The sequence below is a fragment of the Malania oleifera genome, chromosome 2 (genome assembly GCF_029873635.1).
Source record: "Malania oleifera isolate guangnan ecotype guangnan chromosome 2, ASM2987363v1, whole genome shotgun sequence".
NCBI classification, from domain to species: Eukaryota; Viridiplantae; Streptophyta; class Magnoliopsida; order Santalales; family Ximeniaceae; genus Malania; species Malania oleifera.
Genome location: NC_080418.1, coordinates 132,111,706 through 132,183,794, shown reverse-complemented (window position 1 = coordinate 132,183,794; position 72,089 = coordinate 132,111,706). Strand labels below are relative to the sequence as shown.

The 72,089-nt window shown below is 37.0% G+C and overlaps 2 protein-coding genes across 2 annotated transcripts in view; one reads left to right on the top strand and one right to left on the bottom strand.

The window, feature by feature from the left end:
- Positions 1 to 12,125: 12,125 nt before the first annotated feature.
- On the top strand, positions 12,126 to 40,821 carry LOC131148581 (replication factor C subunit 3). The gene is made up of 11 exons (XM_058098382.1): positions 12,126 to 12,327; positions 12,451 to 12,561; positions 12,683 to 12,715; positions 16,581 to 16,749; positions 17,689 to 17,870; positions 25,399 to 25,535; positions 25,690 to 25,788; positions 38,939 to 39,008; positions 39,084 to 39,158; positions 39,822 to 39,867; positions 40,556 to 40,821. The coding sequence occupies exons 1-11, from the start codon at positions 12,244 to 12,246 to the stop codon at positions 40,612 to 40,614; spliced, it is 1,065 nt and encodes a 354-aa protein (XP_057954365.1). The 5' UTR covers positions 12,126 to 12,243; the 3' UTR covers positions 40,615 to 40,821.
- Positions 40,822 to 63,293: 22,472 nt separating this feature from the next.
- The window catches only part of LOC131148379 (zinc finger BED domain-containing protein RICESLEEPER 1-like), a 22,167-nt gene continuing 13,371 nt past the window's right edge, over positions 63,294 to 72,089 (bottom strand). Inside the window, exons 2-8 of the mRNA XM_058098090.1 lie at positions 66,654 to 66,747; positions 66,412 to 66,515; positions 65,503 to 65,661; positions 64,303 to 65,010; positions 63,534 to 64,077; positions 63,387 to 63,418; positions 63,294 to 63,299 (exon numbers count right to left, since the gene is read on the bottom strand). Of these exons, the coding sequence (XP_057954073.1) occupies positions 63,294 to 63,299; positions 63,387 to 63,418; positions 63,534 to 64,077; positions 64,303 to 65,010; positions 65,503 to 65,661; positions 66,412 to 66,515; positions 66,654 to 66,747 (1,647 nt within the window). The remainder of the gene's footprint in view (positions 63,300 to 63,386; positions 63,419 to 63,533; positions 64,078 to 64,302; positions 65,011 to 65,502; positions 65,662 to 66,411; positions 66,516 to 66,653; positions 66,748 to 72,089) is intronic.

Genomic DNA, 72,089 nt, shown 5'->3' with positions numbered 1-72,089 from the left:
AATGGAAAGGGATTTTATGGGGTGTTTGGAGGCATAGAAGAGATGATAGTCTGTGTATTGCTTAGGACGAGAGGAGCTGGTTTGGGATCTAATGACGTGGTTCAGGAGGCACGGGTTGTAACGTAGGTGATGGGTCAGGCTGAGGGTTATTTTGTATACGTGGGTTAAGTGGAGAGGGGGGTTCGTAAGGCTTAGGAGATGGGACAATGGGATTTAGGTCTAGAGGATCAGGTATCATGATGAGTTCAAGTGATGAGATAATGGGATTATTAAGAACTACGGGGTCAGTTATTGTGACGGGCTATGTGAAGGATTGTGTTGGTCCAAATTGAGGCTGAATGAGTAATGAACCTTGTTCAGCTACAACACTACTTTAAGATCAAGTGGCAGAGGACTCTTGGGCAGGATAGAAATTCTCATCAAATACGACATGCCTAGAAAACTAGATTTTTTTTGGATATAGGATCATAACATTTATATCCATCATTATGAGATGAATAGCCTAGAAAAAAGCATAATTTGCTTTTGTAGGCTAATTTATCATGAGCATATGGACGAAGCAAAGGATAACAGGCACACCCAAAAACACGAAATTTAGTATAAGTGGGTATTTTGCTGAAAAATACATGGTAGGGAGATTTATTTTATAACATAGTTGTAGGGAGACGATTTATTAGAAACACTGTCGTAGAAAAAGCATTGTCCCAAAAAGTTTTAGGAAGATTACATTGAGGTAGCATTGACAGCCCCATGTCCATTATATGCCTGTGCTTTCTTTAAGCAATACCATTTTATTGGGAAGTATAAGGACACGTGAGTCGATGATGAATCCTATTTGAAAGTTAAGAAAATTTTAAACTACCCAAATATGTACTCTCCCCCATTATTAGTTTGAATTTGTTTGATTTTGTGAGAAAGTAAATTTTCAAAAAGTAGTTTAAAATGAATGAAGAAAGAGAAAACTTCAAATTTATTAGCAATGGGATACAACAAAGTGAATCTAGAACAATCGTTAATGAAGGAAACATAATAATGACACCCGCCACTAGACACAACCGGTGATACCAATACGTCAGAGTGGATGAAATCAAGAGGAAATTCAAAAACCCTATCCGAGAGAATAAAGGGCAACTAAGTGCTCTTGCCCAGCCTACAAGATGAGCAAATAAGTCGCATTGAATTGTATTAGTAATGGGAAGATCAAAGGAATTGATGACGCTCTCGGTGACTTGTAGGGATGCATGGCCAAGACGAGAATGCCAAACATGAATAGAAGTTTTAATTCCTACAAATGCAACAGGAGGTCGGGTTTTATTTGCAGTGTAGAGACCCTAAGAATTTTACCGAATTAAGTATTAAAAGAGAGGGGAGAAAATAAGTTTTCTAAAGGTGTTCAGCAGGCCTCGTTGATGAGGCCAGGTCATTCGTCGATGAGGAGCCTTCTGGGGCACATCAATAGGGACAAGTGTCTCATCGACGAGGGATTACCAAGAGAGGTGTTTCCGGACCTGAAATTCATCAAGGAGGAGTAAGTGCTCATCGACGAACCTCCTTCTTGCACTCTGTTGACCTTATTGGTCATGCCCGGTTTTGATTATGACAAATACTCATTGTATCTAATGAGTGTTTGAGGTTTTGTGCAGGAACTAAGGGTGTTAAAATAAAGATGTGCACAAAGTCAAGTAAAGCCCGAAGACCAAAGTTTTATTTCATAATGTAATATATTTAATTGGTCTGTAATAGTAAGTACGTACTTGGTTTGTAATAAGCTCACACACATCACATGTATGATTTACTACGTAAACTCAAACAAACCATGAACAAGAAAGGACCTTAGAAAGACCTTAGGGTGTACCTTTCGGTTGACCGAAGGTCGACCGACACCAGACTTTTTCGGTGTCTCTATTTTGGACCCAAGTGCCCCTAGGACACTCACACTTTCACATAGATTTGTTAGGCACTTAAATGGGGCTTGATTGTGTCAAGACGAGACCGAAATGCACACTTGGTGCACTTTTGATCGACCGGCCAAATCAGTTCATTTTGGCCTGGTCGACCGAACCATAACTTGGTCAACTGTTGACTAAGGTCCCGGTCAACCGAGACCTTGTAGTTCATTTGATCCCGATCGACCGAACCACCTAGGAGTCAACATTTTGACCTCCCGTTTGACCGACCACTTTTGTACTCCAACTACATGGTTGACCGGAGGGTCCTCGGGAGAATTCCCAGCGGTTTGGTTGACCGAACCAGCCAGTTCAAAATGACCTGGTCGACCGAACCTCGGAAATTTGGAAAATCGCCTTGCCCCGGTCGATCGACCACTCAGTTCAAAATACCCCTGGTCGACTGGACCTCTCGGGTTGCCCTGATTTTTTACCGCAGTTAATATTTTTTAAACAGGATTAAAATGCTTTAAACATCATTAAACTTTTCTAATAATACCCAATAAGTCCCCAACGGTCATATTTTCTCCCATGTCTATATATATGACTTCATTTGAGAAAATTAACAGGGATTAGCCACTTTGATTAGGGAAGAATTCTCTGAAAAATAAAAACCCTATTCTACTCATTTTTGGGCCTCATTCACTCAAGCTTGCCTTCTATCATTGCCTACATATTTTGTAAGTTGATTGAGTGTTTTGCTTAAATAGGTTTGCTCTCCTTTTGCTACTTGTTTGACACGACTTTCTTGAGAGCCAAACCTAAGGATTCTTAGGGGGCTTTCGCTAATAAGCCTTTCCTAAGAAAACTTTGTTAGATCTTCTAAGCTTGCACCTTCATTGCAAGATCTTGAGAAGAATGCATTTGTTTTTGTTTGCAAAAACTTTTCAAACACTCCCAAATATCTATTGCACTTTAATCTTGTAAAATATTTGAAGAGATATTTGTTTGTGTAACAGTGGTCTTTGTTGCAATATTCTTTTACTCATATATTATTTGCTGAATACAAAGATTACATATCTTTTGCAAACCAAGCATATACATCGTTTAATACTTACATGTTTGATTGAAATACTGGAGACATGACATCTTTGTGTGAACTTATGTGTTGAATAGATTGTGATACAAAGATTGTTTGTTTGACACTCTCACGTATGCATTATACTGATAGAAAATATATTTGAGAGTAGAAATATCTAGACCACACTGAGCTTACATTATTAAATCATCTGTGGTGTTTGTGTTTGTGCGCATTTGTGGTACAAATTTGCTTTACACGAAAGCACAATCACTGTACCATTTGATTGTATTTGAAATACGGTTGTATTTCCAAGCACGGGCCTGAAGAGGGAGACTAGCCCTGGAATAGTCCCGGATTGGCTTAGACCCGGTTAGGAAAGTTAGGTGCGTCGTCCTGTTAAAGCGTGTAGGTTGAGGTCAGTCTCGCTAATTGACCTGGTTAAGGTTGAGGTCAGCCCTGTGATAATTTGACCTGGTTGTAAACGATGTCGCTCCACCCTTAAGTGAGCTATTAGTGGAATCCTCTAGCTTGCGAGCTTGAGGCGGGGACGTAGGCACAGTTGGCCGAACCCCGATAACATATCGTGTGTTCATTTATATTTCCGCACTTTATATTTACTTATGGGTGAATGATGCGTATGACTTAATTTCCACATTATATTTATCTACGCATTTGGAAATTGAATAGACTGACCCTAGGTTATGTATATACTGCTGTTGGATAGATTAACCTTGGAGAAAAAGTTTTAAATTCCAATTCACCCCCCCTCTTAGGAATACACCAATTCTAACACACTCGTTGATGAGATGACGTGGCTCGTCGACGATTCTACACTTTATAAATATGCTAAAGCCGGATTTGAAGCGAGAAAATGACATGCAATTTCCTTCCCTCTCTCTCTCTCTAAATTCGCCCTCCTCACCTTAACTCTAGATTTTTGGCTTGGTTTTTCACCGAATCGATGATCCAAAGCCGCCACGTTAGTCCTGAGAAGATTCTCTACAAATCTGCTGGAGTAATTTGTTGGTTAGGCTAACTTGGGAACCATCCCAAAATTTGGGTAAGTTGATTATTTTAATATTTATTAAGGTATATGGTATTTCTAAGTTAAGGAAAGGTATTAGATGGGTTTATACTAAAGTTTTGTTGGGGGAAATATAAATTTCAGAGTGTTGAGCTAAGAACACCATGGGCACGGGATAGGTTAATTTATGAGTTTTCAATAAGTCAGGTAAGGGGATAAACTAAGTCAACCTTCTTATGAAAATATATTTATTATTTTACAATATTTAATTTCAGGTAAATATGTATATTGTAGAATTATGTTTGAGAATATTGTTGTTGATCAGAAATATGATTTTCATGTATAATATCAGAAATATGATTTTAGAACAGATTTTATGTTTTGAATATTACCCTTTCTATGTGGCATGAGTAACATTTACCATGGAAATTATGCTAACAAAATATTATGTTTTCCCAGAATAATCATGTATTACCAGTTTTCAGGAAAAACCATAAAACAATACATAAACTATGTTCTAAAATATTATGTTAAACAGTGCAGATATTTCATGATTCAGCATGATATGTTATGCCAGCGCAGATGCCGTGATTTACATGATATGTTATGTCGGCGCAAATGTCGTGATTCATGTTGGTACAGATGTCGTGATTTATGTTGGCGTAGATGCCATAATCATGTAAGATATGATAGGATTTATGAAACATTAATATGTTAGTTATTGCTATGGAGTATGAAACAGCTATGTTCGGTATATGAAACTTATTATATAATATCAAAACCCGGATGGTATGGTTTAGTTCAGTTTCAGGAGCATGGTACCGTAGCTATATGTTCAAAATTATGATAATGCTACCACACGATCAGTAGTGTGGGAGATGACAGTCGATGTGATTTCAGTGTAGAGTGGAGTTATCCCTTTGGCAGTCCGGGACCAGGAGGGGTAGACCCATCGTACTTAAAAACTTAGGTTTGATCTAGCATGGTCGGTCATCCATTGCTAGGTCCCGCCTTCGGGCTGCACAACCTAGTCATGTGGGGGTAAGACATGACATCAGCTAACTATCCATTCTGAGTGTTATTTCAGTATTGTATAGTTATATAAGATGATTTTCATGTATATAAATTTAGTATGCTTTATTATGATATGACTCAATTTTGCTACAGATAGATTTTATAAGTTATGCTTATTATACTATTTATATGTATGACACGAAAATGCTCATAGCGCCACACACTAATGTTAGTTTATTTCCCTTACTGAGAGGTGTCTCACCCCAGTATTTCAAACATTTCAGGAAATCCATGTAGAGGAGCAGATAGAGCTCCGCGACAGTAGAGTCCGACTGAGCTACCCTATTAAAAGGGTGAGTTGTAGAGCCAGGGTTGGATATATTTTTAGGGAGTGACCTTATATTACTTTTTGGTCTTTTGGGATGTGTATATGTATTTGACAGGTTTGGTAAAACTTTGGTATTGTATTGGTTGGATGACTTGATATGTATATGATTTTATGTTTCCCGCTGCTTAGGTATCAAAGTTATATTTCTAGTATATCCTTGGTACCCATGGGTCCAGGTTGATCATGATTATATCAATTTAGTAGGTATCAAAGCTATTATGAATATTTATTATGGAAAAAATGGTAAATTAGGTAGGTTGTTACATGCAGAATTAGAAGACAAACGAATGGGATATAGTCCTCCTTCACTCGACCCTTCTAGTAGTGTGTGTCCTGTTTTGCGATCCTTCACACAATAATAGGAACTGGTTAGGATAAAATAGCAATCATTATCAGCACATAATTGGTTAACAAACATCAATTTGGTTAAAGCATCAGGACAATGTAAGACACGATTAAGAGAAAGTTTGGAGCTACGAGTATTTAAGGTAAAGGAACCAGTGTTGGAAATTCGCAAACCATTACCTTTACCCATAACAATTGTGTTCGAGCCATTATAAGGTGCTGGAGAAGCCATATCACCACTATTCTTGGTGATGTGCATGTTTGCCCCGCTATCAGCCAACCGAGTATTATCTTCCAACAGAGAGTTCGAGTAAGCTACCATGGCGGCAAGTTGAGTGGGTGGATGTCGACCTTGGTAACTATAGTCGAATATGTGAAAGCAATCCAATGCAATGTGGTTCTCCTTTTGGAAAATATGGCAGGCATAGGGATTAAAAACATCACCATTCGGGTTCTGATTATTTCTGAATGGTTGAAAATTCCCTTGAAATTGAAATTGATTGTTCTTCTAGTTATTATTATTGCCTTGGAAAAGAGGAGGGCCTTGATTTCGATTCTATCCAAGAGGATTGGGAAACCTGGGTTGAAAGGGTTTGTTCTACTTCTCTCGGCCTCTAAGATGATGAGCCATTATAGCAAAAGTGCCCTCATTGTGCAACTGTGGGAAGTGCATAGGTCGCTGGCTTTGAATTTGAATTTCATAGGACAATAGGTAAGAGGTAAAATCATCAAAACTCATTGATTTGTCATGCAAAACAACACCCATGGAGATCGAAAAGGATGAAAAAAAGGAATTCAAACCACTAAGAACATGATGAATTAAATCACCATCCTCTACAGGTTGTCCGATTGCAACTAGTTGATCTGCCCATGACTTTGCATCCTAAAGATATTCCCCGCAACTTTTTCCCTTCCTGATTTAAAGACTGCAACTGGCGCTTTAGGTAATTGATGCGAGAACGAGACCGTGAGGCACACCTATTGGCTAAGGCAAGCCAGACCGGGCAAAAGTAGTTGAGAACGAATTGGTCCTTCTTTGTCCAAAGGAGAAAAGCCGGATTAATTTTAGGAGTGGAAGTTCTAGCGCTTCTAGTGGCTAGAAGAAGTTTAGCTGGGCATGATTTAGCACCATCCACGAAACCCAGCAAATCATTACTCCGTAAAATCGGAAGTAATCGGGAAACCCAATTTAGGTAGTTCGTTCCATCCATCCGTACCAAAATAAGCTACCCAATATTCGGGGGATTAAAAGTGGTGGACGAGGAAGACATTTTTGTAGAAGTGTACAGGTACGCAGGAAAGGGCGTTGGCCTGTATAGCTTTAATACCATGAAAGATTGTACAAACACGGTGCAGTAATCGATACTTACACCATTCTTTACATGTTTCATTTATAGAATTGCAAAAACTATACAAGGAAGTTTTCCATATAAGGAAAGACTTGATAAGCGCGACATATAAGGAAAGACTTTAAGCGCGACAACATGCTAGCTATAAACACATTCTAAATAAGGAGATACAATCATGAAAGGAAACTATGTGTCCGTTGGAGAGAAATTAGCCGAGATAGCTCCAATCTATGGGTTGTCTTGTTTAACACTTGAAACAATTCCAACACATTCCTCTATAAGGGGATATCTCAATGTTTAGAGTTTGAAGATTTTTTATGTGATATATCTTTTATCCTAATTTTTAAAAAGGATTAAAATTCATACAAAATGAAAGATGGTTACTTCTAGATATGTAATAGAAGCCCAAAGAAACACCAAATGAACCAAAAAATGAACATCTTAATAACATAGACAACAATACAATCATAATTTTTTTAAAAAATCTCATAATAGACATCTTAGTGGCTAAAGCTTATGACTTTCATATAAGAAGTGTTGGGTTCAAAATTTCTTTGATAAGTAGGAGTATAAAATGGAAAATATGCCACTCCCTTTTGACTCCTAATATATAGTTCAGACCTAATGTTGGCCTTTAGTCAAGCAAATCCAATCAAAATAATTTTGCCACCTTTTTTTATTTGTTTTAGACATTCATAATTTAAAAGACATTTTATTTTGGTAGAAATGACATGTATAATGCATTGACAACCATATATAACCTGAGAAAGAGAAAGCAAATTAATAAGTAAAACCAGTAGGAAAAAGGACATGTCTACTTCATGCACTTTGATATGCCAAATGTATGCATACATGCATACGCACATATATATATATATATATATATATATACATACATATTTGCTTTTGTTTTTCTATCAATCAACACGAAATAAATAAAACCAACAATTGGCCACTTTAGCACCAAAAAAAAAAAAAACACAAAAATAAGGTAATATGCTTTATTTTTAAAACAAAAGCACTTCATAAACACAATCGAGTAATGGATAATACACGTTACTAGCAATAAAATATGTTTAACAAAGTTGCACCGCTAAATAATGATTGATAGTAAAGGAAACTTTGAGGTACATGTATGCAATGTGAAGAAGACTAGAGAGCCCAAAACACTAAACATGAATTACGCCATGATAAAGAGAATATGGGTATATAGAACCTCTAAATAATTGTCTAAGATATCCTTACAAAGGAGAATAAAGGTGGAAGGATGAGGAAGAAGAAGGTAACTATGAACCATAACAACCTCTTGCTTTCAATAAAGAATTCATTAAGAAAGTATGGCTGACTCAATGGAGAGTTTCCTAGAGCATTAATTTTGGTCAACCTTATTGTTTCACATAAAGTTGTAAAAAATGATCTACAAGGGGTATTATGTAGAAGATCAAACCAAAGATAACTTTAATATTTTGGTGTTATCTATTAGAAAATGGATGGATAGCCATGGTTTGCTCTCATTCTCATTTGAAAAAACAATGGGGAAGTGGCTCAAGATTAAAGATAAGTGTGAATCTCTGTTAGTTTTTCTCAATGAGTCATCCATGTAGTAAGAATTTGTGTCCCAAGTACCTATTGGAAATGTTCTTCTTATGTCATACCACTTTCAAGCTATACAAGGGCAAACGAAGTTGCTAATGCAAAATGTTCAAGCATTGCTAGTGCACAATGCACAGGGCTTGAAGAAAATCAGTTTGGAGGATGCCAACTCACAATCACAAGACAAATAAAAAACAACTGAAATACAAGGGAGATTGGCGAATCCCAAGCATAGCGAGGAGTGAAGCTAGACAAATAGCTCACTCGTGGAGAAAAAAAGTTTGAAGTCGAAGAATTAAATGGAAGAACATCAAATGGGATCCCAAGAGACAAATTGTCATATTCAAAGTGAAAGTTTAATAAACACCACTGTAAAAATAAAATAATAGATGAATCTTAGCTCACTAGTTTTGGGATGCCAATAAAGCAATAGAGTTTGTATGATGGCATCACATTTACAATGGACCACTTACAAACATCCAAGGCCTTGGCAATACTTTATGATGTGCTCGACAACATCAAGCGCCGAACATTTATGAAAACCCTTAAGAAATCAGCTCAGACATGGTATTTTAGTGTGAAACCCCTTTCCATTTATTCATCCTTTAAACAATATACAAGACTCGGTTTATGGGGCTACTTTGTTAGTCACTTGTGCATGATAAAGACATCCTCGAGCCTTGCGGAGACTCAAAAAAGGCATGGGGACTACCTAAGGGAATGTTTTAATATTGAAGCATTAAAGGTTTCCCCAAACTACAACAAGGAGGGTAGTGGCCATTGTGATCTATGGGTTTAAACCCTCCAAATTCAACTTTGCACTTTCAAATAAGCTTTTTGAAACTTTTTGGGAGTTGTTAAAGGAAGTTGAAGGATAATATAGAGTGTAAAAGAAGTCAATCAAACCCCAAACAAAACTTGGACAAGGAAGAAAAAATAAATGAAAAAAATAAATATAGAAAACCATAAGTCAACCCAAAGAGAAAGAGGCAAAATGAGGATAAGTAGAGTCCATATATTGCAATCCATTAATTTCTATGCATAAAATTCAGAAATTTGCAACTAAATTAGATACTCGCTTGGGTTAGTGCATAACTTGTGGAAATGGGTTTGCAACCTACTAGAGGTTTGGCTCATTCCTATAATATTTGAGAATGATACGAATTCAATTATCAATCAAAAGGAGGAATGTTCAAAGCTATGTTTTAGCATGCAAAGTTGGGAAAAAATTTAATATAGGGAATTAATATGTAAATCTAGCTCGCTGCTTATTAAAGAGAATAAAGAGGCATGCCTCGAGAGAAATAGATTTCATTGATTTGAGATAAATCTCTCTCCCTCTTCTCATCCTCGCCCTCTCCTTATTATTATCTATTGTTGCTCATTGGAAAAAAAAGAGGCTAAAGTTAGTGTGATGATATGTCTGTTTCAATATTTGAATGGTGTGTGTGCATTTAGACAAACTCAACCATTCATGAAAACATTTTTTGTGTTAATGCAATATAGCTGTAAGCATGAAAATCCCATCTCCATTCATTTTTTTGACAATCTCTCTCCCTCTTCTCATCCTCGCCCTCTCCTTATTACTATCTATTGTTGCTCACAGGGAAAAAAAAAAGGGGCTAAAGTTAGTGTGATGAAGAAGTCATGATAGGTTCTTTCCATATTCCATATCTCTTTCAATATTTGAATGGTGTGCGTGCATTTAGACAAACTCAACCATTCATGAACACATTTTTTTGTGTTAATGCAATGTAGTTGTAAGCAAAAAAATCCCATCTCCATTCGTTTTTTTTTTTACATGATGCGCTTATGCTCTTGTTGGAATAGTAAGGATAACGATACCACATACATCTTGCTTTGTTGTCTCTACTTTTGTTTTGATTTCATCCCTTTGCATTTTTAATATCTTAGACTTGCAACTATTTTAGATATTTTTTGATTAAATATGAGATTAATAGGTGAGAGAGATAAAGCGACAGATGCATAGTTGATAATCCTTATTTGTTGGGTTAACTGGAAAGGCAAAAGATTTGGAAGAAAAAAATGTATTAAAATTCAAAGAAGATAGAAAACCTTTAGAAGGAGGGGGGGTTTTGGCACTTGAAAAAAAATCTAGAGAATATTGCGTAAGTTTGATGGTTGAGAGTAATTAAACTAAAAAAGGAGCAAATGTGAGCATGCTCGGGGAAGATATGAAGATACTAAGACTAATTTTAAGGAGGTTTGAGTGGATGACTCAAATGGTTTGGGCACTTGCAACGTAGATCACATAGTGTGCTAGTGAGGAAAAGTGAGTTAGTTACTGTAGGGAATAATAGAGGAGATAGGGGTGGACGTAAATGAGATAGTGAGTAAAGATTTAATAACCCGGAATTTATCAAAAGAAATGGTTCATGATATCATAAATTGGCGGAAAATGATTCATATAGCCGACCTCACCTAATAGGATTTAAGACTTGGTTTTGTTGTTGTTCCAATGGATCTAAGTGGGTGTATTTTGAGATGTAAATAAAGGCATTTGGATCCAACAAGTTGAACGAAAGTTTGAAATATGATAAAATATCAGTGAGTTAGAAAGGCTAATCACACCCAACTTTTATTTGGCTTATTTTTTTTTCCGAAACTTGGTATCTTGTGGGTAGACCCATTTGGGGTATTAGGATTAAGACTCGGGCACTATCAGATTAACTTGTTTTCTTTGGTGTTGGATCGCAATCATATTAGGTTGAGTTATTTGAATCTAAGAAAAATTTGACCTAGATTTTTTGGATCTAGGCAAGTTTGGATAGGTCCATTGGTTTGGTGATCAAGAGTAGATTGGATCCAAATGGATATGTGAAGATATTGGTTATATATAAAGTATGGATCATCATACATTCAGGTGGATTTGTACTGAGTTTGAGCATCTAAGTTCTAAAAAAGCAGAGAACAATAGGAGACTATTGAGAGAGAGAGAGAATTGTAAGAGGTGGGCAATCCACTCGGTAGCATTAGATATAGTAAGTGTAAATAAAGAATACTCTTAATTTATGGTGGTGACTTGATCGACATACATCAATATTGGCACATGTATCAGAAAATAGGAATAATTTGTGTAATTTAAGATTGTTTGAGAGAAATAGGAATAATTTATATAATTTTGATACATGTATTAGAAAAATAAATTCATCAAATAATCACAAAAAAGTAAAATATGTATTTATTGCTTAATTTGAAATATTAAATAGAAGATAATTGACCCATCATGTGCCAATATATTTGTTATTCTCAATCCTTAACAATCTAAATAATTAAAAAAATAATAAAAAATATTATATACTATTAACATATTGATTCAAAACTTATTTAAAAATTTTAATAAAAAATTTACGACATATTAATTAATGATTATTTAAAAAAAATTTACAAACGTATTTATCTATTTTTTACTTGCAACACAATTGTACTGTTACAAGCACAGCTAGGGAAAGACTCTGTCCTCTCTAAGTCACAGCTATTTTTTCCCGCCACTCGCCAGGCATACTCTCTCTCTCTCTCTGCTGCAACCTCCGAGCTTGAGGATGTTGTGGGTGGACAAATACCGACCCAAAACCCTCGACAAGGTCATCGTGCATGAAGACGTCGCCCAGAATCTCAAGAAGTTGGTATATCTCTGTATTCCATGACCTGCGATGCATTACGTTAATGGCTGTTAGCGATTCCCCAATTCTGCGGCTTTCGATATATTTTTTTTTTTGTTTCTGCTGCCCATCCTTACTGTTTCGTAGGTCACAGAGCAAGATTGTCCACATTTGCTGTTCTATGGCCCGTCTGGTTCCGGCAAGAAAACCCTAATCACGGCTCTTCTCCGACAGATCTTCGGACCTGGTGCCGAGAAGGTCACTCCAATTTCTCCATGCGTGTTTGCGGTTTTTTTTTTTTTTTTTTTTCACTTTTTGATTGAAATTTGGCGCATTGTGTTGCTCTGCTCTTACTAGTTGTTTTGAATCTTTGTTGCAGGTGAAAATAGAGAATAAGACATGGAAAATTGAGGCGAGTTTCCACGTATTCTTAATTCATTTATTTGTTTGTTAAAGATATGTGAACGAGAAAATCATCCGACTTTGTGATTGTTTTTATATTCGTCAGAATCGATCAAAAGAGTGATAGTTTAGTTTTTTGAATACTTTACTGTATCTCTTAGTTAAATTAAAGGCTACACTCATCCCGAATAATTCTCTCACCTTGAAAGCTTGGGGATATGTATCAACAACAAAAACAAAACCAAGCCTCAGTACCACTAAGTGGGGTCGACTATATAAATCATTTTCTGCCAATTTATGCGATTATGGACAATTTCTTTTTATAAATTCAAGGATATTAAATCCTTACTCACTATCTCATTTCAAGTTATTTTAGGTTTATCTCTACCCCTTCTACTGCCCCCCATAGTAATTAAGTCACTCTTCTTCACATGTGCATTATGTGACCTACGTTGCAAGTGTCCATATCACTTGAGTCGTCCCTCCCTTATCTTATCTTCTATAGGAGTTATACCTAACTTACCACGAATATGTTCATTCCTTAATTTATCTTTCAATGTTATACTACTCATCCATCTAAGCATTTTCATCTCGGTAACTTTTACTTTTTGGATATTATGTTTCTTCGTTGCCCAACATTCCGATCCATATAGCATAACTGGTCTTATAGCTATCCTATAAAACTTCCCTTTTAATTTTAAGGGTATTCTACAATCACATAGCACACTTGAAGTATTTCTCCATTTTACCCAACCTGCTTTAACTCTATGCATTACATCATCTTCAATTTTTCCTTCAGCTTGTATAATAGATCCAAGGTATCGAAATATACGAGTGCTATTTATTTCTTCATCATCAAGTTTAACTTTGTCTCCAATATTCTTCCTATCATTACCAAAATTACATTTCATATATTCTGTTTTATTTCTACTTATCCTAAAACTTCTAGATTCCAAAGTTTCTCTCCATAATTCTAACTCAGCCTCTACTCCGTTCATAGTTTCGTCAATTAATACAATATCATCTGCAAACAACACCATGGAACCTTCTTTTGAATACTCTTAGTCAATTGGTCCATCACTAAAGCAAAAAGATAAGGACTCAAAGCAGATCCTTGATGTACACTTATGTTAATTGGAAATTCTCTAGTTTCTCCATCTATAGTCCTTACACTAGTCATTACTCCATCGTACATATCCTTAATGACATCGGTATACCTACAACATACACCTTTTTTTTTTTTTTTTCTAAAACCCACCATAGAACTTCTCTAGGTATCCTATCATATGCTTTCTCAAGGTCAATAAATATCATATGCAAGTCCCTCTTTTTTTTTCTAAACTTATCCATTAATTTTCTTAAAAGATAAATAGCTTCTATGGTAGATCTTCCAGGCATAAAACCAAATTGATTTTATGAGATATTCGTTTCTAACCTTAATCTTTGTTTAACTACCCTTTCCCATAGTTTCATCGTATGACTTATAAGTTTAATTCCACGATAGTTATTACAATTTTGAATATCTTATTTATTTTTGTATATAGGTATTAAAGTGATTTTCCTCCATTCATCTGGCATTTTCTTAGTTTTTACAATTGTATTAAATAAATTAGTTAACCATATAATTCCGTTATCACCCAAGCATTTCCAAACTTCAATTGAGATGTTATCTGGTCCCATAGCTTTCCCATTTTTCATCTTTTTTAGTGCAAATTTAACTTCGTTAACTCTAATTTTGCGAATAAATCTTATATTTTTAGTCTTTTCCTCATTTGGAAATTCTAAGTTTAAGCCTTTTATTTGGTTTTCATTAAATAACTTACTAAAGTAATTTCGCCATCTTTCTTTAGTATCTTCGTCCTTAACCAAGACAATATCATCCTCACATTTTATACAATTTACATTTCCTAAGTCTTTGTTCTTCCTTTCTCTAGTTTTAGTAAGTTTAAATATATCTCTTTCCTCTTCTTTTGTACCTAATCTATCATACAAACTATTAAATGATCTATATTTAGCTTCACTAACGGTCTTTTTTGCATCTTTTCTTGCCTCCTTATATTTTTCAAAGTTATCTTTGTTTTCACATTTTTGCCACGTTTTATACCAAATTTTTTTTGTCTTTATGATTTTTTGTACATCTTTATCCCACCACCAACTCTCTTTGCTATTCGAGAATCTTCCCCTTGATTCACCTAAAATCTCTTTTGCTATCTTTTTTATAGAGCTAGCTAATCTATTCCAAAGAGTATTTGTATCTATCCCATCCTCTATGGTCCAATCCCCATCTTTGATCATTTAATCTTTAAATTTTATTATATTTTCTTTGTAGGTTCCACCATCTAGTTCTCTTACACTGGTTTATTTTATCCTTTTTCTTCCATTTTTTAATACATATATCTAACACTAAAACTTTATGTTGTGTGGTTAGGCTTTCACCTGGAATAACTTTATAATCCTTGCATGATAAACGATCAACCCTCCTAGTTAAAAAAAAATCTATTTGACTTCTATTTTGTCTACTTTTAAAGGTTATTAAGTGTTTTTCTCTCTTCTTAAAGCAAGTATTCATTATACTAAAATCATATGACATAGCAAAGTCTAAGATCATCTCCCAAGATTAATTTTTGTCTCCATATCCATATCCTCTATATATCCTCTCATAATTTTTATTATCTCTTCCAATGTGTCCATTCAGATCTCCTCTTATAAATATTTTCTCAGTCCTTGGTATGCCTTGTATAATACTATCCACATCTTTTCAAAATTGTCTCTTAAGATTTTCTGCTAAGCCAACTTGGGGAGCATACGCACTAATGATATTTATTATCTCTTGTCCTAATACCATCTTGATTTTTATAACTCTAGTTACATCTACAACGCTATCTTTTAAGTTTTTGTCTATAATAAGGCCTACTCCATTCTTATGTTTTTCTTTTCCAGTGTACCAAAGTTTAAATCCCGATTTTTCGATTTCTCTAGCTTTCTCCCCCATCTACTTAGTTTCTTGAAGGCAAATTATATTAATTTTTCTTCTAATCGTTGTATCCACAATTTCCATGCTTTTATCCGTAAGTGTCCCTAAATTCCAAGTTGCTAATCTAATCTTAGTTTCCTGAACTAACGTCTTTACCTGCCCACTTTGTTTCTTGGGGATATGTTTCACATGATCCTATTCCTATAAGAAAATGCTCTTGAAATCTTTCATTTTCTTTGGGAAACACTTTTCCTTGGAATATTTCTGCCAAGGAAAAGGATCCTTATCCTCTGTTTGGATCTCTCAAGGACAAGAAAAAGGAAATAAAAATGCTTAAAAATAAATTGTGGAGAACTATTTTGGTTCCCTTCATTCTTTCATAAATTTAAAAGGAGCCTTTGGTTCCATTTGCTTTTCCTAAAGTAACATTTAAGAAAAGATTTCCAGGAAGAAAAGTCGAGACTGCACCATTGGTTTTATTTGTTTTGATGGGAACAAATTTTTAGGAAAAAAATTCCAGAAAGAAAACTCAAGATTTCCTTGCTCTTGGTTAAATCTCATCTTGCCATGCCCCATATATGTATTTTTTCTAGGGAGAAGTTCTTCCTGAGAATATTCTGTTGGTAAAAAATTTCAAGATCTTTTCTTATTTATTATCATAATTTGTATTATAACATGCCAATCTTTAATCATTTATGGATAGGGCAGCCTGAAATACTTTGGATTTGTAATCTTGATCACCCTATTTTAGGCTTTTTTCTTTGGCATTCCAAATTTTAGTGAACTTCATGTTTGATGACAATGAACCCCAAAAAGATCAGTCCTTCAGTTGTTCCAACCTCATTGGATATATGTCTCGCTGCAGCTGATTGGTTGAACTCTTGGCTATTATTATTTTCAGGCTGGAACCAGAAATATTGATCTTGAGCTTACAACATTATCAAGTAGCCATCACGTAGAATTGAACCCCAGTGATGCAGGCTTTCAAGACAGATACATTGTTCAGGAGATAATCAAGGAAATGGCCAGGAATAGACCAATTGACACGAAAGGAAAAAAAGGATTTAAAGGTAATTGTGTATTTTCCGCCTTATGCTAAATACTAGTCATTTGACTATAAAAATTAAGGTCCATCGGATGCCCTATGTATTTAATGACTCCATTCTCATCAGATGCCTTATGTATTCAATGACTCATTCTAATTTAATTAAAGGTGGAAGGGTAGATCCATCTACCAGATTAGGGCCATTAAAAGTGATTGTGCGACCATAACCATTGAGAAATGATACTTGGTAGAGATCAGTTCTTGATTTCTTGAAATGATATTGTGCAAAAAGTTACCTTTATTTATGTAATGCTCTTATTATTATTTTTGAGTATTATTATCATTATTATTATTTTGTTTTTGTTTTTGTTTTTCCACACTCAATAATTCCATTCACAATGATGGATTTTCACATTTCTAATGTTATATGAAACATAATGAATATATTCAAACCTAGTTAACATCCAAAATGTATCCTCGTCTCTATTTATGATGATAAAGTGTATTTAGAATGCTGATAGAGATGAAAATTTTATGATAATGAAAACATTGCTTATGAGAAATCATGTTAGATATAACATTAATATTAATAAGTGGTTATTCTTTTGACACAACACACATTTAGTTAATGAATGACTTCTTTTAATTTATGTTTGCTTTCCTTTCTAAGTTTTTAGCACTTACAAATCTTCTTATATCACAACTACGTGCATTCTTTATTTGCTTCCTGGTTGTTCTTGATATTTAATAGTATATTTTAAAAATAATTATCCATAGAAGATGGAATTTCTTTCCCCTCTATCCATCCTGAATGAGGCCTTGGTGTTGAGGGTTTTGGGTATTGTTAATCCCCCTGTTTGATTACAATAGTGGCGCAAGCTGGGTATCTGTTACTAGCATGCAAGACTGTTTATGGGGGCATAAATTTCTGTTCTGATGAGATAATCATCTTCTGTGGTGTTAGTATTAGTGCTGAATGAGGTTGACAAGCTTTCAAGAGAAGCCCAACATTCTCTTCGAAGAACGATGGAGAAATACAGTGCATCATGCCGGCTGATATTATGCTGCAACAGTTCCTCAAAAGTTACTGAAGCCATCCGGTCTCGCTGTCTAAATGTGCGAATAAATGCACCGACAGAAGAGCAGGTTGGAAAGTTTTGTTTTCTCTTATTAGATTTTGGATTTAATTTATTGTAATTGATTAGTCCTGTGCATTTGAGAGGACCACATGCACTGTTATTCTCATCCTCATTGACTAGGCTTGTTATTTTAGATAAGAAAGATTAAATATAAATGCAAGATGTGCTTTTCTATCAAATAACTGATTTGAGAACCTTGTGACTGTGAATAATCCTGGAATTCTTTGTCCACCACTGTACCCCTTTTGATGTTGGAGGCTTATCTATGAGGGGATTTGTTTACAAAGTTAAGACTGTAAGCAGCAATTGAAATTGATTTAGTTTTGGAGCCATATTGCTATTTGTCGACTGAGAAGACCATCAATTTTTCCATTAACAAGTCTTAAAGTCTTCAAGCTAATTAATTGTTAGATGCCTTTCTTAATACTGGCAGCACTTTGAACCTTTTTTTTTTTTTCAAAGAACTGATATTTTTTTTTTTGATTTCATAGTTAGATGGCAAAGAAAGGAATAGCATGCTTTGTTACCAGCTCGTTCTTTAAGGACGACTTTTATGAGTCACAGAATATGGAAGGAAGTGCAAGAGTTCTGTCTTTCTGGACAAAGAGCTGGAGGCAGTCTTCCTTCCATTCCCCCCCCCCCCCCCCAAAGGGCTTTGGTGCTAAAGGCTGTCTGAAAATCTCATGCCACTGAGGATCTGGGCTTGATGATCATGGCACCCTTCAAGATTAATTCCTGTTCTGGTGACCATCACAATTTCAGGAGCTTACTGACTTCTCACAATTTCTTATTATCACTGAAGTCTGAATTGGTTCTAATTGGATTTTGTCCACACTGTGGTTCAAATCTCAAAGATTTAGCGAGCTATTGCGGAATGAGACTCTAACCTGGTTCGTCAAAGGACACACTCACTTGAGCTCACGCACTCCTTAGCATGGTGGAAATAGGGGAATGTTGTGGAGTTGGACAGACCAATTCATTTTCAAAAAACTTCTCCTCCATCCCTCTTAGGCCCAAAATATGCAGGAGCTTCAAAGCATTGGAGGGGGAGGGCTCCATGAGCCAATTTCCAGCCTTGATAGTACCCTCAAATCAGGCCCTTCTCACTCTAGACTGAAGCCAAGCCTCTTAAGCGAATTTACAAAAGAGTTCAGGTTAACTTTAGAAAACCCACTGTCCCGGTCTTTTAGGAGGTGAATTGTGGCTGTAGGTTTGATAGGTAAGTCATTTTCGAAGAAGGGATATAATGGATCAGCTGCTGGGGTTTAACTGACAAAATGATGGAGGTGTGAGGGAGGTTCAAAAGGTGACTAAGAATCCCACGTCTCAAGAAGCTGATCTGTGTGCCCACAGGATGAGATTGTAGAGGCTGATGATGAAGCATGAGGTTGAGTACAATTGGAGAAAAGACATATTTTGGATCTGCCAATTTTTTGAAGGGCATTCTTTTCACCCTTATTGCTGTTGCCCCCTGAATGCTCCACTCATGCATTGGGGATAAAGCGAAATCCTTGATTGTAGTCCTATGAACATCTTGAAATTAGGAAGGGAATCCAATAGGAAGCATTTTTAAAAGCAGATGTTGGGTTGGATCCTCTTCAAAGTAAAGCTGTCAGTAAAACAATGGAAGGTTTCCTTTGAAATTCTTGTTGACCAGAGTTAATAGTTTTTTTGAAAAAATAGGAAGAAAGAGAAAGGACGAGAAGTTGATCCACTGTAAAAAGGAGCTATTAGCTGCAGCAAAAACAAGGAACTGAAAAGGTTTGAATTTGCAGTTAGCTATGACCGGAATGGGGTGGAGGATGAGAAAACTGGAGGCAAGGTAGAAGGGAAGGGAATTATATTCCAATGAAGACCTTAAGGATGCATTTGGTTCCCATTTCTAATGTTTACAGGACTGGATTGGACTGAACTGAATTTTAATGGACGCCTATGATTATTATCTTGTCATGTGTTTGGATTGGTAATAATCATAGAATAGGTTAATTATTAAAAAGACCATAATATCCTTTAATTTTGAGATCTTTCTTCTCTTCCTAAAAAATGAAAATCCCAAATTAAGAACCAAAATCTGCTTCTTAATTTGGGTATTGCCGGAGAAGACCATCATGCTGAGGGGGTTGCCAGATTGATTCACATTTTAGAAAATTGAGTGTTTTGACTAAATTAAAAGCTGCAGAATTCAGCTTTAGTTCAAGCTAAGTGCTGGGCATCAATGATGAATTCGGTCTGTGGCTATGGGTAGAGCCTTACTATACCAAACCCATGAGAAGAAATAACCTTTAATTTTTGATTGAAATCTCTCTCTTTAGAAAATGAAAGTCACAACCGCAGGCCAAAAGAAGAAAAGGTAAACTCAAACAGGGAAGAGAAAAGCCACAAAAAATGCCTAAATTTGAGATTCTTGGTTTCAGACCTGGAAAGAGAATCGTGATTCTGGTCATAACTTTTGTCTCGTGGCTCTGTGAGTGATGCGCAAGGCCGGTTGCATTTCTGATTGGCAGTTTGAAGGTGGAGAAGGACAAGATCATGTCACTGGAAAAATTGAAGACAAGGCTGGTGCTGTTCACCAGCGTTTTTCAACGTGTTGAGTTTATATGTTGACAGTGTTAGGGTTTGATTTGTCTAGAGCAAGAGGAAGGCAGGGTCAGTGTTCACGTGGAGGTGGGTGGTGCCGGTGATAATAATGAGAAGAGAGGGGGTAGTGAAGGGGCTAAGGTATAAGGTGGCGAAGGTGAATGATTTCTAGGCTAGTATGGAAGGGCCTGCAAAGAGGAGGTTGTTCATGACCAATACCATGGAGGAGTTTGGGATGGGCGGACGGAAGACGGTCTGGGGGCATCCTTGTCTATTTATTTATTTTTCTTGGCTAGCTAGGGCTGGCTTGTTTTGGGGGGTATCCTACATAATATGGATGAACTGCCGCTTGTCCAATCATATTCTACTGATTTGTTGCACCAAACATGTGCTAAGGGTCCTTTGCCTAGCCTAGCCGAGCCTGCGAACGAAACACCCCCTTAAGATTATCAAATGTAATCTTCAGGGCTTAAGTGACACTAGGAAAGGGGTAGTCATAAGCACTACTTGAAAATCTGGAAAGGTGATCTTATTGCATTCAAGAAATGAAGTGGGAAAATGTCACTGATCAATTGTTGTGCAGGATACGTGGAAGCAGGGTTTTCAGTTGGGAAGCTTTACCTGCAAGAGGAACTGGTGGTCCTCATGAAGATAACTGTTTGCAGGTCAGGTGAGTATTGGGCTATTTTTCTTTAAAAAAATTTGGACCATGACTTTACATGGGTTTTCTATAGCTCTGTGAACTGAGGGAAGGTTGGGACACTAATAGAGTGAACTCCTTAGGGCTATGCAGGGATAGGATGATCCTTGGTTATTTGGAGTGCATTTGAACGTGATGCTTTTTGGGCAAGAAAGGAGCAGGTTGAACTCTGAAACTGCTTGTACGATGGACTTTTGTGATTTTTAAAGTCTGAATTCCTTTATTGATCTTCCCGTTTTTGGTGTTTCTTTCACTTGGTCAAATTTTTGGGAGAACCATTTTTTTGCCTAGAATTGGCAGGTTTCCTTTATCTGTTGATCACTTGATCGGGAGGAGCGCTTCTCTCAAACACCTCAAAAGCTCCTTCATAGAAAAACTTCAGACCAACACTGGTCTCATACCCTTGCACTTTGAGACAGGACTGTAATCAGTTCAGTTTGGTTCAGTTTTGGGCAAACCTGAAAACCAAACTGAACCAATTGGTTTTTAAAAACAGAGGCCAACATTGAATTAACTTTGTTGAACCGCATAATCTGGTATGTCTGTGGATGTCTTTCAGTTTTCAAGCCCCTCTGTACTATCTCTTGAGAAACCAGATTCTCACTGCACCCACTACCAATTATCAAGTTGCAAAGCTTTCCACCAGCTGTGTGTCTAGTTTGAAAGATATTTTTGTGTGCTATTATCACTGCTGGCTGGAGGGGAAAGTAATGACCTTCGAATGACTAAAGCCTCACCAAGGATATCACCCTCAATCCCTTATGGAAATCATTTTTAGCTCGTAGTTGCTGCCCTTGGTCCTCAGAATTGCAAAATTCTATCCACAATCAGCCTCTCAATCCTAGGCAAAATTAACTTTGGCTTCAGACCTCTTTGGACACTCGTTGGACTTGTGCCCAAGGTTGAAGTATTTGTAGCATTTCACCACTGTTTTCCCTTTGTTTACTTGGCTGTTTTACCACTATTATTGCTTGTTGGTTGGTCAGTGTGTGCAGGGGCTGCTGTCCGATCACCTCTAGTGCTGCCACCCACCTTACTAGTTGATGCACCACTGCTGCAATCTATTCCAAACTTCTCAGGCATGTTGCTGACAAGTTGTGACTCAATTTTTAGTGCAAGCTGATAGGCATTAGTCACGTCATCAGGCTGCTGCAAGCTTACTTGGTCTTGTATGGTCATTTTGAGACCATTCACATAGCAACTAACCCTTTGAACATCTGTTTCAGCAAGATTGTACCTCAAGGAAAGCCTATGAAACTCTTGAGTATACTCATTAACTGACTTCTCAGGCTGCCTTAAGTTTTGAATCCTTTGGTACAAGGTTTGTTCATAATCCCGGGGTAGGAATTGAGCCTTCATATTCTCTTCCATCTTGTCCCATATTTTTGATTTTCCCTTTCCCCATGTTCTGTTCTCATGATCATTTGATAATGTTTCCACCAAGTAGAAGCTAGTACCCTGGGTTCTTCTGCAACAAGCTTGACTTTCCTCGCTTATGGTACATCGTTGCTTTCAAAATAAATGTTATCATCCTAGTCCAAGAATTCTTCAGTTCCATACCGCTATCAAATTCCGAAATATATACTTGTACACCATACTCACAAATTTTGTGGAGCACATACAATGTGATCTTTGCATCTTGGAAGCTGTTCATTTTGTCGTGTGGGCCTTTCATATTTGCACTCCCGTCATCACTAGTAGTGTCTTTCAGTCTCAGATTGTTCATTGATTGCATTTCTTTCTCCTCTAGCAAAATCATATTCATTATTGCTGCCATTTCAGTGGTCCAAAGCTTGTGTAACAGGCTTAAGTAAGTTGTCTAACTTGTTCCTGAAGCTCTCCAAACATCTCAATAGTTACATATCTGCCTTTGCAGCCCCTATTTCCTCTTCAACCCCTTGTGGCCATGAACCCACAAGATTGAACTTGCTCTGACTCCAAGTTGATGCAAATAGGTAGGAGTAAAAGAAAAATTCACAAATAAAGATTGAGATTTCAGAATAGTGTTTTAGCAATCTTTTTTGATTCAAGTAACTATAAAATCATTAAAATAATGTAGAGATCTCTGTTCTTTCTAGGCACAATACCAAATAGGGCGCTTTCTAGGCACAACAAAAGTTTATCCTCATATTTGTACCTGTTTTGGCACTGCAGCTTTCTGCTAGCCTCATGTGCCTTTAGCAGCGATGGAGGGACTGATAGGCACCAAGGGTCAAATCCTCAAAACCCAAGCCTCCAAATCTTCAAATCCCAAATTTGCATAAGACCTTGTGAAGTGGCTGAAGACTCCAATTTATACTAGGCCTAAGGCTTCCAAGAGAAGCCAGATCCCATTTTGCATAAAACCCCCTCTAAAATCCATTTATCTTCCAAAGCCCCACCTAAAATAATTCCCATCACTAGGAGTGGCAAAATAGGTTAACGGGTTGGGTTCGGGCGGGTCATAAAATGGGTAGCGTTAAATGGTTCGGATTCGGGTTGACTCGTTTAATAATGGGTGACTAACATATAAACCCAAACCCGCCCTTTTAATAAACGGGTCATAAATGGGTGATTCGTTAAAAAAAATAATTTATATATTTTAATTTTTTCTTAATTTTCTTTAAAGAAAAGCATACCTTATTTTATTTACTAGATATTTAAAAAAACATAAAATATATATAAAAAATATTAAACTGAGACTCTTAGAGTGAGAGCCGAGAGGGAGGCTGAGAGTGAGAGGGAAAGGGAGATTGAGGGTGAGAGCACTAAGAGGGAGATTGAGTTTGAGAGTGAGAGGGAGACTGAGAGTGAGAAGGAGACGGAGATGAGTGAGATGGAGATGACGGTGAGTGACCGAGTGAGACGGAGACGAGAGATTGAGACCAGATTTGATATGGCAGATCTGATACAGACAGCGACGACGAGAGCGAGAGCTGCAAGTCTGCGACATCATGCCAACTGCTTGGCTGGGACTATGAGAGCAAGAGCAAGAGCCGAAGCCGAGAGGTGAGAGGATCTGCAGAGGAGAGAGCAGCGGAGAGAAATGAAGAGGAGGGAGAGGCTTCTACGCGGCTGCGCCACGTGCTGGTGCTGCACGGCTGCTAGGTTAGGTTTCATTTCAAATGATTTCAGCCTTCAGGTTAGAATGAGAGTATAAAGTATATATTTATGAAGATAAATCGGGTGACCCGACCCGAACCCACCTAACTTGTTTAATAAACAGGTCGGGTCTAGGTTCACCCGTTTATAAACGGGTCAGCTTGTATTGACCCAAACCTAGTTTAAATGGGCGGGTCACGAGTCACTTGTTGGGTTTCGACCCGTTTTGCCACCCCTACCCATCACAAAAGTACCCTTAATATTACAGAATGACCCCCCAAAGCTAATTTGACCAAAATAAACCCTCAAAATTCTGAAATTAGAGAAATACCCTAGCACCCATAAATAACAACACTTGATATAAACTGAAAATTAATTAAAGACTGTAAAAAAATGCAAGGTAAGGTTGCGTATTATATACCAATTGTGGTCCGCGCCTTCCCCTGACCCGCATATGTGGGAGCTTTGTGCACTGGGCTGCCCTTTTTTTTTAAGAATTGCAAGGCTGCCTCCCTAGATTTTGTGGCCCACTTTACCAGTGCCATGGGTGGGGTTACTATGATGCTCAGAGCAGCTGACTAATTTACAACCATGAACTCCATTATCAAAAGTTGGAGAAGGCAAAAATCTTCTTTTCATCTTTTCCTACTTGGGCAAAACGCAAATCTAACCCTTTATCTACCCATGAATAGGAACTGTGTAAGCGAAGATAAGAAGGTTTCTTACAATCTTGATTTTTATTCATCAATTTCCTTTCCCCCCCTCCCTCCTAAATGATAATTAAGGACTTGATATATATTTATGTGTGTGTGTGTGTGTGTTTTGCAGCAAGAGTCAGAGCCCCCTCTCCCACCAATTGTTCTTAATTGTCTACACCAATAGAAGGGGTTAAATAACACTTTGTAGATGTACAAGGGGCGTGTTGATGCAATCAAAGAATAATTTGTTTGTTTATTTGTTCTTTTTTTTTTACTATACTTCATATACCAATGAGCATACCAACCACAGTGGTGAGCCCTCTTGGCCTTAGCATGCCCGTTGTCCCTCTTTCTCTTTGGCTTTCATTTTATAAAATTGATTGTTAGAAATATCAGCACAAGATTTTTAAGCATGTCTGGTAATATTTTATTTGGTCATCTGTTTTATAATACTATGGATTTATTTGTTGGGGTGGTAGATTGTCAAAGTATTGGAGTTCATTGGGAAAAAGGAAGGTCTGCAGCTCCCAGCTGGATTTGCTGACCGTATAGCTGAAAAATCAAATCGGAGTTTAAGAAGGGCTATACTGTCATTTGAGACATGCCGTGTTCAACAGTTAAATCTCCATTTACCTTACTGAATTATCAGCAACAGTTTCATGCAATTTGCAATTTTTTTCTCTTTCTTTCTTTACTCTGCTTGAAATTTTTTTGTTGTATCACATGGTCTGATAGTTGTGCATGTTCTTGTTAATGTATTGTTGCTATAGGTATCCTTTTACAAACAATCAAACAATACCCCCAATGGATTGGGAGGAGTACATTTCTGAAATAGCTTCTGACATACTGAAGGAGCAGAGTCCTAAAAGGTTTGGCACCTGAGCATCATATTTTATACTAGAGTGTTGATGTTTTACTCAAGATATTATGCTATGCAACCTTTTATATTGCTGCATTTTATGAAATTTGGTTGTAAACTCCCTCTCCATGGTAACAATTGTCTTAATTCTAAATATGATGAGGAATTCACCCTAAGATTTCTGATTTGAAGCAAATGCAGCATGAAGTGGATGTGCTAAGCTTATGTACACTCTGCACATGGCACTTTTCAACTGGGCGTGTGTTTTTGATGCATAGGAACTTGAATCATTTAATGCCCCAACCTGGTAGATATATAGAAGATGTCTCAAAGAGGACACTTGTCATTATCAAACTAGGGGGAACTTGTCGTAATAATTATTCTTACCTTGTCATCTAGAGCATAATTTATTATCATTCAATAATCTCGTCTTGTCATGATTGATGTTGATTCGTCAAATAAGTGTGGATTGTGCATGACAGACACCCTACTGTTTTTGATTTTTTTGACACCCCATTTTATGGGTGATTTCTCTTTTGTCAGTCTGTGCACATGGTTGCGCCCTCATGGTGCCCTGTAATGATTTTTTTTCTTTTTATCTCATAAAAAAATTGACCAAGCAAGTGAGTTGGCTTCATTAACCAGAGTGAAATTGGTATTCCCCCGCTTGTTAAGATTTGATTAGGGGTATAATTGGTTTATTATGGTTTGGTTATGGGCAAAACCGAAAACTGAACCGAACTTTGCGGTTTTTAGTCTTCCCAAACTGAAATCGAAATCTAATCGATATTATTATCCCTTGGAGAACCGAACATTTGGCGGTTCGGTTATGGTTTTTTTTGGTTTTTAACCGATTTTCTAAATATTCAACAATTGTTTTTCACAAGAGTTGTGAGAATCTATTGGGCATTTTGATTTCTAAATATTAAATGGACCAATCATGTATTAACATACTAATTAAGTAGTTATATTAATTTATATATATAATTTAAATTTAAATCGGTTTTTTGGTTCGGTTATATATTGGAAACCAAAGTCGAAACTGAAAATTTAGACTGAAACCAAAAACGAATACCAACAAACCAAATCGTTTGTGATTTCGGTTTGGTTTCGGTCCGGTTTTTGGATTTTTGGTAATTTTTGTATACCCCTAGATTTGATTAAAATGAATGACCTAACTTGAAGATAGGTCTCTCCTTCTATTTATAATACAAATTAAATACATTCTAATGACAATAATACCCTTACTAACTCTCACTAATTAACATACTAACACACTCAATAATAACAATAATAATACTAAGAGGCATATATAACCTCTAACACAACCCTCTCAGGTTGGAGCATAAATGTCGTAAGATCCTAGCTTGTTGTAGATGAATTTAACACAATTTTCTCCCAAAAAAAAGTGACTATTAACTTCAATGTGCTTCATCTACTCATGAAAGACTGGGTTGAAGGCATTATGAAGAGCATTTTGATTATCACACATCAACTTCATAGGCCGAGAATGCGAAAAACCCAATTTTCCCAACATGTTCTTCAACTAAACAAGTTCACAGGTAGTGTGAGGCATAACTCTATATTCTAATTCAGCACTTTACCTTGCCACCATAGTTTGTTTCTTACTTTTCCAAGAAACCAAATCCCCACCAACCAAGATATAGTATCCAGTGGTAGATTTCAGATTGGAAGGCGACCTAGCCCAATCTGAATCTGTATATCCATGGATGTAAGTGTGACCCTAATCATGATATAAAAGACCTCTCCTAGGTGCACCTTTGAGATATCTGAAGATGTGAATTACTGAGTCCCAATGGCTTGTCCTCGGAGAATCTAGAAATTGACTCACAACACTTGTTGCAAAATATATATTCAACTGAGTAATTGTGAGATAATTCAACTTTCCAACAATCTCTGGTATTGTCCAGGATTAGGTAGCAAATCACCCATATCCGACATTAACTTTCTGTTAGTATGAATGGGTGTATCAATTGGTTTAGATCTCTGCAAACTAATTTCATCCAATAGATCAAGAACATACTTCCTCTGTGATATAGCAATTCCGATGTGAGATCTAGTTACTTCTATACCCAAGAAGTATTTCAACTGTCCCAAATCTTTGGTTTGAAACTTAGTCTATAGAAAAAGTTTGAGACTCTGAATATGTTATTCTCATAATTTGTAATAACAATATCATCTACATAAACAACAAGACGGATCCCACCCAATGAAGTATGACGATAAAACACGGAATGATCCACAATATTCCGTCGAAGGCCAAAATCAAGTACTACAGCACTGAAACAACCAAACCATGCTCTCGGAGATTATTTTACCATATAAAGTCTTCTTGAGCTGACACACTAAGCTTGACTCCCCCTGAGCAACAAACCCAGGTGGTTGCTCCATATAAACCTCCTCCTAAAGGTCATCATGCAAGAAGACATTTTTTTTTTCACATCTAGCTAATGCAAAGGCGAGTGACAAGTAGTAGCCAAGGAGATGAACATGCGTACTAATGTAAGTTTGGCAATCGGAGAAAAAGTATCTGAATAATCCATACAATACACCTGAGTGCATCCCTTAGCAACAAGACGGGCCTTTAGATGAGCCACAGAACTATCAGTGTTGACTTTCACAGTGTAAACCCAGCGACAACCAACCACAAACTTGTCACGAGGAAGAGGTACCAAGTCCTAAGTACCATTGTCATGTAAACTATTCATGTCTTCAACTGTAGCATCCCTCCACCCTGAATGGGTTAATACTTTTGAAACTAATTCAGGAAGGGTAGTGGTTGATAGAGTAGTGACAAAACAATAATAGGAGGGTGATAAGGAGTCATAAGAAATATAGTTGGAAATGGGGTGTTGAGTACATGCGTGTGTACCTTTCCGAACAGCAATAGGAGGATCAGCATCATGGGAAGCATGATCATCAGATGAGGAAACCAAAAGCGTGGTAGTAGAAGCTAGAGGGGACTCTTTTCCTTGGAGCCGCTGTTGTGAATACACTTGGAAATTTGGATGATCAAGGCCATGAGAAAGACTCAAGCTACATGGAGACTCGGTTGGTTGGTTGAGCAAGGACAGCAACGTAGAATCTAGAAGGTTAGGCAAAGGAAGAGACTCATTGAGCTTAGAAGTCCTTAGCGACTGGGTGTAGTAATGTGTAGACTCAAAGAAGATAACATTGGTAAAAACAAAGAAGCGATGCAACACATGACTATAACAACGATATCACTTTTGAGTATATGAGTAAGCCCAAAAAGACACATTTTATAGCACGAGGATCCAACTTATCCACCTTAGGAGTTAGTTGATGAACAAAGGATACACACCCAAATATATGAGGAAGAGAAAATAAAGGTGAATTCGGAAAGGGAATGGAGTAGGAATTTTACCACTAAGAACAGAGGATGGCATTCTATTGATAAGATAACAAATAGTAAGTACAACATCACTCCAAAACACTTTAGGTACATGCATTTGATAAAGTAAAGTGTGAGTGATTTCAAGAAGATGTCTATTTTTTTGCTCAGCAACCTCATTTTGTTGAGGAGTGTGGGCACAGGATGATTGATGAACAATACCACACTGAGTCATAAGTAGTGAATTGTGCATTGAAAAACTCTTTAGTGTTATCACTTTGAAGTATTCAAACTGAAAAATCAAATTGAGTCTTTATTTTCGGAACAAAAGACACAAAATACATGAAATAACTTGGAACAATTTTTATTAAATATAACAAAGTCATTCTTGAATAATCATCCACAAAGTTACAAGGTACCAGTAACCCAACTTGGGCATGACTCTACTAGGAACTCAAACATCTGAATGAGCTAACGTAAAGGGGCTTGCAGCTTGTTTATTGGCTCGGGAAGCGAAAGAAACACGATGGTGTTTTCCCAACTAACAAGACTCACAATCGAGACTAAACATAGAACTCAAACTAGGAACAAGACATTTTAACTTTTCCAATGAAAGATTATCCAGGCAACAATGAATTTGGAAAGGTGTGATAGTAGTAGTGCAAGCGGTAAAAGGAGATAGCAGCTCAAAGTGATAGAGTCCGCCAGCTTCACTCCCTCTGCCAATCGTCTTCCTTGTCTTCAAATCCTAAATAACCACAGAATCAGGGAAGAATGTCATTGAACAATTCATGGATTCAGTAATTTTGCTAACAAACATAAGATTGAAAGGAAATTTGGGAATATATAAATCAAAGGAAGAGAAATAGAAGAAGTGAGATTTAGTGTCCCAATTCCCTTGATTGTAGTAGTGGATCCATCAGCAAGGGTAACACAAGGTAAATTTGCAGGATATTGAAGAGTGGAGAAAGAGTTAGGTATACTTGTGATATGATCAGTGGCAACGGAATCTATGACCCAAGGACTAGGATGAGAAGCACTGAATGACAAACATACTGTGTGATTACTTGTTTGGGCAAGGGATGCAATGGGAAGAGAAGTTTGTTGTGACGCTTGATACTATTGGAACTTGTAATATTCTTCCTCTAACATAGAGACGGTACGTTGCCCCCCACTTGACCCCAAAGGTGAGGAGTTGGTGGTGGCTGCATTGGCTGCCCCCAAGGGTGTGAAGTCAGTGGTGGCTGCATTGGCAACAGATGAAGGTCTGCCGTGAAGATCCCAATACTGCTCAATAGTATGATTATTTTTTCCACAATGGGTGCACTTGCGAGGAGTACCTCTACCTTGTCTGTCTCTACCACTATGACTACTCGAATCACTGTGATAGATTTTGTGGTTGTTTGGTAGAGAACTGAATCACTCTGTATAGCAAAGGCTGTCCTCTCAGAGCAAGATGCAAAAGCAGGAGAATGTGTGCTGAAGGAAGCACGAAGGACACGAGAATAAACATCAGCAAATGATGGTAGCCTGGTACTACTAAGTATCTGGGACTGAACTACCTCAAAGTCAGTCTCAAGCCCGCTAGAACACGAAGAACTATCATCTGCTCCTTTAGCTTCTGCATCTCACGAGCATTGATGGTTATAGGTTGCGCGAAATTAAGCTCCTCATGAATACACTTCATCTCTCCAAAATAATCTGCAATGTTCCTATCCCCTTTTTGTAACTTAAAGTACTCTTGGGATAAATCATTCATATGTGTAATGTTACTGGAGTATAGAAGTTTGACATAATCCCAAATCTCCTTGCACATATCTAGATGCACACACATCCATGTAATCTGTGGCTCCATCGAATTCCATTAAAGGGAAATGATCAAGGCATCTTCCTGAATCCACACATCTTTTCTCTTTTCATCAGAAGAATTAGATTGGAGCAAGTGGTTAGATTTCCCCAATCTTGCTAAATAAATCCGAACAGCTTTAGATCTTTGAACATACTTCAAAACAAGAAGAACAATAAAAACTAATTGGGACAATCACAAACTATGTGAAGCAGTGACACAACGATGGACGAGGTGAACAACTCACCAACGGATATAGCGCTGCTACAGGACTCACAAATCAGCGACCACACCAAAAAACAAGAAGAACAATTAATAATTGGAACAATCACAAATCATGTGAAGAATTGACACAACCACGGACAAGGTGAACAACTCACTGACGGATATAGCACTGCCACAACGTCACAACTGAACATACAAACCCTTCCACGGCTCCAAAAAACTCACAAGGAAGCTTTCACAAACCCTAAATAGAAATTAATGGAATACCGTGAGTGCATGGTTGAAAAAGGTTGAATTTTTGAGCAAAAAACTGGCCTAACAGCTTGATAATATAGTCTAAAGAAGGAATCAGAGCATGGCAGAAGAAAAAAAAGAAAAGAAAAAAGTGACCGGAACTTAACTCACGCGTTGGTGCGTGGGGTCGGCCCTGCCAGCATTTGGCTGGTGTGTGGGGGCTCGTGGTATGTTATCCAAGACAAGATGGTGCGGCTGAGGGGAGAAATAGAAGCAGTGCTTCTGCATGTGTATTCAAGCTTTGAAGAAACACAAGTTTTGAGGAAACACAAGTTTTCACATGCATTTTATATATTTGTTTTCATTTTTTTAATCAGCATAGGGAGCACTGCATTAAAGGGAAGATGCTGGGAAGTCATCTTGAGTCATGAAAATTATTACTTCAAAAGAAAATGATGGAACTTAAAATAATGCAAGTGTTTACAAAATTTACGATATGAAGACATTTGAAGTATGAATGGCTCTTTACCCAAAAGTGAGGAGTTTTGATCCATCTGTCCTTCAAGGCATGGAATGAAAGTTGTTCATTATAAAATATTCTTCAATTCTTTTTCCCTCTGGCAAAGCTGAAAAATCCCACTCTTTTCTTTTGCTTTTTACAAAATGTGCCTTGCTATGCAATAAGCTGCCTCAGTGAATTAGAACCTCCCCAATCAATCCAAAGATGAAATACAGCAACTCCCAGAGGTTTCTAGCTAACAGTCAGTGCAGAAGAAGCTAATTAACATATTATGCATCCTCTTTACCCTAGAAACGTTGGTTCACCATAAGGTAGACTCTCCTTTACATTTTTTCAGTAGTGTAGGCTATTGTTGAAGGAGATTTGGAATTCCCGATTGCTTTCCAAGCCTCAAAGAGCAATCCCTCATTCATTTCAAGATTCCTCTTGAGGATAACATCTACGGAAAGGCTTAAATATGAAGCATATTTAGTAGTTAGCCTCCATCTCGCTTCATCATTTGTCCATACCAATCATCCTCCCTAATAAAAAATAAGCTCTGAATTGTGACAGCAGCGGCCCAAAGGGAAAATTTACGCACCATAGACATTATGAACCACCAAAGAATCAAAATCTGGGAATTGGGTACGAGGGAACGTTTTCCACTGAAAGTATCTTGCCAAAATAAATAGACCTCCCACCTCTTACTCCGTAGGAGGTGAAGTCAATAGAAGCTAAGCTTCCCATTGGCAGTTTATTTCCAAAGACTCATCCCATAGATAATCCTTCCTGATTTAGGAAGTTAGGGATAAGGCCCCAGACCTAGATGGGTTAATATAGATTTTTTCCAAGATTGTTGGGAGGTGTTAAGGGCGATTTACTGAAAGTTTTTATTGAATTCTTGGGCAATGTGATTTGAGCAAAAGCATTAAATCCTTTTTTATTGCCCTGGTGCCTAAAAGGTGATCCAATAAGATTGAGGATTTTAGACCTATTAGTGTCGTTTCTAGTGTGAATAAAATTATCACTAAAGTCTTACCTAATAGGATGAGTGAGGTAGCGTTGATACCATTTCTACTGCCCGGAGTGCATTTGTTTTGGGGGGCGCCAGCGCCGGGGGGGGGGGGGTGTTTATACTTGTGGCCAATGAGGTGGTGGAGTCTGTTTGTAGGAATAAGAAGAGGGGTTTTGTCTTTAAATCAGATTTCAAGAAAGCCTATGATAGAGTGAGTTGGAGCTTCTTCGATAAAGTCGTTGAGAGAAAGGGTTTTGGCTAGGATTAGGGGCTGCTTGTCTAATGTGTGGTTCTTGGTGATCGTTAATGGTGAGCCGAAATCTTAGTTTAGTGCTTCTAGGGTTATTAGACAAGGTGATCCTTTATCCCCATATTTATTTGTCCTTGCAGCTAATGTGTTGAGTAGGATGGTGGATAGGGCTGTGGAGAGGGGGCTGATAAGTCTTGAAGTAGGGAGAGAGGGAGTGGAGGTTTCCCATCTTCAGTTTGCTGACAATACCATTTTCTTCCATGACGATCATAGACCTTCTTTTAGAAGAATTTTGGGTATTCTTCAAATTTCCGAGAAGGTGTTGGGTCTTAAAACTAATATGGGGAAGAGTGGTTTAGTGGCTTTGAATGTGCCCGTGGAGCGAGTAAGGAAAAGGGCTACTGAATTGGTATGTGGCATTTTGAATTGGCCTATGACCCCCCCAAGGGAGTAATCCTAGATCAACTGATTTTTGGAATCCAGTAGCGGAAAGGGTTACGAAGAGGTTGGCCAATTGGAAGGGGGCTTTTTTCTCTTTGGGGGTAGAATAGCCTTGACTCAGGCTTGTCTTCCTAGCATTTTGTTATATTTCCTGTTTGTTTCAGGATTACGAAGGGGATTGCTATCAAGCTTTAGAGAATTATGAGACTTTTTGTGGTTTGGTGGAGGTTTTGGGGGGGGGGGGGGGCGCGCTCACAGGGACCACTTAGCTGAAATGAGGTTTGTAGGTCAAAAAGGGTGGGTTGGGTCTATGGATGGTCTAAAAACACGACTCTTTTAGCTAACGGCTATGACTCTTTCCTCCAGAAGAGTCGTCCCTTCGGCATAGAGTAATAATAAGCAAGTTCAAGTTGGATGAGAATGGTTGGGATACCAATGTTAGTTTAAGATGTTCTTTGGGGAGTCCGTGGAGACCCATTCTCAGATTTATCCTTCTTTCATTCCTCACACTAAACTTAAGGTGGGGAGGGATTCGTAGATTCATTTTTGGAAAGACCCTTGGCTTGGTAATGCATTCTTATCCACTTCATTCCCTTGTCTATTTCGACTGAGTTCTGAGAAAAATAGAGATTTTTTTTTTCTTTTTTGGGGATTTCAGTAGCCCATTGGTTTCTTGGAATCTCCATTTTAGGAGACCTTTTGATGGTAGGGAGTTGGTGGAGTTGTCCTCTTTGTTATCTCTATTGAATGGGAGTAATCTTTCTTCAGAGCAGTATGTTTGGTCATGGTCTTTCGATTAGTCAGGAGTGTTTTCTTGTAATCTCTTTTTGAATTCTTGACTCACTCCAATTCTTCTTTCCCACTCTATCATTTCATTTGGAAGGCAAGGCCAAGGCTCCTCCAAAAATTAAGACTTTCACTTGGTTGGTTGTGCTCAATAAAATTAATACTAATAACTTGCTGCAAATTAGGAGACCTTTGAAGGTCCTCTCTCCCAATGTATGTGTGCTCTGTTATAAAAATTCTGAGAAGGCTTCTCATCTTCTTTTGCTTTGTGAATTTTCTTGGAGGATTTGGAATATGCATTTTGGTATTTCTAGAGAGAGCTGGGAATGTCCTTCTTTGGTTGGTGAATTGTTAGCTATTTTTTTCACAGGCTTTGGTAGGAAGAAGGACGAGGCAGTCTTATGGAAGTATTTATGGTTGGAGCGCAATGCATGGATATTTAATGGGAATAAATTAAATCAGGAGCTGGTTTGGTATAAAATTCACTGTTTGGCCTCACTGTGGTGCGCTGGTTTGGGATTTTTTCAGAGGAATTTGTTTCCATGAGTTGCATAGAAATTGGAGGAACATATTGGCATGTTGACCTTTTATCGTTTTGGTATCTATTAGTTGTTTTTTTCTGGATTGTTCCAGGCCTTTTTTTTGGAAGATTTTTCATTCTCCCTCGTGTAAATTCTCTCTCAATTTTGAAACCCTCTTCCGCTATAATTTTTTTTTTCTTTAGTTTTCTAAGATTCATATTTAAAAGGTAGAAAATGAAAGGGTTTATTTAGTTATGCAAAACAGTTTTTCAATTTTTTTTTGTAGCTTTCAAAATAATTGCAAAAAATGACATTTTTTTTTTTTAGTTTTCCAAAAATTATATAATAGGATTTGGGAGCATAGATTTTGGGGCTTGGATTTGGATTTGTGTGGTTTTGGAAGGAACTCAATACGATTTTACACTATATTTTGTCTAAATTCGCATAAACCCAAATACAAAATGTGAATTTCATGCTCCTAAATGCAGTATATGAAATCAGAAATCTAGAAAATAATAAAAAGATGTTTTTCAACTTTCCTATAAATTTAAAAATTTGGAAAACAAGGTGGCATCTTTGTAATTGTTTGAATAATTAGAAATGAAAAACAAAACTATTTCCACCAGCAAATAGTGTCAAAAATTGTTATTCATATTCATTATCTTATACAAATGTCGTAAAACTGAATTAACTAATTTTTTCCCATTATTTGAAAACCTAAAATCAGCTCCACAATTTAATGGGCACTTACCTTCCTTATTCCTCCCAAGGCCTCTAAAAGAAGAAAAATCTCCAAAAAAATTCCTGAAAAATCCAGTGTCCTCACCCTAAACGCTTGTTGATAGTTTAAAAAATGATCACTCTTATTTTTGGCTATTTTTTTTTTATTGCAAACATCTGGACTATGAAAAATTGAATTTCCAATCCATCTTTCTCACTATGTTCATTATTAGTAGCAGCTGTGAGTTTTGGCAATGGCAGACCCAATGAAGCTAAGTTTTGAAAATCAGCCTCTCGGAAAGAGGTAAGAGAATATGGTATCTCAAACAGGATACAAGTAAAAAAGAACAGAGAAAAGCAGAACAGAATATGTCAAAACAGAAGTGTTAGATTACCCCTTTACCTAAAAGCCTACAGTGTTAGGTTGTGGGCCAACAATGGATATCAAGCTTTGACACTCCCCCATGCGTGCAGTCCAATAGCATGCGGAGAGATAAACAAATGATAAATACATCCATTACAGGGAGTACAGTAATTTTTAAACGCCATACAGTAAACGCTGGCAACAAGACTAGAACCCAGGTCTTCCTAGTAACCTGCTCTGATGCCTTTTTAGATTACCAATTTCCTAAAAGGTTAAGTTGTTAGGTTGTGGGCCAACAATGTATGTCAAACTTTAACAAGATGGAAAAATATTAAATTAGAACAGCTTTCTGAATGTCTTTTTGCCTGAGATGTAGCATTGATCTCCATCTATTCTGAAAACACCTCCTCTATGCAAGGGGAGCAATTCTCAAACACCATCTTATTTCTTGTTCTCCAGATTTATATATATCATGTAGGCTGTGAAGACCAGTTTGAAAGATCTGCAGCAGGGCTAGAATGCTGGCTAGATGACCTCATAATTTCATCTTCCCACTTTGAAGAAGGCCTGCAAAGCTTCAAAATAAGATTTATCATAGATGATTTAGAGAAATTGCAATTAAAGAACAAATAGGCTGGGTAAAGTGGAGGAGTGCTTTAGGTGTGCTGTGCGATTGTAGAATACGACTAAAATCAAAAGGTTTAGAGAATGGCAAGACCAGCTGGGCTATATGGATCAAAATGTTGGGCAACTAAGAAACATATTCAAAAAGTAAAAATGGCTGAAATGCAAATGATAAGGTGGATGAGTGGTGTAACATTCAAGGATTAACTAACATTTTCGCAATAAGTTGGGCATAGATGGTAGGAGATAAGACGAGAGGGGCGGCTTAGATGGTTTGAACATTTGGAATGTAGGCCAAGTAATGCACCAGTGAGGAGGGGTGAGCAAATTATTGTGAATGGCATTAGAAGATAGAGGGGTAGACCTAAAATAACCTGGAATGAGGTGGTGGGAAAAAATTTAACAGCTCTTGACTTAGTTGAAGAAGATGCCCTTGATTTAGTGCATTGTCAGAAAAGGATTCATAAAGCTGACCCCACTTAGTGGGACTTGAGGCTTGTTATTGTTGCTGTTGTTGCAATTAAACAACAAATGACCTATAGATTCATAGTCATTATTGCAAAGTAAGCAAGTAGTAGAGAGGCTGCTTTCCCAACTTGCAAGCCTATCTAAGATTTTCAGTTTATTCCAAGCTGCTAGCTAAGAGATAAATGCAAATGCAGCAAATATAAGGATCCTATCTTAAACCAGATGGTGGCAGGCCAAGAAATGAGCCCTATTCTTGATCAGACAATATCTCAAGCACTTTGCAAGGTCAGAAAACTAGAAGCATCAGAGGAGAGCACCAATTTATCCTCCAGAGAAGGCTTTGGATAAAATCTTATGGTATTCCTTCTAGAGAAAACATTATCAAAATTCTCCTAGGCCCGTGCCAAATCCCATCCTTAATGATACTGTTGACTCTAGCATCCAAATGGAGAAAGAATTCCCTGTGAAGTGAGAAGCCAAAAGCCAGAACAAGAGGGACTGCAAATGCCAGTTATCAAAGAAAAGGAAAGATCTAGCTCCATTACCAGTAATAAACTTGAAAGCTTATCATTCTGGTAATTCTAGTATATAATGATATCTGTGCTTCCCTATACTGCTAGTGGATGATGATAAGGAGGTGACTCAATTCAGACTGTAACATCTGAGGGCCACTATGTTGTCATAATGGATGTTCTGGTCTGCTATGGGGTGTCATGTCCTGTGACTGATTGTGAATTTCTTAAAATAATTTTCTACTTTACTTTTGTTTTTTCCCCTTAAATATCAAGCTTTTAAAACTTAAAATTTCTAAACTATATTTATTGCTATCAAATAGTCAAACAGTGAAACTAAAAATTAATGTTTAATTAATGACGGCGAATAAACTGCTTATTAAATGGAAGAGTAAGCGTAAATATCATTGTGAGATTGCCAGTTTACCTAAAAGCTTGTGCTGTTAGTGGGCCAACAACATATATCAAGCCCTAACACACCCACAATTGCAGTCTGATTGCAGGTGGAGAGATAAGCAAACAATGAAATAACACCCATTGTTGGGAAGAAAGTGATTTTTTAGCAAACTTCAAAAAAAAAAAGGGCAAAACAAGACTAGAACCCAGGACCTTCTTGCAGCAATGGTCTAATTCCATGTGAGACAACCACTTCCCCTAAAAGCTTTAGCTGTTAGGTTGTGGCCCAACTATGTAAGCCTTAACAATTATATTTTGAAAATATTTTCTTCTACACCCTTTGCTAAAAAAATTGGGTTGAAACTTAAATTTGAATGCAGTTACTCTCACGTCTTTGATCCATACTAATGTTTTGGCTAAATGTCTATACATTCATGTTATTGTGCTATGAGTTAGCAGAAGTTTTGGATTTTAATTTTTTAAAGCATCATGGTAATTATTTTATGACTAAAAAATGAAAATATTCCGATATAAATGAACTGAGAGGTGTTTATCTTCTTCTCCATAAATCTATTAATATAAACTTTCCAATAGCAAGTGAATGGATAATTCAAGTTGTCAGCTGGGGTTCGAATCTCTGCAATTTACTAGGATTGGAGGAATTAAGGGGGGATCTGGCTCTGGGGGTATATTGATTGAGTTTATGCAGGTCAGGTTCTCTATTGTCAAAATATATATTTAAAATTTAGGATCTACTTCCTGTCTGTATAATTTTAAAAATTTTAAGTATCTTGTCAATTATTGTTAGTTACTCGTTTTTTGTTGATGTGTTTCTAGCTTGATTCTGCTATGAATTTTCTGACAAGACACTTTCATTGTGCTTTAGGCTATTCCAGGTTCGAGGGAAGTTGTATGAGCTACTCATCAATTGTATTCCTCCAGAGATTATTTTAAAGGTGCAAAGAATTTTTTTGGGTGTTTTTGGCTAATAAATATTCCTTTTTTAACATGTACTGCTGTTGGGTATCCAGAGGCTGCTTTTTGAATTATTGAAGAGATTGGATGCTGATTTAAAGCATGAGGTTTGCCATTGGGCTGCATATTATGTAAGTTTAGTATCATTTTAGTTTAACTGCAATATTGGCTATTGAACATCCTTTTGCACTTTGCTAATAACCTGGGTGTCATCTGGGGAACCCCAGATGCCCTGAAAACTCCAGAAACAGAAAGGGAAAAAGAATTGAAATAATGAAACAAGAAAACAGTGGATTAGCGGAGGGATAGGAGTGGAGCAATAAATCAATTATTGGCTAGCTCCTTTGACTGTGTAGTTCTTCTTCATCATTCTCCACTATTATTATTATTATTATTTTGAGATTGCCTATAAAAAATCTAATCCAATCCATGATCCAAGTGCTGCATCTGAGCCTGCAGATAACTTTGAGTGTTAAATACCTTTTTTTTTTTAAAAGCTCACAATTTGCTATCCATTTGGTTGAGGTATTCTTTGCTATGGTTTTTGACTAATTTATGGCTATATAACACCTGGTATTTTGATGTTAATAATCTATTCAAGGGCATTGTGGGCGACAAAGTAGTTCCATGTACTACTGATGTATATTAATTGCATTAATAGAACAAAAAGAGTTGGGTTGAGAGTCTAGCTGCCTTCAATAATGGGCTAGGCATAATTGGTAAAGGTGGAAAATGATTCTCTATTCTCTAGCCACTACAATATTCATGACAAGCAATTTCGTATCTTGCAACAGGAACATAGAATGCGCATTGGACAGAAAGCTATCTTTCACCTTGAAGGTATTTATAGGATCTTTTCTGGAATCTGGAGTTTTTTGTTGAACCACACAACTGTATACAGTGTTATGTTGTTGATTCTAGTATTATTTTCTTTGGAAGTCATCCCCCCTCATTTATTTAACATTCAAAGGCACCTTTATGGATAAGTAAATATGCATGCATATATGAGCGGGTCCTTGCAAAATCAAATTCTTTATGGAATGCATTCTTGCATACTTGTCATGCAATGCGCATATGCATGCATGTGTAAATTTAAATGAGTGCATGTGACACGAGATGTGAGATGGAAGAATGGTTTTGGAGGCTAATATCTTGGTTGCTTAGAGACAGAGGTATGAAAATATGCGGGACAATTAGGGTTTGTAGAGGGGACAGATAAAGATTGGATGAAGAAATCAAGACTTTAGGAATGGGTTTAGATGCTATCCTTACTTCAACTGTGTTACATAAAATTTATTATAAATGCATCGAATACAAACAAACAATAGATAATGCCATTAATTTTTGCGGCAGTTATGTAGCCATTACTCTGTGTGGTGCTTGCCCTTTAGTAGGGTTGTGTCTTGTTTGACAAGTTAATTTTTGTAGTTCCCTATATTGGATTATGATCATTAGAAGAGTGTGTGTGTATTGCCATATAAGCTGGACTGAGCAGGTTTATGGTGTTCTTGTTGATTTACTTTTGCAGCTTTTGTGGCCAAGTTCATGAGTATTTACAAGGCTTTCCTTATTGCAACATTCTGTTGAAGACCCACATGCCTCATTGTAGATTTCATTGTTAACCCCTTTTATCTTTTTGACTTGCTTGGTGTTACGTTTTGGTGGCAAAAATTTAGCTTTGCCGGAAGTCATTGTATTGAACTTTCTCGCACTTCTCAAGTTCTTGAAGTATTTTCTGTGTGTCCAAAGTTGCATTATACTCGAGTAAATTTTATAGCACTTCACTTATGATAATACTGTTGCTTTATCCTTAAATGTTCATTTTTTTTTTTAAAAAAAAAAGAAAATTGAAACTGGAAAATCAGTAGGTTATGTATGTTTTTTGAAGAATAAATTTAATATTTTTAGCCAAAATTTTTTATATGCACTGTTTGATACAAAGAAATGAATGAATTGAACAGAATGAAATTATCACTTTTGTTTCTACGCTAACAAGTGGTGGGATGGAGAACTTCTCCCTTGAGACCCAAATTTAAATATTAATTTTAACCAATGATCGTAAAAATATATATTTTTTAAAAAAATTGCTTCCAAAAAATACAAATCCAAAACATTAGCGACTTAGAACATTATTTGAAATCAACAAACTTTACCATGTGTTTGCAGGAGGTCATTGATTACATTGAGATTCAGTTTGAACTTGGGAACTTGTTTTGTGTAAAGCATTTTAGAGACAAATCTAAAATCTTGATCCAACTTTTGAGTTTTATGTGAATTAAGGTTATAAAAAGTGCTATTCAGTTTTAAGTAATTAAAGATGGACACAAGCTTTGTGCAAGCCCTTATTTTGCAATAGGACACCTGAAAATAAAAGTGAAAGACATTTTTATAATTTTCATATAGATGATAGACCATTGCCTTAAAACTCAAGACTTCAAATCAACTAAGTCATGGGGTTGGATTGGCAGTGTGAGGGGGTCAAGTTCAACTATACTAAGTGCAATAATTTTATTAAGCTTAGTATTATTGAAGCTTAATATGTTGTGAAATTAGTGAACAAGAACTTCGTATAACAACGTATTAAGCTTCAATAATACTAAGTGCAACAATTTTATTATGACAAAATTAAAACAATCAACTAACAACCAAGAAAGCGACTAGTCATAAATTTTATGTCCCAAGAAAATATTTGAAAAATTATTCTCATAAAAAGAAAATGAGACTTTTATTGCAATTGATTGAAAACAAGTACACAAAATAATGAATTGAATACAGAGTCTAATAGTAGATCCATCATGCCTCTATAAAGCTTACTGATATGCTAATCCTTTCTCATCCAAATCATGCTTCAACGAAGTACTTATGTGCTGACATCATTTTAGAGCTGCATATCATACTTCTTCAAGATCGAAAATATTTTTGTTTCGTTAATAAAAAGATACATTTCAAACTTCATTTTGCAAACCATAGAAATATTTTAACTTGTGACTCATTTCAAATATAACCTATATCGTTTTAGAAAATCTTTGCAAAAATATCATATGGAGCGCCAAAAGAATAACATAATCCACGTATATTTGAAAAAAAATAGAGTGTCGTCGTTTCTAGACTTTATAAACAAAAAACAAAATTTTATCAAAACTATGTCTAATCAAGAAAATACTCCATTTAAAGACCATGCAAGTGAAACTTGTTTCATATCATAAGTACTTTCGAAAGTTTGTATGCACTATCAAAAGCTTTTTTATCTTCAAAACTAAGAGGCTTAAACTTATTATTATTATTATTTTTAATAAAACATTCATAAATTCAGCTTTTGCATTGTCTAGTAAAGTTCAATTTTTTTTTTAAAACATGCAACTAAAAGTTGTTCCTAAATGAAAATCGAACGATCTTTGGAAACGTTACTTGATCACGACCACCTCAAAAAGAGAAGGTAAGGATGGCTTGGAGGACCCGAGGTGTACTTAGGGGGATCACTCTGATGCTTAAGTAAGGGACTTATTGAGAGGCTAATTACAGCAATAAAAAGAATGAGCATGAATGAGATGCCTTGCCTATTCTCTAAGTCCCTTTTTATAGTAGTGGAGGTTGACCTTTCATTGATCCAGTATTAATAAGTGCATAATTGCGCTTGTGGGAGTTACATAGGCTTTATGGGCATTTATGTGAGGGGCTTTGACTATGATTTCATAATCTTCCAGCTCATCTGTAACGCCCCAAACCCTAAAAACTGGGTTCGACGCGTTATACATGATAAAATCCCTGATAATCCATAATAAACATATACGCAGTGGAAAACATAAATATAATCTCCATACATATAATACCGTAATACCAGAGTTTACTAATTCCTATCTATAATCCATAGTAATCATCCATCACCTGCATTTCCATAAATCACATAACTCCCAAAACATTTCAGTATTTTTACAATCATTCCTTACTCAATAGCCTTAAAACATAAAGACATAAAACATAAATATTTACATTCCCCAAAGTATTATCTGTATATACCCTTTCTTTTAATACTTTTCAAAAAGTCTAAAAACCCTTGAGCTCTTTAAGCCCGACCTCGAGGATGTCCTGAAAAAGAAATAATCCATATTCGGGTGAGACACATCTCAGTAAGGGAAGAAAAAATATATTAAAATAGTGTGTGACTAACATGAGTTTATATAACAACATAACATTTAACATTTGAAAATCGTTAACATAATTTCTAAAATCATTTTCTGATCCTAACCAAGCACATGCAAAAGTTTTAACCCACGAGATTATTTAAGGATAGGGGTGATTACCCGCCCATACAAGTAGCACCCCTCTGTTCTGATATTTAGGTAACCTTAAGGTCACTAGTAAAGCATACCAGGACACTCATCTTACTCAGTAAGCCCTCAAGTGTTAGATTGATCTCGTACTCACACCGTTCAACAATAGCTTACCGGCAAAGGTCCTAAGGATAGGGAAATCTACCCGCTCATACAAGTAGGTTCCCTCTACCCTAGTACGTTATGCGGCTACTGCCACATCTGAAGCTACTAGTGCACTTGCCTTTCTCAGCAAGCCCTCAGGCGAAGAATACGCCCCGCCCAATCACATCATGTTCTACGTACATAGGTACTTCTAATATCATAATACATTGTTCTTTCTGTCATTACTCAACCATTCACATACGTTCATGTTCATAATTTTAACATTCCATTTCATTTAACTTTAAGTGACTCTTTCCTATTTTACATTGTTCACATTTCACATTTCATTTCAATTTCATTCATGTCCATTTTCATTTCATTTCATTTCATACCTAACATCTTTCAGCAGTTTTACCCAACCTTTTTCAGTTGTCATACATTTACCCAACTTCTTTCAGCTATTTTACCCAACATTTTTCAGCTGTCATACATTTACCCAACATCTTTCAGTTGTTTTACCTAGTATTTTTCAACTGTTTTACCCAACATATTTTAGCTGTTTACATGGTTGCATTAACACACATAAGCAACATAGTTCATATCATATTTCATTTTCAATGTATTACTTACTTAACCTGCATTTCATACATTTAACATATAATTCCACACAACATTCATATTCACTCATGCCACACAATTTAACAATAAAATTCATACAGCCTGTAAAATAAGCCAACCCATATTTAGCATTTAATTACTGAAAATACAATTTCCATTTCTTATATAATTATTCAGAAAATTCCTTCCACTTTCTTTAGTTCATTTCCACAAATACATAACTAAATAAGTGGCTCTAGGCTTAGAAATCATAGTTTTACATGATTGACATTTTAATAATTCACACCAAAACATACATATAATTTAACATAAATTATTATTACCTTTAATTTCATGAAATCTGATTTAATATATAATTTTCCATACCTGGTTTCTTGAACTACACCGATAGGAACTCTGAAAAATACCTGCGGCACTCACCCGGCTCCTAAATTAAAAATTCTAATTCCATTAAATCAATCCTAAATAAAATATTATTTTAATATTTTTTAAACCCTTAAATACCAAATAAACAGTTATACCCTCAAATATAACCAATTTGCCTAATTTCCTAAATCTCACTCTCGCTTTGGAGTAAGGTCTAGAAAATCCCAATTGAAAAATTACCTACGCCAAAATGATGACGATCACGACTAGGACCCCGTGGTGGTGCCTGATCGTCAATTTAAAAGCAGATTTAATGAGAAATTGAGAAATTAGAGGAAAGTTACCTTACTCCATGAATAGTGCCTACGCCACTCTCATGACAAATCCGCTCCAATAGAAATGTCGGTGGCGGAGTTAGAAATCCAACAACACCTTCCGTTTTCTGATCGGTCGAATATCCGTCGAGAAATGAGGGGAGAGAGAGAGAGAGAGAGAGACGGAGACGAAGATGGCGGAGTGATGAGAGGCTGAGAGACGGACGCAGAGAGAAGAGGAAGTGAAGAATCCAATTTGAGACGGACGCAGAGAGAAGAGGAAGTGAAGAATCCAATTTGAAATTGGATTCAGATTGCTTCCTAAAGAAGCATCAAATAAAGTATATATATATTTTATAGTTTAAATTACATATGTATATATATATATATATATATATATATATATATATATTATAAACTTACATATACATATATATATATATATTTATTCCAATTAGTTTTTTTTTTTCATACTGTTCTTTTTTATTTGTTTATTTAATATATTAATTTAATAATTAATTAATAATTACTCTTAATTTTAATTTTTTTAAGTAATTCATTTTTTTTAATTTAATTTTTTTTTCAGGTTATTACATTCTTCCCTCCTAAAAAGAAATTTCCTTCTCGAAATTTTTACCAACTAATCAATCATTTCCTCATTTCAGGAATTCCACACATTTCCATATATATTCCAATTTAAATATCAAACACCAACTTGACCACAAATCATTTGATCACATCACTTAAATTATTTTTCTTTCAAAGATCTTTCTCCCTAAATCAACCAACCTAACTTTCGAGTTCAAATCCCAAGTTCTTATTTCTCTACTCACAAACATCACCATCGATGGATTTATCATGATTTTCTAAAGCTAGCTACTTCTTCAGAAAAACACAGAAGACCATCAAGGGATTTCTGCCCCCAAGCTTACGAAACATAACTCAGAATTCCTAATGGTATCTTAATCTACCCATTCCTATCCTTATCGAAACTCAATCCTATACTCTGGTATAAATCATTCCTAACCTAATACTTTAACATTTCCATATCTAGGCGATGTGAATCTAATCACACTTCCGGCTGGACATTGCTCTGATACCATAATGTAACGACCCCCCTTTCGGGTGTTGTCACTTTCCTTATGGGGGCCTTGTGCCCGTGGCAACAACAGGTATCGGAGCACTCACTGAGATTGAGGCGTTATGTATTGCCGTCCCTCAATTCAGTAAGCCTCCGGGCAGAGAGTCTTACTTACAATCATTCATAAGCGAGAGTTCTCAAGGATCGGGGGTAACTACCCCTTTGCCCTGATACCATAATGTAACACCCCGAACCCTAAAACCCAGGTCCGGCGCGTTATACCTAATAAAATACCTGATAATCCATAATAAACATATACGCAGTGGAAAACATAAATGTAATCTCTATACATATAATGTCACGCCCCGAACCCAGAAATGGGACCCGGGGGTGAATTTAGTAACCTAACCTGCCTCTGTATCAATTAAAACATACATGATACAATACAAATAAGAGGGTCCGACCCCTTGTGGTACACGATTTCCCTATATACAAACATACAAACGTCCATACTCATCAGATACGCAGCGGAATACAGTCTTTTATACATAACCAGTATCATACCAGAGTCTACACAAGTTAGGATATACATTCCCATAATACAAACATACCCCAGATGTCCACAAAACTATCTTGACAACCTGGATACCAAAACTTGTACCTATAAGGTACTAGCAGTAACTACGACACCCTTGCTTCCCAATGCTAGGATGCTACTTACCGCTACCTGAAGGCCCTGAAAAATACTGTACGTACATTCAGGGTAAGACACCTCTCAGTAAGGAAGAAAATAGTTTATATCAGTGTGTGACATACCAGTGTCATTTTACATACTTCATAACACTATACATACGATATAGTTTGAAACAATTCGTACAGTTTCATACATATACATACAGTTCCAGTATTTTCACAAAAACCATTCCAGTTCATACGATACCCAACATACATACATACATACATACATACATACATACGGTTAGTGTCGTCACACTAGTTCGCAACTACACCAGGTCACCTCGTCTCATAGCGATTACATTGCTACATATGCAACTACGCTGCGACGATCAAGGCCCAATGGTGAATCCATTGCATCATACACAACTACACAAGGTCACCTAGTCTCACAGTGGTTACATTTCTACACATGCAACTACGAAGATCTACGACTCAGGCCCAATAGTGAATCCATTGCTACATACGCAACTACACAAGGTCACCTAGTCTCACCCTGATTACATTGCCACGTGTCAAACTACGCTGCGACGACCTATGCCCACTGTGAATCCATTGCTACATACGGTGTAGATCACACCTTCGGTGACCAGCCGAATCATAGTGGTGATATGTCACACCCCGGATATAGAGCCGACCACTCTCGGCGTACGGTAATTAGCCACCCCTAGCCAATTTCACAAAACCTGGAATCATTTTGGAACTCACGTCCCTATACATTTCAGCGTACGGTAATTAGCCACCACATAGCTATTTTACAAATATCTGGAACAAATACATACATCTATACATACAACACTTATTTGGTTTACGACAAATCATATCATTTACAATTTCAAGTACACAGTTTATGCAAATATGGATCACGGTCACCTCAATAATACAGTTTTAACACATCCATCAGTTTTCCAAACAAAATAGAGATGATACCCCAAATCCCCAATTTTTTCGAAAACTATAACCCGAAAATCCTACATTTTTACCCAATAGATTTTATCAAATAAGTAGTCAAAACATACATATGATCGTAGCCTACAAGCTTACCGATCCTGATTTCAAAAATGGACTAATATAAACAGAATCCCCTTACCTTAACCTGAATTCCAACTACGAACTCTACGGTCCTCAAAACTATGAACCTAGACTTCGAAATCTACAAACCACAGTACATAACATACTTACAATCCGTACTACTATACATATATTGAATCATAAATGAACGAGCCTTACCTCGATTTTGACTCGAAACCCGAAATCCTTCGAAACGAGATTCCGATCCAGTAGAAATGTAGAGAATCCTTCACTAATCCTCGCAGTAACTGTGGATTTGTGAATTCGGCAACAAACGACGAAGGAATCGAAGAGAGAGAAAGAGAGCTTCGAAATCTAAAGAGAGAGAGAGAGAAATCCAAAACTTAGGAGCTAAGTAACCCCAAAATATCCTTTTATAGACCTTTGACCTGAGGGATTTCGTTAACGAAAAGGTGTCTTCGTCGACGAAAAATCTGGCATTTCATCGAGCAATCGGAGCCTTCGTTGACGAAGCCTGATATTTCCACGAAGCCTGATATTTCCAATTTTTTTGCCTCTCGGCTTTCCTTCATCGACGAACCTCTGAATTTCATCGACGAAAATCCTACTACCTTCGTCGATGAATTCTGGCTTCGTCAATGAAGCTTGCAGAATTTCCATTTTACCCCTCTTTTACAATATGATTCCACATCCCATGGTACGGGTTCTTACAATTTCCCCTCCTTACAAAAAATTCGTCCTCAAAATTTTCAATCTCTCATTACAAACACATTCATACTACTATATACATATTCACTCTAAAATGAAACCAAATTGTCACAATATACACTTGCGTACTTTAGAAGATACGGCGGCCATTTATACGCAGCCCCGTTACAATACATATATACGTGCCCTCACTTATGGCGGAGGAATACCGTGGTCACATACATACACAGTCTCAGGAGCTCACAATACTGCATGACTCTCCTTGAGACTAACCACTAAATACAATACGATAACAGAGGATTACATACATACTTATACCACCCTGCTATCTGAATACTACTTAAACAACTGTGGATACTTCCGGCATATTTCTACCTCTAGTTCCCAAGAAGCTTCCTCAACCTCGTGGTTCCGCCACAATACCTTCACTAACGGTATCTCTTTGGTACGAAGCTTCTGAACTTTATGGTCTAGAACCTGAACAGGTATCTCCTCATACGCTAAAGTATCCACAAGTCCCAAAGACTCGTAACTGATAACATGCGACGGATCCAACACGTACCTCCTCAACATGGATACGTGAAATACATCATGGACCCTCGAGAGTGGTGGGGGTAGTGCAACTCTGTAAGCTATCGGACCCACTCGCTCAAGTACCTCGAATGGTCCAATATACCTTGGGCTCAACTTGCCCTTCCTTCCGAATCTCATCACTCCTTTCATCGGAGCGATTCTAAGGAATACCTTACCCGCCACCTCAAACTCCAACTCACGGCGGCGAATATCGGCATAACTCTTCTGCCGACTTTGAGCCGATCTAATCCTCTCCTGAATCAAACCTACCTTCTCAGATGCCTACTGCACAAGTTAAGGTCCTAAAACCTGACGTTCACCGACCTCATCCAAATACAAAGGAGATCGACACCTCGAACCATACAAAGCCTCGAATGGTGCCATCCCTATACTAGCCTGAAAGCTGTTGTTATAGGCAAACTCCACTAGTGGCAAAAACTGAATCCAACTACCACCGAAGTCCAACACACAAGCCCGTAACATATCTTCCAATATCTGTATCGTCCTCTCCGACTGTCCATCAGTCTGGGGGTGGAACGCTGTACTGAAAGTAAGCTTCATCCCCAATGCTTCCTACAAGCTCTTCCAAAATCGAGAAGTAAATCTCGGATCCCGATCTGAAACAATGGACACTGGTACCCCGTGCATTCTCACAATCTCATGCACGTACATATCAACTAACCTACTCAAAGGATAGCTAACCTTCATCTGTATGAAGTGAGCAGATTTCGTCAACCTGTCCAAAATAACCCAAATAGCATTTTGCCCGTGAAGCGTGTCGGTAATTCGGTAACAAAGTCCATGGAAATGTGCTCCCACTTCCACATCGGAATAGGCAAGGGTTGCAATGGCCCTGCCGGCCTCTGATCTTCAGCTTTCACTTGCTGACACGTTAGACACTGCTCCACAAACCGGGCAATATCCCTCTTCATACCACTCCACCAGAAGGACTAGCGCAAATCCAGATACATTTTCGTACTACCCGGATGTACCGTATATAAAGAACGATGCGCTTCTTCCAAAATTGTCCTTCTAATCTCATCGTCATTTAGGACACACAGCCTGGTCCCAAACCTCAACACACCTCTATCAGAAATGTTAAAATTCGCTGCCAAACCTTGCTGCACTTTCTCCACAATCTCTGCTAACTCTATATCATTAGCCTGTGCAGCTTTAATACGCTCAAGCAAGGTCGGTTCGATCACCAAACTAGCAATGAAAGCCTGATGATCTCCAGACACCAACTCTATGCCAAGGCTTTCCAAATCTCGTCTAACATGATGCTGTGTTACAACTGCAGTTACTGCTGCATGCTCTAACTTCCGACTCAGCACATCTGCTACCACATTAGCCTTTCCTGGGTGATAACTGATTGTGCAATCGTAGTCCTTAATCAACTCTAGCCTCCGCCTCTGCCTCATATTCAGCTCCTTCTGTGTGAAAAAGTACCTGAGGCTTTTGTGGTCAGTGAAAATCTCACACTGAACACCGTACAGGTAGTGTCGCTAGATTTTCAAGGCATAAACAACAGTAGCTAGCTCTAAGTCATGTGTAGGGTAATTCTTCTCATACTCTTTAAGTTGCCGAGAAGCATAAGCCACCACCTTACCCTGTTGCATAAGCACACACCCCAAATCTTTCAGAGACGCGTCGCTATAAATCACAAAGTCTCCATCCCCTGAAGGAATTGTCAACACCGGAGCAGTAACCGGCCCGTGCTTCAACTCGAGAAAACACTGCTCGCAATCACTAGTTCAGTCATACCTTACCCCCTTCTTAGTCAATCATGTCAGAGGTCCAGACAATTTAGAGAAACCCTCTACGAACCGACGATAGTAACCCGCCAGTCCCAGAAAACTCCGAACCTCCTGAACACTCTTCGGTCTAGCCCAGTTGACCACAACTTCAATCTTACTGGGATCAACGGAAATACCGCCCTTATTCAACCAGATCTCGCACTTCTTCAGCTTAGCATACAACTTCTTCTTCCACAGAATCTGTAATACTAACCTCAAATGTTCCACATGCTCTTCCGTACTCCTCGAGTATACCAGAATGTCGTCAATAAATACCACTACAAATCGATCTAGGTACTCATGGAAAACCCTGTTCATCAGATCCATGAACACTGCCGGAGCATTTGTCAACCCAAAAGGCATGACCAAGAACTCGTAGTGGCCATATCTGGTTCAAAAAGCAGTCTTCGCTACATCCTCTGCTCTAACCCTCACCTGATGATATCCTGATCGCAAGTTGATCTTCGAAAAGACCTGCGTCCCCTACAACTGGTCAAAAAGATCATCTACACGAGGCAAAGGGTAACGGTTCTTCACCGTCACTTTGTTGATCTCACTGTAATCATTGCACATATGCATCAACTCGTCCTTCTTCTTCACAAATAATATTGGATCTCCCTAGGGTGAAACACTAGGTCGAATGAATCCCCTGTCCAGTAATTCTTGCAACTGCTCCTTCAACTCCCGAAGTTCTGCTGGAGCCATCCGGTACGGAGCTTTAGAGATCAGTGCCTTACCAGGAAGCAACTCAATCGTAAACTCCACCTCACGATCTGGAGGTAAACCAGGTAAATCATTTAGAAACATATCTGGGAATTCGCTGACTACTCGAATGTCTTCGAGTCTCAACTCATCCCGCGGCGATTTTCTTTACACAAGCTAGGTACCCCTGACAACCATCCAAGAGTAACCTCCTCGCCAGTAAAGCTGATAGAATCTATGGCGTAGAACGCACACACAATCTGACGAACTCAAACTCATGCTTCCCAGGAGGTCTGAACACTACCACTTTCTTCCGACAATCAATCACCGCATAGCTGGAAAACAACCAATCCATTCCCAGTATGACATCAAAACCTGACATGTCGTATACTACAAGATTCGCCGGTAACAGTCTCTCCTGAATCACAACTGGGCAGTTTCCTAACATCTTACTACAAATCGTTATACTCCTAGTCAGCGTAGTTACAGCCAAACATTCCTCCAAAAGTTGAGTTTCAACTCTACACAATTTCACAAATCTAGCAGATATGAACAAATGGGTTGCCCTTGAATCAAATAACACAACAGCTTTATTCGAAAGCAATAACATGGTACTTGTCACCACGTTCCCAGCGTGTTCCGCATCTGCTAGAGTAAGTGAATATACTCTCGCTAGAGCCGTGGTTGCTTGGAAATTCACCTGAGGCACTCGATTACTTAAACTGATCTGACTCTGTGCAGGCATAATCCTTCTCGGTTCCTGACAGTTCTTCGCCATGTGGCCTGTCTCGCCACAGTTGTAGCAAACACCCCATAATGGCTGACACTCACCCTCGTGCCATTTACGACACTTCGCACACGGTGCGGAGGATGGATCCTCCTAAAAACTTAGCCGCTCGGTGTTCTGTCAATAACCAGAGCTGAAATTCTTCTTCTTCTTCCACTGTCTTTGCTGAGAACCACTCTGAGGACCAGAAGATACTAGCCTCTTCCTCTAAACCTATACTACCTCATCTCCCCGAAGGTTGGTCTCAACTATGGTGGCTTTATCCACTAGGACAGAGAACTCATGGATCTGCAGCATCCCCGCAAGATGATGGATGTCTTTCCTCAGACCCCTCTCGAACCTCCGAGCCTTCTCATGCTCATTTGAAACCAAGTACAGTGCGAATCGAGACAACTAGAAAATTCTGGCAGCATACTTCTGCACCGTCAAAGTACCCTGTGTCAGGCCTGAAAACTCATCGGCCTTCGCATCCTGAGTGGAGACCGGAAAGTATCTTTCGAAAAATACCTCCTTGAAATGGCCCCACGTCATACTAGATGGACCAGCTCTTTGCCTCTCCAGCAGGCTCACTGCCATCCACCATCGCCCTGCCTCCCCAGTTAACTGGAAGGAAGCATATAAGACCTTCTGCTTCTCAGTGCAGTGGAGGACTTCCAAAATCCTCTCGTTCTTCTCGACCCAGTCCTCTGCAACTATCGGGTCAGGTTCTCCCATATATGTCGGAGGGTGCATGCGTGTGAACCTCTCGATGGTACACCCCGCATCAGTAGGAGAACTCTCACGTTTTCTAACACTCCGTCCAATTTCTCGAATCACCTGTCTTGCCAACCCACGAGACATAGAAGGAGACTCGTCACTCGCCGTCTTCTCGGAGCCACTCTCCAAGTTATTATCCTTGGGCTCCATACTGAAACAGAATAGGAATCTGTTAGAATTTCCATATCGTACACAGTTAACACAATCATAGACCTAATCATGTCAACTATTACTCTTACAGGTCTTAGCCTGTCCCGTCACACTGACATGAACGTCATCAATGGTCTGCCCGGCCTTTACTGGAATCGTCATCCCAGGAAAAACACGGCATACCGCTGACAAATTCAGGTCTAACAATAGAACAACCCTCGACCAACACTACCCATTTTCTACATCCTATACTCTGGTTTGTACACATCAATATTCCTAACCAAGTTTACAAGACCTAACAACCTAGTTTGCTCTGATACCAAGCTGTCACGCGTTGAGCCCAGAAATGGGACCCGGGGGTGAATTTAGTAACCTAACCTGTCTCTGTATCAATTAAAACATGCATGATACAATACAAATAAGAGGGTCCAACCCCGTGGGGTACACGGTTGCCCTATATACAAACATACAAACGTCCATACTCATCAGATATGCAGTGGAATACAGTCTTTTATACATAACCAGTATCATACCAGAGTCTACACAAGTTAGGATATACATTCCCATAACACAAACATACCCCAGATGTCCACAAAACTATCCTGACAACCTGGATACCAAAACTCGTACCTACAAGGTACTAGCAGTAGTTACGACACCCTTGCTTCCAAATGCTAGGATGCTACTTACCGCTACCTGAAGGCCCTGAAAAATATTGTACGTACATTCGGGGTGAGACACCTCTCAGTAAGGAAGAAAATAGTTTATATCAGTGTGTGGCATACCAGTGTTATTTTACATACTTTATAACACTATACATACGATATAGTTTGAAACAATTCGTACAGTTTCATACATATACATATAGTTCCAGTATTTTCACAAAAACCATTCCAGTTCATACGATACCCAATATACATACATACATACATACATACGGTCAGTGTTATCACATAGTTCGCAACTACACCAGGTCACCTCGTCTCACAGCGATTACATTGCTACATACGCAACTACGCTGCGACGATCAAGGCCCAATGGTGAATCCATTGCATCATATGCAACTTTACAAGGTCACCTAGTCTCAAAGTGGTTATATTTCTACACATGCAACTACGAAGATCTACGACTCAGGCCCAATAGTGAATCCATTGCTACATATGCAACTACACAAGGTCACCTAGTCTCACCCTAATTACATTGCCACGTGTCAAACTACGCTACGACGACCTATGCTCACTATGAATCCATTGCTACATACAGTGTAGATCACACCTTCGGTGACTAGCCGAATCATACTAGTGATATTTCACACCCCGGATATAGAGCCGTCCACTCTCGGTGTACGGTAATTAGCCGCCCCTAGCCGATTTCACAAAACCTGGAATCATTTTGGAACTCACGTCCCTATATATTTCAGCGTATGGTAATTAGTCACCACATAGCTGTTTTACAAATATCTGGAACAAATACATACATCCATACATACCACACTTATTTGGTTTATGGAAAATCATATCATTTACAATTTCAAGTATACAGTTTATGCAAATATGGATCACGGTCACCTCAATAATACAGTTTTAACACATCCATCAGTTTTCCAAACAAAATAGAGATGATATTCAAAATCCCTAATTTTCCCGAAAACTGTAACCCAAAAATCCCGCATTAAACCCTATAGATTTCCCCAAATAAGTAGTCAAAACATACAGATGATCGTAGCGTACAAGCTTACTGATCCTGATTTCAAAAATGGACTGATATAAATAGAAGCCCCTTACCTTAACCCGAATATCAACTATGAACTCTATGGTCCTCAAAACTACGAACCGAGACTCCGAAATCTACAAACCACAGTACATAACATACTTACAATCCGCACTACTATACATATATCGAATCAGAAATGAAAACCGAGCCTTACCTCGATTTTGGCTTGAAACCTGAAATCCTTCGAAACGAGATTCTGATCCAGTAGAAACGTAGAGAATCCTTCACTAATCCTCACAGTAACTGTGGATTTGTGAATTCGGCAACAAACGGCAAAGGAATCGAAGAGAGAGAGAAAGAGAGCTTCGAAATCTAGAGAGAGAGAGAGAGAGAGAGAGAGAGAGAAATCCAAAACTTAGGAGCTAAGCAACCCCAAAATATCCTTTTATAGACTTTTGAGCCGAGGGATTTCGTCGACGAAAAGGTGTCTTCATCGATGAAAAATTTGGCATTTCGTCGAGCAATCAAAGGCTTCGTCGATGAAGCCTAATATTTCCAATTTTTCCACCTCTTGGCTTTCCTTCGTCGATGAACCTCTGAATTTCATCGACGAAAATCCTACTACCTTCATCGACGAATTCTGGCTTCGTCGACGAAGCCTGCAGAATTTCCATTTTACCCCTCTTTTACAATATGATTCCACGGGTTCTTACATATTATACCGTAATACCAGAGTTTACTAATTCCTATCTATAATCCATAGTATTCATCCATCACCTGCATTTCCATAAATCTACATAACTCCCAAAACATTTAAGTATTTTTACAATCATTCCTTACTCAACAGTCTTAAAACATAAAGACATAAAACATAAATATTTACATTCCCCAAAGTATTATCAGTATATACCCTTTCTTTTAATACTTCTCAAAAAGTCTAAAAACCCTCGAGCTCTTTAAGCTCGACCTCGAGGATGTCCTGAAAAAGAAATAATCGATATTCGAGTGAGACACATCTCAGTAAGGGAGGAAAAAATATATTAAAACAGTGTGTGCTAACATGAGTTTATATAACAACATAACATTTAACATTTGAAAATTGTTAACGTAATTTCTGAAATCATTTTCTAATCCTAACCAAACACATGTAAAAGTTTTAACCCACGAGATTACTTAAGGATAGGGGTGATTACCTGCCCATACAAGTAGCACCCCTCAACTCTAATATTTAGGTAACCCTAAGGTCACTACTAAAGCATACCAGGGCACTCACCTTACTCAGTAAGCCCTCAAGTGTTAGATTGATCTTGTACTCACACCGTTCAACAATAGCTTACCGGCAAAGGCCCTAAAGATAGGGAAATCTACCCGCCCATACAAGTAGGTTCTCTCTACCTTAGTACGTTATGCGGCTACTGCCATATCTGAAGTTACTAGTGCACTTGCCTTTCTCAGCAAGCCCTTAGATGAAGAATACGCCCCGCCCAATCACATCATGTTTTACATACATAGGTACTTCTAATATCATAATACATTGTTCTTTCTGTAATTACTCAACCATTGACATACGTTCATGTTCATAACTTTAACATTCCATTTCATTTCACTTTAAGTGACTCTTTCCCATTTTATATTGTTCACATTTCACATTTCATTTCAATTTCATTCATGTCCATTTTCATTTCATTTCATTTCATACCTAACATCTTTCAGCTGTTTTACCCAACATTTTTCAGCTGTCATACATTTACCCAGCATCTTTCAGCTGTTTTACCCAGCATCTTTCAACTATTTTACCCAGCATTTTTCAACCGTTTTACCCAACATATTTCAGCTATTTACCTAGTTGCATTAACACACATAAGCAACATAGTTCATATCATATTTCATTCTCAATGTATTACTTAACCTGCATCTCATACATTTAACATATAATTCCACACAACATTCATATTCACTTATGTCATACAATTTAATAATAAAATTCATACAGCCTGAAAAATAAGTCAACCCACATTTAGCATTTAATTACTGAAAATACAATTTCCATTTCTTACATAATTATCCAGAAAATTCCTTCCACTTTCTTTAGTTCATTTCCACAAATACATAACTAAATAAGTGGTCCTAAGATCAGAAATCATAGTTTTACATGGTTGGCATTTTAATAATTCACACCAAAACATACATATAATATAACATAAATTATTACCTTTAATTTCATAAAATATGATTTAATATATAATTTCCCCTTACCTGATTTCTTAAACTACACCAACACGGACTCCGAAAAATACCTCCGGCGCTCACTCGGATCTCGAATCAAAAATTCTAATTCCATTAAATCAATCCTAAATGAAATAATATTTTAATATTTCCTAGGCCCTTAAATACCAAATAAACAGTTATACCCTCAAATATAACCAATTTGTCAAATTTTCCAAATCTCACTCTCGCTTTGAAGTAGGGCCTAGAAAATCCCAATTGAAAAATTACCTACGCCAAAATGATGACGATCACGACTAGGACCCCGTGGTGGTGCTTGATCGTCAATTTAATAGCAGATTTAACGAGAAATTGAGAAATTAGGAGAAAGTTGCCTTACCCCAGGAACAGTGCCTACGCCGCTCCCATGATAAATCCACTCCAGCAGAAATGTTGGTGGTGGAGTTAGGAATCCAACAACACCTTCCGTTTCCCGATCGATCGAATATCCGTTGAGAAATGAGGAGAGAGAGAGAGACGGAGATGGAGACGGTGGAGTGATGAGAGGCTGAGAGACGGACGTAGAGAGAAGAGGAAGTGAAGAATCCAATTTGAAATTGGATTCTGATTGCTTCCCGAAGAAGCATAAAATAAAGTATATATATATATATATATATATGTATATCTTAATTCCAATTAGTTTTTTTTTCATACTTTTTTTTATTTGTTTATTTAATATATTAATTTAATAATTAATTAATTAATTAATAATTACTCTTAATTTTAATTTTTTTAATTTAATTTTTTTTTTCGGGTTATTACATTATCAATGTGTGTAATTTAATTTACCCGTCGGTTATAGAAAGTGGTTTAATGGTGGAATTGAAACCATTCCTCCTTTTAAATGTGAATATTTTGGGTTATATTAGTTGCCCCCCCTCTAGTTGCGAATTTTTGAAACTCGTTTCCAAAGTTTGAAGACTTAAATGTTGTCGGAAATAATCTTTTTTTTTTTTTTCGAACCGTATATTTTTTTGAGCTGTTTTGGATCCTACCGAACAACTTATCGGCTCATTCGAGTAGTCTTCGATTTATCCGAGCCACCTTCGTCTCATCCACATCATCCTTGGCTCATCTGGAAATTGGCTCATCCGAGTCGCATAGTCATTTCCTGAGCCATTAGTAACATCTTGACTCCTTCGAGCGGTTCACGGACCGCCGAGCTAATTTCAGTTCGTCCAAGCCCGGTTATTTGATTGGGAGTTTGGTGCACTTTAAGCAACTATTCGGCCGTATCTTGGTGTCCAAACTGTCCAAGCAGCTGTTTGGCTTATATTTATTTATTTATTGATCAAACCGAGCAGCTGCTCATCTATACTTTGGAGTTTTTGAATGGGTCAAGCAGTTGTTCAGAATGAATAATTCAAGCAGCTCTTTTGTTAAAAATACAAGCAGCTTGTGATCTGAGTAGTTCTTTGGTTGGATTTCTTAATCAAAACAGCTCATAATCCGAGCAACTTCTTGGCTAGATTTCATAATTCGAGCAACTTATGATTCGAGCAGCTCCTTGGTTGGATTTCTTAGTTCGAGCAACTCCTTGGTTGGATTTCTTAGTCTGAGCAGCTTATAATCCGAGTAGCTCTTGATTTGAGCAGCTCCTTGGCTAGATTTCTTAATTTGAGAAGCTCTTGATTCGAGCAACTTATGATCTGAGCAGCTCCTTGATTGAATTTCTTAGTCCGAGCAGCTCATAATCTGAGCAGCTCTTTATCCAAGTAGCTCAAAATTCGAGTAGCTATTGATCCGAGAAGCTTATAATTCGAGCAGCTCCTTGGTTGGATTCCTTAATCCGAGTAGCTTATAATCCAAGTAGCTTTTGATCTGAGCAGCTTATAATCCAAGTAGCTCTTGATCCGAGCAACTTATGATCCGAGCAACTCTTTGGTTGGATTTCTTAATCCGAGTAGCTTTTTGGTTGGATTTCATAATTTGAGTAGCTCTTTGGTTGGATTTCATAGGCCTCATGAGCTTTGCTCATTAGTTGAGCCTTTTCTTCATGCACCTTGAGATTTGCTTATATGTTTGGGCCGTAGGCCTCATGAGTTTTGAAAACTAAGGTGTAGTCCCAAGAGGGGGGGGGGGTGAATTGGATTTTAAAATTTCTTTTAATTCTCTTCAAGAATCCTTAACCTCTTTTAAGTCTTTTTAAATGAATTCTTGTTTTCTCGTTGTTTTATCAAATACACAATAAATATTTAAAATAAAATTCAATCCACAAACACAACACAAGTACTTAAACAATTAAGTAACCAATCAACCATACTATCCAAACCAATCAATCATAAAACATTCAATCAAGATATACGTTGCAACTTAATGGAAATTCTCAGATTTTTCAACTTGTGTGCAACCCTGTTGTTGATGCAATCCCTTTGATAATGAGTTAGCTTTCTTAATCCACACAATATTCACACTCTTCCCAAAATTCAAAATTCAAATAAACTCTTAGTTAATTTATCTTTGGGTGTTTAACCAAGTAACGTACTCCCTTATGGTTTCCGCAAAGTATGGTTTAACCAACGTACTCCCTTTCAATTTCCGCAATCCAAAATAAAAATTAGACTTTAAGTTTACTTGATTTCCAAATATACGTAGTATATATGATTTAGGAATTTAAATCATCCACACAATTTATATGTGCTGAAAAATAAAGAGTAAGGGAAAGAGAGAGTGAGATTGGGATTTTTATGAGGTTCGGCTTATACCCAACCTACGTCTCACCTTTGGCAAACCACCAAAGGATTACTAAAATAAGTTCCTTTGCCGGGCGGAATAATACCGTTTACACACTCCTTCAGTAGGCTAGAGCCCGCCTCTCCAAGTGATATCCCCTTACTCGATCACTCCTTCAATTAGGCTAGAGCCCGCCTTTCTAAGCAATATCCCCACGCTTAGCCAATGATCCAAATAACCTTGAACCGTCAATATCTACAAGATATAAATCAAATAGATGTGTACAAAGAATGCTCTCACAAAGAGCTGATTAGTACAAGTTAAATCTATATACTTCAATCGAATTCACAATATGGAAATATGAAGCTCAAGAAGATATCACCGTAAGCCTTCTTTCTAGGTTGAAAGAATTAAGAGTTGACTTAGAATTTTCTTGATAAATTCACAACAAATCTCAGTAATGAAACTCAGAAATTGACTGCACAAGAGAGCTTTGAGAGAATTGGGAGATTTGAGAGCAAGAAAGCTTGTTTGTTGTATTTTTTTGGTGTAATTAATTCTTAGCCTTGGGGGGTTATTTATAGATGATAAATCAAGTCATTTCATGTTTCCTAAGTGACTTGGAGTGTTTCCCAAGTTTATAGAAAGTTTGGAGTACAAGAAATATAAGTTTGAATTTAAAAACATTTAAAAATATGTTTGTTAATAGTGTTCAGACGACTGAAGTTTCGAGTTCAATCGTCTGAGGTGGTTCTGCCTCTTTAGAAAACCTTCAGAAAAATCTTCAGAAGACTAAACTTAATCTTTAGTCGACTAAAGATATTCTTCATACCTCTGAAGTTACACTTTAGTTGTCTGAAGTGGCTCTGTTTGCTGTTCAGTTATCTAAAGTTCTGCCGTGAACAATGTTCATTTTGCTGACAACTTTGACCCCATTTCAGTATTTTGGTCATAACTTTCTCTGTATAACTCCACATTAGGTGTTCTTGGTTTCAAAAGAAAATAAGAGAAAATACTACAACTTTTATGTTGAACACGTTTTAAAATAAGGAGTTTTTGATAGAAAAAAATGCACCTCAATGCAGATGTATGAAAAATGACAGCATTTGGAAAAACCTCTTTTTGGTGTTTTCATTCCAAAAATAATTTTAACCTTTTTGAATTATATTTTCACATTATAAAAATATTTTCCAAGTATTTTAAAAGGTATCTAGTTCCAAGAAATTAACCTAAGAGTTTCATGTATCCATATTGAAATTATTTGAAGTACTTACATAAAACTTCCTTAAGATTCCTTTAACTCTTGAAGTCTTCATGTATGTCCTTGCTTTGATTCCATCTTTTCATCAAGCTTTCAATGTACTTTAGGCTTTTAGCAAGTTCACTTTAATATGCATGCTCTCATAATCTTCAAGCATTATTTGAATCATCTTTAAATCCATGCTTTGACTCTTTTAAGCTTCATTTGATCCTTGTGAGCACTTTGACCTTGCTTTCACATATGTTATCCTTGTGAGTTCTGAAATATCACCACTCAACCAAAAATATTAAGTTCCACTTGTTTGTTAGTATCAAAACAAGATTTTAAGCCTTGTAAGACCAATAATCTCCCCCTTTTTTTTTTTATGATGACAAATAAGAAGCAAAAATTTGAGTAAGCCTTAAAAAGGTTCCCCCTTTCAATAAGCATCATCTTAACAATTTTTACAATCTCAAGGTCATTTTCAAAAATATTTTCACGTATCATACTCATATATCAAACTCACATTATTCAACATCAATATCAATCAATATCAAGTACTTCTCCTCCTTTTGAATATATATCATTCTCATAAATTTTTAAAATCATGCTCAATTTTTGCCGCCCAAAACTTCTCCCCCTTTTGACATCAATCAAAAGAGTAAGACTTTAAGTACTAAGGCTATGAGCAACCATAAAGAGTATAGTACTTTAAACTTCAGCATACATAATAATTCATGATACCAATTATTTATTCCATGATTCCAATTTAATAATTAGGGAAGAAACATAATACAAGCAACAAGTCATAATACTCCTCCTGAATTTAATATATTCAGATTTGATACCAATTATGCTTTTAAGTTTATTATCCATGCTTTATATATTGATTCATATCCTGTATGTTCTCATGAACACAATCATCAAATACCAATATCATGTTATCATCAACTCATGAGTTCAATTATGTTTATCATTCTTAAATATCAATTTGTTATACCAATTGAGCCTTTTAAATTGTGATACCAATTAAAATTTTTAAAATGTGATATCAAAAATACTTTATAGATACCAAAGCTAATATCACATCATGCATAGTTCATGGATAAAAATATCATTCATAACTCATGGATACCAATATAAAAGCAACACAAGACAAATTTATCCACTTGATTTATTATTAGCACGCATAGTCAAAAATTAATTTTATATCAAGATTCATGCTCATGCTCAATAATCTCATGCTCAAACTCCATACTTCTTATATCAAGATTTAGCTTCATAATCATGCTCAAGTTTGCAATATAATGAGCCATACATTATTAATATGAGTCAAGTCATGATCATACATGTAGTATGTATAGCAAATTAGCACAATATGTTTTTCATTTTCATTTGTTTTGCCATATTGCTCAAGTTGTCTTCAAGTATATCTCATTCTTAAAATGTTTCTTATCAAAATATTCATGTAATATGGTTGATTTTTGCTTTCATATGAATTTTCTTTCCAAATTTTAAAACTCTCTATTTTAAGCTTGTATGAATCATCCTATGATTTTGGCCATTGGGCTGTACACGGTTCGGTGCAGTTCGGTTTTGGCCAAAACCGAAAATTGAACCGAATTTTTCGGTTTTGTGATTTCTGAACCGAAACCGAAACCGAAACCGAACCGAAATTATGCTTTAATTGAAAACCGAAAATGTGGCGGTTTGGTTGCGGTTTTTCTGTTTTAAACCGATTTTTTTTACAAAAAAAAAAATATTTATTTTTCATAAAGTTGTTGAAAATTTATTGAGCATTTAATTTTTTATAGGGACCCATAATTTTAACAAAATAAAATATATTTGGCACTTTTAATGATAAAATATCTTGGTCACTTCTAAAATTAGAATTACATATCAATTCCACAATGTCCCAATCGTTGGGCACTTTTAATAATTAATTCTCTCCATCCCTAATTTCACAAAACAAGCAATGAAGCAAGCAAACATTCACAATAAACAAGAATATATCTATAAATATCCCAAATTACAAATACAAAATAGACATTTTAATTGTTCATCAATGGTTCAAAATTTTAATGAATTGAAGTAATCCACATTCTTCCATCCACATTGTTCCATCGTCAAGATTGTAGCTTCAATTCTCCAATATATCGGTCAGCATCATTCCTAATAAAATGAAATAATATGAAAGTTACAACAAGATGAAATTAAATTGACGATCATTGTTCAATTGTTCATAATACATAATCTTACCAATAAATCATCCATGCTTATTTGATCACACATTCTTCCATCTTCAAAATTATTACTTCAATTCTCCAATCTCGATGTAAACATCATTCCTAATAAAATGAAATAATATGAAAATTATAACAAGATAAAACTAAATTGACTATCATTGTTCAATTGTTCATGATACATAATCTTACCAATAAATCATCCATGCCAATTGGATCAAATTCTGAAATAAATGAAAAATAAAAAGTTAATGAATTAGAGAAAATAAATATAAAACAATAATTAGAATAAAACAACTAGAAAATGTGAAAAAGATGTCTTAAGAAATTATGTTTTACCTTTCTCAAGTTTATCAAGTTCTTCAAGGCTTTCTTCATAGTTCACTGGTAATGGTGAATTCCGCAACCAATCTTGAGAACATATAAGAGCCTCCACAATCTTAGGAGTCAATGATGTCCTGAAAGAATCAAGAAAACGACCTTCCGTACTAAATGTAGACTCAAAAGCAATAGTAGCTATGGGGATAGCCAAAACATCACGTGCCAACTGTGAAAGGATAGGAAACCTTGGATTATTTATCTTCCACCATCCTAAAATATCAAATTCTTGACTACCCTCTTTAGGTTCCTCAGAAAGATACCTCTCAAGATCACTTTTGCCTTCCCCACCTTCTTTTTCTGACCTATGCCTCTTGAATTTATCTAGCATAACCATCATCATCTTCATTGTTGGTTCGTCATCATCCACCACATAGTCCATACCAGTGATACGACTAGAAGAACTAGAGCTAGCTTCGGTAGTTTTACCATTAGGTCCACTGCATTGGAATTGTCTACCCCCATTTTTATACTCATCATACATTGAAAAAATAACATCCTTCACCTATTTACTCAAAATTGAAGATGTAGGAGGAGGAAATAGTTCAGAAAGGCCCCAATCCACATACTCTAACTTGTATCGATGATCAAGAATGGTGGTAACAAACATCATCATATTCAGTTTTTATGGATTACCCCAATAAACATCATATTTATTTTTCATTTTGAATGCCATTTCACTTAATTCAAAATCATCACTTTTGCACCAATTTTCCAAAAAAGCATTAACCATGCAAATTTCATGGAAAAAAGTATTAGAAGTCACATAATTAGAACCAGAAACACGCAAAGTGAAGTGATAGAAACATCCTAAGAACTGCACCATCTTCCTCACATTATCCCAATCATCTTCCATTGGCTTTCCTTTTCCACCATCTTTTGAAAGATCAAGTGTAAAATCTTGGTCTTTTTCATCATATCTATCAAAAACTTTTTGAAATTTTTGAGCAGTGTCCAACATCATATATATGGAATTCCATCTAGTAGGCACATCCAAACACAAATGTTTTTTACAATTAACCTTTTCCTCATTTGCACACTCTTTAAATTTAGCAGTTCTACCAGGTGATTGCCTAATATATTTTACTGCTTGCCTAATTCGAAGTACAGAATCTCCCACAAGTTTCAATCCATCTTGCACAATTAAATTAATGATATGTGCAACACACCTCATGTGCATGAACTCACCATTGAGCACACTACCCTTCCAATTGTTCACCCTCCTCTTTAAGTAACTGATGGCTGTACCATTAGAACTTGCATTATCTACAGTAATAGTAAAAACTTTATCAATTCCCCAATCCAACAAAGCTTTCTCAATAGCAAAACCTAACACTTCCCCTCGATGATTAGGAACTGGACCAAAACTTAAAATTCTTTTAAGTAACCTCCATTCAATGTCAACAAAATGCACAATTAGACACATGTAACTATCATTCTATAAAGATGTCCAAGTGTCTGTTGTAAGGCAAACTCATTGACAATTATGTTTCAAAATTTTTTTCAATTTCTTCTTCTCTTCTCTATATAAAAGAAGACAATCCCTTGCCACTGTCACTCGTGATGGAACCTTAAATCTAGGTTCCATAAGGCTACAAAAATATTTAAAACCTTGTCCCGCTATAAATTTGAATGGTAGTTCATCCACTATCACCATATATGCTAAAGCTTTTCTAAGAATATTAGCATTATACTTTTGGCATGTTAACTGTTTTTCTTCCATTTTTGTCTCTGGTTTGAAGTTGATTTGGGATTGATTACGATCATGAGGTCTCTTATAGGGATACTTAGCACATAAATTCAAATGATTCCACAAAACTCGTGTTCCATTCCTTCTTGAATCAGCACAAAAGACTTTAGGACAATATTTACACTGAGCTTTAACCTCTGCAGTGTTATCAACACATAATCTAGTAAAATGATCCCATACCTCTGATCTTGATTTAAATTTCCTCTTCTCACCCAATTCTGTTCCTGTAGCAACATTATTTACTGATTCTGTATTCATGCTTGGACTTGGACTTGGACTCGGGCATGAGCTCGGACAAGGAGTTGTATTAAGACTTGCGTTGTCCCCAAATTCAAACATCTATAAATCAAATAACAATTAATACATATGAATAAAATAATAAAATTTAAAATATTATTATAAAAAATAAAAATTATTATAATTAATTTACTTATTTACTATAGTTTAAAAATAGGACCAATTTTATCATACATGCAACAAAAAAATATTTAAAACATTTTCTATATATTATTTATTCTCTCTTGAAAAATTTAGAAAATTTATGAATAATTTTTGTTTATTATATTTTAAATTCACATAGCTATTTTACTTTAATTTTGATTTTAATTTACATATAATAATAAATAATTTGATCCACAAAATTACTTTTAGAAACCAAAAAACTAGGCATCTAACTCTGGTTTTCAATTTTTTTAAAAATAGTTTTTGCTTGAAAAAATAAACTAAGTAGTAAATTAGTAATATAAACAAGTGCATTTATCCATTCATTCACTGCATTGTATTCTTCTCCACATAGAAATAAAAGTAGAAAATATAAAACTGAGAAAACATATAAAACTAAACTTACAGCTTACAGGCTACAAGCCTACAACAGCAGCAGCAGGGCGCAGGTGGTGCTGTGATCTGAAGAACTGAACACACGGAAGCCAAGAGAGAGGCAGAGCCGTAGGCGCACGGTGGCATGGCGCAATAGAGACGAGACTCAAGAGAGTGAGTTTGTGAGAGTGACGAGTGAGAGTTTGAGAGATGACTTAGACGAGGCCGGACGAGTGATGATGGACGCACGACATAACGAAGTCACAAACTCACACGAGAGGCGAGAGGCGAGAGGCGAGAGCCGAGAAGAGAAAAAGAAAAATGAGGCAGGAGGAGGTGGAGGCGGGAGGCTCGCACGGCGGACGACACACAATCGGCTGACAGAGTCACAGACACACAGGCTCACAGCGAGAGCCGAGAAGATTAGAAGAGAAGAAGAAAAATGAGGAAGGAAGAGGAGGGGGGAGGCACACCGGCCGGCGGTCGCTACGTACGCACGCCGCTCACAGACTCACAATGAAGAACTGAGGAATGAGGATTGAGGAAGACGAAGAGGAGGAGGTGGGAGGGGGGCGGCGGCGTGAAATTGAAAACTGAAAAAGGTGAAAACTGAAAAGTGAAATGAAAAGGTGAAAATTGAAAAGTGCAAATATATAATTAAAAACTAAAACCCTAAGCACGTGTGTGTGTAACGTGTTATCGTGTCCGTGTATATAACTATATATAATTATATATATGTAAATCGGTTTTTCAGTTTTTTGGGTTCGGTTTAAACTTAAAACCGAAACCGAAACCGAAACCAAAACCAAATATTTTTGTTTTTGCAAATCGAAACCGAAATCGAAAACCAAAAAATCGAACCATTTATGGTTTCGGTGCGGTTTTCAGTTTTTTGGTAATTTTTGTACACCCCTATTGGCCAACTATGTTATTTATTTGTCTTATACAAGACTTTTTATCTAGGTACCAATATCTTTTTGGGTTCGGTAGGTTTCATAAGTGATGTTTCTTTTATTCTCCATACTTGTTTAATTCTTACTTCCTTTCTCTTTAATGGACATTCAAACTTTATATGACCATTTTTCTTGCATAGGTAGCATATGGTGTTAGTGTAGGCATTAGAATATGTGCTAGCATAATCTTTGGTGCTTTCGAAAAATATCCTATGTAAAGATTCTTTTTCTTTTTATTTTCAACCCCAATAAATCCAATACCTTCTTTGTTTAAGGTCATCCTTTGTGAGCCTATCATTTTGTCAAAGTTTTCCTTTCCTTTTGTGAAGTTGTAAATAATCTTTTCTTTATCTTCAATTTGATTTTTGAGATCATTTATCTCAATATCTTTCTTGTCATCAACTTTCTTTTGTGATTTCTCTAAATCTAGAGATCATTTTCTGATTTTATCCTCTAATTTAGAAATCTATATGTCTTTCTCATATTCCATAGAGGATAGGGATCAGAGGTCTTCTATCATCTTTTCATTTTTGCTTTCTAGTTTCTTGATTTTTAAATTTTTTTTCATTTTCAGGAAAATTTTTAGATTCTAACTCCTTTGTCATAACTTCATTCTTACTTTCTATTTTCTTGATTCTTGAATCCTTTTCTCTTTCAGCAGTTCTAAGGGATTCTAACTCTTTCATTATACATTCATTCTTGTTTTTCAATGATGTGTTTTGTTTAGTTACTTATGCACCATGAATAAGTCATTTTGAAGTTCTTCATAAGATGATATGCTCTCATCATCGGACTCTTTAGATGAATCACTATTATATTCATTATCTGATTTGGTTGAGGAACATTGTTCTTTATCATCATCTCATGCCCTGAAGTAAGTATAAGCAACCTCTTGGTCACTTGATTCATATTCCAAACTACTTGTACTCATGTTGTCCCAAGTAGTGGTTTTCATGACCTTTTTCTTTTTTTTTTTAGAATCTTTCTTAAGTAGTGGAAATTCCGATTTAATATGTCTAGCTTTGTTGCAATTATAACATGTAGGAGTTTTATTCTTTGATTTCTTTTTGCTAAATTCTTCTTCTTCTTCATCTGATTTAGATTTGGAGTCTTGGTTTCTTCTTTTAAATTAGTTTTTCCTTCTAAGAATTTTTGCAAGTTTCTTAGATATGAAGGCTAGTTCATCTTCATCCATTTCTTCTTCGCTACTAGAGTTTTCTTTTGAGACTTTGAAGGCTATTGATTCTTGGGCTTTGTTTTTTCCACTCCTTTCATTCATTGCCATTGTCCGCCTGTGATGCACTTAAATGTCCTAATTTTTTCACACACAGCCGGTCCCAAGCCCGGGTTAAGGAGGAGGGTTGCGTTAGGTAGCTGACAGCCAGCGTAAAATTTGTCAGATCACTATGATATGAATCCTTAATGGTCCATGATCACATAAATTGGAGGAAAAGGATTCATATAGCCGACCCCACTTAGTGGGACTAAGGCTTGGTTTTGTTGTTGTTGTTGTTTCATTCATTGCCATTTCGTATGTGAGGAGAGAACCTATAAGTTCATCTAAGGAAGTGTTTTTCAAATTTCTACCTTCCGTTATGGCAGTGGCTTTTGATTCCCATATAGATGGCAGCCCTCTAAGAATCTTCCTTATCATCTCATAAGTAGTGTAGGTTTTTTGTAAGACATTTAGGGAATTTATTATGTAAGTGAACCTAGTGTACATGTTAGTCATAGATTCATCTGGGTTCATCTTAAAAGCTTCATATTCACTTGTAAGCATATCAATCCTATTATCCCTAACATCTATAGTGCCTTCGTAAGTGACTTCTAGCTTATCCCATATTTCTTTAGCCGTTTTGCAAGCCATTACTGTAGTGACCCGAATAATTATAATATTTAAATAATAATAGAGAGGAAAGAAATAGCAATTGGGCTCATCAACGAGGGTGCGTTTCGTCAATAAGAAAATACCGAGAGATGTTTTGGGTATCTCTGAATTCGTTGACGAGGATGTGGTTCGTCGATAAATTATTTATTGACCTCGTCGACGAGATGATGTGGCTCGTCGATGAAGGTCGCAGTATAAATAGTTCTAAAAATGATTTTTTTAATAGAAATTCGGTGCAGAACCCTCCCTTCTCTCTCCCTTCGGTTCCCTACCCTTCTCTCTAAGATCTCGGGTCGGATTCTCGTCGGTTCGACGATTTGAAGCCACCACAACACTTCTGGGGAAGTTCTCAACAAGTCTGCCGGAGCGGATCATCAGTGGGGTTGAGTCGGAAACCATCCCAAATCTAGGGTAAGGCTTTCTACTCAGTATTTGGTTTCTTGATAGTTGTAGGAAGTGTAATACGAATAGAAATATTAAACTTTAGTTCTGGGGAATGTCATTTTCAGAGTGTTGATCCGGGAACCCTACGGGTGCGGGGCTGTTTTTTTTTTAGGGCTTTCCAAGAATCAGGTAAGGAGATAAACTAAGCTAGTATTTTATGAAAAATATGTATATTATTACAACATTTGATTTCAGGAAAAATGAGTATATTTATATATGTTTTATATTTGGGAAATACTGCTAAAAATGATGGTATGTTAAATATACGAAAAACCTGTTTCGTGTGGCATGAGTGGAAATTATTATGAAATACTGTTTTATGAGAATATGATAAAGATATGAATTTTATAATGGAAAATCGGCGTATGGGCTGAGATTTTTATATGTTTTCCGGAGTACAGGCCGTGCTACGGATATGTTTTGCCGGCGTACGGGCTGTGCTATGCATATCATTTGCCGACGTACGGGCCGAGCTATGGATATGATTTTCCAGCGTACGGGCTTTGCTATGTATATGATTTGCCAGCGTATAGGCTGAGGTATAGATATGATTTGACAGCGTACGGGTCGAGCTATGGTAAAATGTGAAATACCGACATACAGGCCGATGATTTTCGTGATATACGTATATATGCAAAACGATATGATTGATTTGATAATTAGTGGTATGAAATATTCATGTATCACAGTTTCATTATATGCTATATGATATCAGAACCTAGTTGGCTTGGTCTAGGCTAGCACTTGCACGGTACCGATGCTATGTGTTCATGATTTATCATGATATTTGTTTTAACGCAGCTGTACGAAGTGGTGTGAGATTGGATGGTCAATGTGATTTTAAGAAGTGTGTGAGCGTCCCTGGTGTATGGACTAGGTCTGGCAGACCCATCGGACTTACAGACTGTGCTTTTGACTTGGCAGTGGTCGGCCAACCATTGTCAGGTCCCACCTTCGTGTCACACAACCCAGTCATGTGGGGGTAATACATGATAACAACCAGCTAACCTACGAGGATTGTTTTGTATTATTATTTATATGAGATAAATTATGCTATAGAAACCATTATATTCTGCTATGTTGGATTATACATGTTTGTCCCAGAAATGATATATATATATATATATATATACAATTTTACTGGTTATGCTTATAATTATATGTATACTACAGAAATGCTCATGTTGCCACACACTAGTATTAGTTTATTTCCCTTACTGAGGGTGTCTCATCCCAAAATTTTATAAACATTTTAAGAGCCCCTGATAGGAGAGCAAGTAAAGCTCCACTGATTTAGTATAATTGATCTGCCCTCTCTGAAGGGTAAGTTTTGGTAGGGACGGTTGGATTTTGTAGAAAATGTCCCTAGGTCTTTCTTTTTGGGATTTATATACTTAAATACAGTGGATGTAGTAACTCTGGTATTATGATAGATGGTTTTGTATTTATAATATTATAATTGTATGTTTCTTGCTGCGTAGGCTTCCGTTATGTGTTCTGATGTATCCTTGTACCCACGGGTCCAGGTGGATTATGATCTGCTGAACTTTGTGATATTGTAATATATTAAAAAAAATGTATAGAAAATAAGCAGGTCGTTACAGTTTAGTATAAGAGCCTAGGTTGCTAGGTTCTGTAGACTTTAGAATGCAACGGAAACGATACTAGAATATAGGAAATGATTTAAGGTTGTTCTATAGTCTAAAGGCAGAACTTCCGTGGTAGTTTCTGTTTTTTTCCTGAGGTGACGATTTAGGAAAACCGTAGTAAACTATTGTCGGGTTTTGTTCTTAGAATGTAGGTTTGGGGATTAGAAATAACTTAAGATTGTTGAGATAAGAGGCTAGGTTAAGCGGGTAAATTATAAGGATAGGATTACTGAGTTGTGTTGTTTTTCAGGATGGATCCAGGAGGAAGTAATGCTCATGCGAGTGGCAGTGATGGAGCAGAGCCATTAGGTGCAGCTGGGACAGACTCTGACGCGGTATTACGTAGTGTGGCTCAGCAGGTTATGGCTGAGATCGCTAGGAGCTCGAGGGAGCAAGGTAGTCCATCTGCAAGCCATGGGTGCACCATAGAGAAGTTTATGAAAATCAATCCTCTGACATTCTCAGGGGGAGTCGATACTGTAGCCGCTGAGAACTAGATGCAGGAGACCAAGAAAGTCTTGGTTGTGTTGCAATGTACTGAGGAATAGAGGGTCCTCTTTGCCACCTATAGATTGTCGAGAGAGGCCGAGAGGTGGTGGATTGCGGTGAGATTGTTGGAGCAGTAGAGTGCGACTCCGATAGCCATGACATGGAACCGGTTTAAGCAGTTGTTCTTCGATAGATATTTTCCAAGTACTGTCAGGGAGGCTAAAATGGAAGAGTTCCTGAGTCTGAAGTAGGGACAATTATCCGTCCAACAGTATGCGACGCATTTCATCGAGCTCTCTTGTTTCGCCCCTTACATTGTCCCTGATGAGGTGAAGAAAGCGAGGTAGTTTAAGAGAGGCTTGAGACGGAGTATATTCAAGCAGGTGGTGGTGCTACGGATCCAGGACTTTGCTGAGTTAGTCAACAGGGTAGCCTTGGCATAGATTGGTGAGCATCTCGATGTAGAGGAGCAAGGACAAAGGAAGAGATCTGCATTTACAAGTTATCGGCAGGGTCATAGACCAGGCC

What these genes read in the sequence shown, in the direction of transcription:
- LOC131148581 (XM_058098382.1), top strand. Translation starts at nt 12,244, where the DNA reads ATGTTGTGGGTGGACAAATACCGACCCAAAACCCTCGACAAGGTCATC. An exon ending in TCGGACCTGGTGCCGAGAAG is followed by an intron (nt 12,562 to 12,682) that starts GTCACTCCAATT and finishes TCTTTGTTGCAG; the next exon opens with GTGAAAATAGAGAATAAGAC. An exon ending in AGGAAAAAAAGGATTTAAAG is followed by an intron (nt 16,750 to 17,688) that starts GTAATTGTGTAT and finishes CTGTGGTGTTAG; the next exon opens with TATTAGTGCTGAATGAGGTT.